This window comes from Centruroides sculpturatus, unplaced genomic scaffold (assembly GCF_000671375.1).
Source record: "Centruroides sculpturatus isolate CEXI.00-Female unplaced genomic scaffold, Cexi_2.0 scaffold513, whole genome shotgun sequence".
In the NCBI taxonomy this organism is placed as follows: domain Eukaryota; kingdom Metazoa; phylum Arthropoda; class Arachnida; order Scorpiones; family Buthidae; genus Centruroides; species Centruroides sculpturatus.
The window spans coordinates 1-57,395 of record NW_019384769.1 but is presented as its reverse complement, the minus strand read 5'-3'; the positions used below and the strand labels follow the sequence as shown (position 1 = coordinate 57,395).

The 57,395-nt window shown below is 30.1% G+C and overlaps 3 protein-coding genes across 3 annotated transcripts in view; 1 reads left to right on the top strand and 2 right to left on the bottom strand.

Annotated features, from left to right (window-relative positions):
• The window catches only part of LOC111628944 (probable RNA-dependent RNA polymerase 1), a 38,287-nt gene extending 16,269 nt beyond the window's left edge, over positions 1-22,018 (top strand). Inside the window, exons 3-8 of the mRNA XM_023372802.1 lie at positions 5,645-5,902; positions 7,742-7,900; positions 11,981-12,216; positions 16,795-16,854; positions 20,119-21,629; positions 21,761-22,018. Coding sequence (XP_023228570.1) covers positions 5,645-5,902; positions 7,742-7,900; positions 11,981-12,216; positions 16,795-16,854; positions 20,119-21,629; positions 21,761-21,788 — 2,252 coding nt within the window. The 3' untranslated portion in view covers positions 21,789-22,018. The remainder of the gene's footprint in view (positions 1-5,644; positions 5,903-7,741; positions 7,901-11,980; positions 12,217-16,794; positions 16,855-20,118; positions 21,630-21,760) is intronic.
• An 8,465-nt stretch (positions 22,019-30,483) lies between these two features.
• Positions 30,484-40,844, bottom strand: LOC111628957 (dedicator of cytokinesis protein 7-like). The gene is made up of 9 exons (XM_023372817.1): positions 40,322-40,844; positions 40,070-40,204; positions 39,908-39,997; positions 39,750-39,840; positions 37,113-37,258; positions 36,903-37,046; positions 30,960-31,069; positions 30,678-30,827; positions 30,484-30,607 (listed from the first exon to the last, which is right to left on the bottom strand). Exons 1-9 carry the CDS (start codon positions 40,445-40,447, stop codon positions 30,559-30,561), a joined length of 1,041 nt encoding a protein of 346 aa, XP_023228585.1. The 5' UTR covers positions 40,448-40,844; the 3' UTR covers positions 30,484-30,558.
• Positions 40,845-42,006: 1,162 nt separating this feature from the next.
• Positions 42,007-56,711, bottom strand: LOC111628956 (dedicator of cytokinesis protein 7-like). Its single transcript, XM_023372816.1, has 20 exons — positions 56,557-56,711; positions 53,891-54,213; positions 53,630-53,811; positions 52,591-52,691; positions 52,221-52,397; positions 50,762-50,888; positions 50,588-50,684; positions 50,408-50,504; positions 50,197-50,331; positions 49,507-49,659; positions 48,817-48,975; positions 48,249-48,425; positions 48,063-48,179; positions 47,841-47,984; positions 46,015-46,146; positions 45,763-45,897; positions 45,601-45,690; positions 45,443-45,533; positions 42,680-42,825; positions 42,007-42,613 (listed from the first exon to the last, which is right to left on the bottom strand). The coding sequence occupies exons 1-20, from the start codon at positions 56,695-56,697 to the stop codon at positions 42,452-42,454; spliced, it is 2,886 nt and encodes a 961-aa protein (XP_023228584.1). The 5' UTR covers positions 56,698-56,711; the 3' UTR covers positions 42,007-42,451.
• Between the last annotated feature and the right edge of the window lie 684 nt (positions 56,712-57,395).

Below are 57,395 nucleotides of genomic sequence, written 5' to 3'. Positions count from 1 at the left end.
GCAGTGGCGTGCCGTGACATTTGATGATAGGGAAGCTGTGTTTCTATAAGAAGCCGACTTCCAGGGGCAATCAGTCAGCAATGGTCTAGGGTCCATTCGTATTCGTTTGTTCGATAAGCCAGTAAAAACCGTAGACTTCTCTAAATGTATTTTTAATAGATTATCTGACGCACTTAATAAATAAAAAAGTTCAATATAATTATCTCTGTTATTAGATTCAATAGCTTCCCTATGCCCTCTAAATGTCAATTCTTGCTTTGATAAAAAACATGTAATATCTATTAATTTAGATATAATATATCTATTAGCCGTAACTATCTTGTTATAATTTTCAATATTAATTTTATATTGTGTACTAATGTTAAATTCTATTCTATTTTGATTTCCAAATTGCTTCAATTTTACGAAAGAATCGATGTGAGATTTACGCTTTTCGTGTCTTTGGAGAGCTTTACTCAAATTATTTAAATCGTCAAAGCCATCCTTATTCCACACGCTAATTTCATTTGAAAATAATAGGCAAGGCCAACAAAACAATTTTTGCATTTTCATGCATCCACAAAGCCATTTTACGTCTTGATACATTTTATCGTGAAAATGTCGAACAAATTTTTTTGTTGACCTATTTATATTTAATTTAGGCATTGGCCTTTCTCTTTTAATAATGTCTTCTTTTTCATTATAAGGTCTCGAGCCAAAACTTTTTTGAAATAAATTTTCAATATCGCAATCACATTCTAAATTGCTAGCCATAATATAAGGGCTAAAATTAAAAATAAAATTATAAAAACTTACTTATTAAAATAAAATGTGTGATCGATACACAATTATACATACCTGGTACAAAATATTCGATTCTATGAATATAGTTTTGTGAAGAAACGTACAGTACATAAAAATAGCATAAGATATTGTTTACTTTTTAAATAGTAAAACAATCCCTAAAAAGTTAAAAGTGCTCCCTATCAGTGACTCGTGGATGGAATCAGAGTCTTGGTAGATGTGCGGTGCGTGCATGCATGCATGCCAAATCCCGAGGGTGCCGATACCGGTTAACGTCTTTTGTCGTATCACTAGTATATCTGAAAGGACCCGACAGGGTTCTTGTAAATTTTAAACGTTTCTCATCATAGCTGTAAAAATCTAAATACGTTAAACTTAATTAATAGATTGTCCGTCTTTCGTTTTCTAACTAACTAGTAGCCTGGGACGCCCCCTAGTGAGCGTTCTCTACAAATTTCCATGTGGCACGGTTCCTTTGACTTTTTTGTCCCTATCAAATGCTCTACAGCTGTTAAAATCCGAATGGTAAGATTTACCCTCCGAATGAAGAGATGGCGACCCCCCAAACCGTACACCCCTGTATTAACAACAAACAAGCGTCTAGTGACTGGGTGTGTTCCAACTTACTCTGATGGTGTCTCCCTCTATCGGACAGTTTAGGAACTATGATATGTTCAGAAAAGAGTTTAAATAAAGTAAAAAATAAGAACTAAGTGTCAGTTTTCAGTTTTATTGGAAGGGAAATTAAGTTTTTTTTCCCCAGAAATTTTGATATTTGTGTCAATAAAGACTTATTTTAAAAAATTCAACATTTACTTCACTTTGCTGCTATTTAGGTTTGAGTAATGTAAAAAATTTTCTATCTAGATTAAACACTTTCTGAATAGTGGCTTTCAATTATTTCACCATGGTCATTCCGGAGATGATAACGTAGCCGGAGATTTTGATTGAATTTCTGCAACTTCTTTGGATTCACTAACTCGTTCACGTGATCTGGATGAAAATTGTTTGTATGCACTTTTAAATAACGAAACGCTTTAAAAGTCTTTCTGCACAATGTGCATGTGTAACTATTTACAATGTCAGTTTCTGCAGAAGCCGTAAGTTCAGGTATTTCATTTACGATGTCGGCCATCTCAACAATAAGGACAAATGCTACACGCCAAAATATGAAATAATCCTAACGAAATAAATACGTAAACTAAAAACTTGATAAATGAAATTTGCAAAAAACTGAATGCTAATAATAAGTAAAATCAATAATAATACAGATGTTAATAAAATGAATTTTGTATTTAATAAGCTACGATCGACGTCTCTTCTTCGGATATCAAACAACTACTAGACCCAAGGACCTTGCACTAGACCAGGGGTCGGCAACCTGCGGCTNATCAATGTAAAAAAAGTTTTTACATTGATGTTTTAGCATTTACAATTATTTTAGCAGCAGTTCTCTCTATTTCCTCTAAGCTGGGACTTAATTTCTGATATTTTCTTTTTGCATCTTTCTTTGTCTTGAAGAGAGTTCTTTTCTGCGGGTCAATTTTTTTGTTACCTGGTACTGAATGGGCTGAAACAAAAGAAGACTTGTCTGTTACATCAATGGCTGAAAGCTGTGGACCCATAGATTTTAGTGCTTTATCTACTACTTCTAGTTGGCTCTCAGACATTGATTGCATACCTGCTTCAGGTTGTTTCATGTATACCTTGTGTGATAAGTCTTTGTTTAAGTAAGCCGTTTCTATGTCATAATACTTAACTTTCATGTTCTTAATTCTGGCTATAGTTAGGAGTGTTCAAAGGGTGGCAGTTTTAATCGCAGGGGCATATACGTCTTTGTAGTCAAAGCCATACTTTTGTGTGTACCCTTGAGTGACTAAATGAGCCTTAAAACAATTAACTTTATTGTTTTCGTCTCTCTTAATTTTGTATACCAATCTGCTTCCTACTGCAGTTTTACCTGGAGGTAATTTTGTAATTTTTCATGTGCCGTTATTTTTCATGGCTTCACTCCATTCTTTGGAATGTTTGCCTGCGATTGCCTCGCTATATTCTTTCGGTTCTACTGCATCCTCTGTCACTGATAAGGTTAATTGAAACAATAAATTTATAGGAGGTACTCCCTTAGTAGTTCTTTCCAATCTCCTTAAATGTATGTCAGTTTCTTCCATTTCTTGTTCCCTTGTTTTCGTTTCACATTCCTTCGTATCATTAACTACTGTAAGCACTTTGAGATTTATCGAGCTCATACAAACATGTGTTTGCTGTTGCTACTGTTACTCCATTTTTCTGGATAGAGCAAACGTTCCCTTCAAATTTTATGGCAAACCTAATCTCATTAGTCTTCTGACTGAGATTAAATTTCCTTTAAGGTGTGTCACATATAGCACGTCTTTCATATATATTCGATGTCGTTCATTATTTTCATCCATGCAGGTTATCATTACATTGTCTTTACCTTCAGTTTATAGTGCTTGACCATTGGCTAGTATCACTCTTTCTCTATATTTACTATTAATAGTTGTGAATAAATACTTCTCACAATACATAGGTGATGAAGCTCCTGAGTCTACATACCATTGATGAATCTCGTTTTGTGTTCCTGTCTTAAAACATACATAGGATTCCTTTTCAAGATGTTGTTCATCACTTTCTGCATAAATTTTGTTGATCTGATTTGGATGTTTTTCTTTCCATGTTGCATATTTACTACATTCTTTCTTTACATGTTCCTGTTTTTTGCAAAAATAACAACTTTTGAGCAAATTCGTTTTCTGAGTTACTGGGTGTGCTCCCACTTTAAATGCTTTATCCGCTTCATATTCTTCATTTGATAAGGTCTTTCTTCTTGACTGTTCCTCAAGTAATTTATTACATACTAACTCCTGAGTTAAATCTTCTTCTGGACGAATCTCTAGTGCTGTTATTAAAGTGCTATAGCTGTCTGGCAAGCTACTAAGTAATAATGTCTTTAATTTCTCAGCTAGAGTTTCTCCCAGTGCCGTAAGATGATCAACCAATTCCTCCATGTTGGCCAAGTGTATCTCCATGTCGCTGTTTTCTTCTAGTTTTAAATTGCAAATTTTTCTTCAATAGGTAAACTTTATTTGATAGTATAGACTTAACATGGTGTTTCCTTATGGCTTCCCAAGTTCCTTTAGCTGTAGTTTCCTTTCTTATTAATGGCAGTTGATTGTCTTCCATCAGAAGGTCTATCATGGCGCGCACCTTTCCATCCATTGTTAACAAAGATGAGTCAGGATCCGAGGGTATTTCCTTTTGTATTATGTCCCATAACTCGTCTTTTATCAACAGCAATTCCATCTTATATTTCCAAATGTGATAGTTATTGTTGTTCAATTTAGTGATGGCAACGTAACTTTTATCCACCATTGTGATGTCTTTTGTGTTCTCGTCTAATATTCTTCTTACTTAATTTATATCCAATTTACGTTATTTCTTGAATTTACCTTTTTTGCTTTTTCCTTACACTTAATTAGTTGTTGCCGTAACTGGACCCATAACCTGTTAGACTAGATGTTGCTTGTTGGAGAGATTAGTAAAAACAAGTTAGACTCGCGTAACTGATTATATAACAAAGAATACACAAAGATTATACTGTCTTGACTCACGGAAGGTCAGCACTAAAAAGGGAGAGTGAAATGAGGTCACCGTCTCTAACGGCTCCCTGGGGAGTCAGCAGCACCACCACCAACCTTTTATTACGTAATGGAAGAACGTTTACAAAACATCACAACACAATGCATTGTACGTAATGATGTCATATAACATTTGACAATAATTTCGATTGTTGATTCCAATGAATATTATTTGTGTTTTCCTTTGGAGTTATTCTAGTTCTTTGTCCACTGTATAACTCCAAAAGGATATGTCTGTACTGGGTTGACATATGTGTTTATTGCTTTAAATGTGTGATTTGCATTCAGCTGTGTTATTAGTATTTAGATTACTCTGCTGTTGTATTTTTTGTTAGTCTTTGTTTTGTGTGTGTGTGTTTTACGAGTTTGGCTGGTTGGCATCCTAAATATTTGTAGACTTTGCTCTCTCATTCATGGATTGGTTTAAGTAGGGATGTCTAATATCGATTAATATATGAAAGTGGAAGAAAACTAAAGTTGAATATGTATGTGTGTCTTTGGTTGTTTCCAAAAAAATTGTATTGGAAAAATATATGTAAAGGATTTTTCATGCCTTTAAAGACATTCTTGGTAAATTTAAACAAAGGAAATGCTGCTGAAGGAGTTCATAGTTGCAATTTAAACTTTACAGCTAACCCACATTATTACATAATAAGCATGCACTTTGAAATTGATTCTTAAACACAGATAACATATTATTCTCAAGAAATGTAAATGAATGGGTAAGAACTGAAGATAAGACACATGTATGTATGTATGTATGTTGTGATATTGGGAAAAATGATGACAGATAAATTTCTGTGGTAAAGAAATGATTTTTCATGTTTTCTGTAAAAAACAATTAGTGACTTTAGATAAAAAAAATTATCAAATAGTTTTTTTTTAATTATAAGTTAAAACTAGCATATAATCTATTCACATCATCACATGACTTGCATATGCTTTTAAACACAAATGATTTGGGGGTTATTTGTGTGAAATTATGATACTTATATATGTAACTTATATGTATCTTACCTGTTCTATTTATTTTTAGTTTTATACTGCACAAATTTAAATCTAGTTTGAGATTTTCTTTAAATTTTATTTTATTTATTATTTCGTAGCTTAAAAATTTTTCTTATTATAAGCATTATATTATGATATTTTATTGCTGGTTTGATAAAATTATATATATATATATTTTATTTTTTTTAATTCAGGATGTGTTTTCTTAAATCGACCTTTAATAACTATCCTCGAAGGTCTAGGTGTTCAGAGACAAGTATTTCTTAATTTGCAAAACAATATGATTTTAGAATATACAGAAGCATTTTCGAATGAGTTGGAAACTTATAAACTATTATCAAAGTGTATTAGTTTACAAATTCCATTTGAAGAATTATGGAAGAGTGGAATTAATTTTACACAAGAACCATTCTTTAATTCTCTGTTAATAAGTGTGTTTAAAACAAAAATGGGTAAGTTTTAATCCAAATTTCTAAATAGTCACACATTTATTTCTATAAATTTCTCAAAACAGCTAACTAATTTCTTGGAGATCAAGATGTAAAAAAAAAAAAAGACAGAGTGAGAGTGATTGTGCAATATATCTAGCAGAGGGGAGTTAATTATAATCAAGTAGATAATAGGTGATGTGTTTTACCATATGTGGTGTTAAAATCTGAGTTGAGTTTTCTGTCATTATTGATACTCAGGATGGGCAGAAATGCTCAAAAGTGTAATATTTAATAGAAATTTTCTGACTTGATTTCCAAACAAACAGTTAGCTGTACATAGAATTTAATTGAATTTGGAATTTCAAAAGTTATCAAATACTTATTACTTGCAATATAATGTCATTAGCATTAGACTCAAATACATTGCAATATAATACCATTTATAACTTGGGACTGTTAATAAACAATGTGATCCCAACTTATAAATACTCAATATATGAGAATTTGATACAACAAATTTCTTTATTTAATCTCTTCCCAATTTAGGGAAACAAAATATTAATCAATCACAAGTACAGTGAGAATGAAATTCCTGCTTACTTCAAATCAGATGACTCAGATTTTAATCTCCAATTTTCTTTCTTTCATTATGTCTTTGTTTAATAATAGTAGTATCATTCATACTAACATGACTGTTTGATTTAGTCAACTTTATCTCTATATTAAAAACTCTTCTGTTAATGATTGCAATTTCATTAAAAAAATTTATTCTATTTTATATATTTTTTGTTGCTTATTGTTTTCTTACTACTAAATAAAGAAATCTCTGATATATATTTACTTCTTTTGTATCATACTTGCTTCTCTCACTTCATATTAGTTCCTTTTTATATTATATTAGTGAATAACCGTATCGATGCATTCATTGGGTTCTTTTATTTAGAATCATTGGTTAATAGGATGCTTTGTAGCATCCTATTAACCAATGATGTTTTTATGTTTATGTAACATCCTATTTTTATGGAACATGGATGGTTGAGTTATGCTGGAATGAGGTATAAATTTTGACCTTATGAAATAATAGAAAAGCTTTTCCTGGATCTTACAAGAGGCTTTCAGGAATAGTATATGCTATAAATCAGAACATGCTGTATGTCAAATGAATCAATAATTTTCACTTTGACAAATATGATTAAGCTGCAATTTGAAAAAATTGTAGACCTATAAATTCCCACTGTCATCTGTTTCCCCTTCTTTAATCTGGAAAATGATGTTAGATGGATGAAAGTTGAAATCATATACGGAAAGCTTAGGGGCAGGAGGCCCTAGTTAACTATATATGAACTTCCAGTGTTGACTGAAAGTCATGTGATTTCTATCAAAATTTTCCCCAGAATGGAGTTACATGAATGATCAGCATAATATTTCTTATTAGGAAAAGTTTGATGTACTACTAATATGAGAATGAGATCATATATTTTAAATTAAATAAATTAAAAACATGATTAAAAATTGGAGCCTAGTATTGTGAGAATGTCAGAATAATTTTTGCTCATTTTATAAAGGATACTTCAATAATTGCTAATACTTATAATGGAGAAGTTGCATAGTCATAGTAGAATGGATAATAAAATTGTACTCTGAAGGGAACTCCACAATTAGTCATGATTTCATGCACACAATAGAAAACTATGCAGAGGGACAACCCATCGTTACAAATTTGGCATAACTTTTTTTTTTTTTAAATATCTTGCATATTGAACAAAGTAACTATTATATATCATATTTATATAATATAAAATTATTTAAATTAATTAACTTATTAATAATTATCATTATAAGTGTGATATCCTACTTTAGAACTTTTGAAGTCAAAAGCCAGAATAGCCATACCACCTAAATTTGGAAGAAATATGTTTGGTGTTGTTGATGAAACTGGAACATTAGAATATGGAGAAGTGTTTGTTCAGTATTCTGAAGAAATAAGTGATTATGAATCTCCACTTCATATTTTAGAAGGTAATGAATAATTTTTTCTGAAAATCAATACAGAAAATCCTCATTAGTTGAAAATTCAAGGTACAAACATGACTCTGAATTATCCAAGATTTACATATTTCTGTACAATGTGAAGTGCTGTGTAACTGAATTTTATTAAGCAAATGGAATACATCTACATATACAAAATGCTAATTTTGTTAATAATAATATAAATAAACTGCAGGTAAATAACACAAGTCTGGTGAGAACCTTACAGGTTGCCAGATAGGTTATAAAAAAATAAAGCAGAATTCTTGAAATGTAACCAAAATTATTTTTAAAGTAACACAAAATGTAGTAAATTACTCAAATTCAGTAGTGTAAACCCCAACAAATATTTCAATCTGCTACTTGTAGCCCAATCTTGCAACCCTGAAACCCAACTGTATTTTATGAGATAAGAGAAAAAAGGATAGTTGATGGGTAAGGTGACACCTGAAAATGTGTTACTGTAAAAGCAAAGCCATGTTGACCAGATTAGAGTTGTTTGTGGTTTATTATTCTCTTATAGTATAGAGGTGTGAGCCGCCGGGGGTTGGGAATTTCCTCTCCTTTCCAGTGACCTACTTTCTTGTCAAGGATGGCGTTTACATTTTCTTACGTGTTACGTGAGTGGAGGAGAGTCAGAGGGGTCGACGATAAGATGTTGGCTAAGTCGAGTAAAGACTCCATTTAAAAACAAAACAAGAATTTATTACAATCATCTATGGAAAAAATTACAAACCTAATTACTCTAAGTTCCGTTATAACAACCTATCCTGCTACTGCACTTATGGCAGAGAGAGAGAGTTTACAAATATGCGTTCATAACTCTTTGCATGTACTAGTGGGATATTTTCCCGTGATGTTGTCCAAATGGATTCTGAGCGGTGACACAAGTGTATGTCTGCAATGGGGAAGACAAATTCCAACCTCGACGTTTTGACTCATGATTCCCCCGAGAGAGGAAGGAGGAGGGCTTTTATACTTTTTGTGGTGGGAAAATTAGTCAGGTGATCAATTGTTTGGCAGGTGTGGGGTTAAAGGTAGTGATAGAATGGCAACAATATGACGAATTTTGCCTGTAAGTGTAAACTATGCACGGATTCCTCATGAGAATGTTTATATTAAGACATAAAATTCCCATGGCTTCTATATTTTGATTTTGTAGGTAAGGAATAAATTTATTTTATAAAATTAACTAAATTTTGACTCTCACAGAGGCATGGGAACTTAAATCTAAATATATGAGTTAATATACACATATCACAGTTTAGACTGAATTTTCACTTAAAATTTTCAAAGTAACCGTATTTCAAACTTACCAAATTCATTAAAATATGTCCCATCCAGGGATCAATATTCCTGGATGGGACAAATAGCACAGTTATGAACTAACAGGATTTCAAACTATCTGAGTTCAAATTAAATTTTTATATAATAAAGTAGAAGTTCATTAATCCAGACCTTATGGCACCAGAATGGTAATATTAGTCAGATTACTTATGTTGCCAACTAGCAATATTCATGTTGGAATTTAGAAACAATTATCATGTTAAATTAAAAAAAGGAATGTCAGCAAAAATTGAGTGATGTGTTTGTTTATGCTTATAAACAGAATTGAATTGCTGCATGCACTTTATAAACACCCAAAATCCAAGCTTAAATCTATGGCAAAGTTTTCCCATGATTTTCCTCACGGACATGGATCTGATTAGTATTTCAAATAGTGACAATCAATTCCAGTTCAGTGAATAAGGAATCAGATCAGGTTAACTGACTGCCTCTAACTAACCTTCTGAGACACTGACTGTCAGAAAATATTCAGTTGCTGTTTCAGTGTTTTTCATTTAACCTAATGCTGGAATTTTATTTAAGTTAGTTATTGTTTTATCCCACATTGGAAATTATTCAGTAACTGAATAATTTCCAATGTGGGATAAAACAATTTAATTGAAAAAGATTTTAAATTGGACTAAATATAAATTCATTTATTCTATGACAAAATTACATGATATTCCATACAAGTACATTCGACTCCCCTATAACACGGTAGATACGTTCCATTCTTTATGAAATTCATGTTTTAAGAGTTCTTAAATAAATGAGCCAATCACAGCCTGGCACGTATGCAGTTTACGGACTATGGATGTTTGAAAGGTTTTCTTCAATAAAATTAATCGATTCTAGACTAATTTGACTCAACATTTCCAAAACATATATAATTTTTTGGTAATAATCCATATAAACTATGAAATAAACAAAAAATTGTAGGATTACTTACCGAGTGTGCACCGTTTGACGACGCCATTGCTTAAGCTTGTTTTCATCATGGAGTGGTGCATCGAACAGGGGTGCACGTGTTTCCTGATAAATTATTTTTCTGCAAAAAATTTGCTGAACTTTGGAGACATTATTAATATAAATAAAATTTTTATAGACGTTAAATAATAAATGGTTTTTAGTAGGTCCGCTGCTTGTTTAAACTCAACAGTTTGTGCAATATCCGCTATTGGTCTAGATTTGACTAATCCTGTCACGATACGAGTCAGCGATGACGTTTTACCGAATTATACGAGTCTCTTTTAGTGTGTTTATATGAATACGGTCGCAGTTTTTTTGCCGTTATATACGAATCCGAATTATATGAACCCGTTTTACAGGGGTCTACTATAAATTATTTGATAATAGTTGTAAGCACTCAACAAAGCAGCAAATGATTTGGGCAACAAAAAATGAATAAAATTTTTGACGGTGTCATTTAATTTCTGTTTCATGTATTTACCAAAATGAGATAATCTGGAATACTAATTACTGTGCAAGAAATAAATATAAGTATGTTTTGCAGCAAAATTTTATTAGGGTAGCTTATTAAGCTATTATAGAACAGAAATGTGAAGTGGATTTTTGGTTTTTAACTCATGAAAGGCAGTCACACACCACTGTAAGTTGGCCAGGCCTGCTCTATGTCATTGTATTCAGTTCATTTCTTTGTTATATTTGTGTGTAACCAACATAATTAAGTGTAATGAATATATGTTCTTGAGTTTCCAACATATTCAAGTGCAACAAGCAAATGTACCCAACACTTCTATTCATATTTTCTGAAAACTTTGTCCCTGTAATTCAAGAATAAAAAATAACAATAATTCACTTTGAATACTGACAAGAATCCAAAATTGCAAACAAATTCAAAAATTATCTAAGATTTATATATTATTAGTCTTTGTGTCAACATTAATTACATAATTCAAATCAAGTGTTATAAAAATTATCTGATTTTCCAAAGAAACAATGAGTAACTGAAACCACAACTGAAAATTTTGGACAGTCAATTCTTCTAGGTCAGTTTTCCTGGTGGTCACAATTCATGTACTTAGACTTGATGTCCATACCAAATTTGATTGAGATTGGTCATGCAGTTTCAGAGGAGTTTATTTAATTTGGATGATGAAATTTAAATATACAGTGAACTCCTGTATAACACGTTCCCCTATAATGTGAATTTGTATGGCGTAGTTTAAACTTGCTTAACATCCTCTTATAATGCATGTCCCATATAACACGATTTCCAATCCCTGCATTGGATGAGTCAGCTTTACTAGTTTTTTCATTATTTTTGTGTATTCCTTTTTTGTAACAAAATACAGAAACTGAAGGAATGTCAGAAAATAAATTTACACCTTAGAAATCAAGTCCTCTTATAATGTCCTCTCCAGCAAAAAGTATAATGAAACAGAAATATTTTCAACCTAATTTGATAAATCTTCATTGGTTGAGTATTCCAAAATATAACATATTTGAATAAAAAGAGAAAATTCAGTAAATATCTGTAGAATAGAACAAAATATAAAATTTAAGTACAACAGAAATAAAATAAATTTAAATTAACAGAATTAAATAACAAAATAAAATAAGAATTTTTTATTCCTTTCTTTTCATTTATACAGCATATTTACACAATATTTTAGAAATTATTATTTTCAAATTTATAAATAATCATGTTTCAAAATGGTAAATTATTCTTTATACAAAAAATAATTATTAATATAATAATTCTTAACTGTTATGTTTTAATAGGAACAGTTCTAGTTACAAAATGTCCTTGTATTCATCCTGGTGATGTAAGAAAATTTAATGCTGTTGATATACCGAAGTTACATCATATTAAAGACTGCATTGTGTTTCCACGCAAAGGAAAAAGACCGCATCCAGATGAAATGGCAGGTAAAACTGTCATCCTTATTATTATTTTGGTGGTATTGGTGGAATGCATCTTACTTGGCTTATGTACCAGTGTTAATGCTGGAATCAGAGCATAACTTATAGAACAAGCTATTATGTCTGTGCTATTTGTGTACTTGTATTTAAGAATTTCCTATGTGATGTGTTTAGTATGGCAGCTTTCTGTAATGTGATAAATTTCTTCATAATCATGTTTATTATATATAAAGTGATTATTGATTTGAAGAACTGAAATACCTGTATTACATTTTTTAGAAATGTTACTTAATTTCTTACAGTTAGGCTATTGCTGTATAACGTACAAATGTATTTTTGAACTGAATGAACAGTCAAATTATCAAATTATCAATTCTTTTAGTTCTATAAACTTCAGCTGTAAATATTGTGATATTATATCTTGTCTTTCAATGGTAGTGTTGATTGATTAATTAAAATGTTTCCTTTGATGACAAATTTTTAATAAACATAACTCTAGTATAAAATACTTCTTATTTGGATAATTATGTTAAATTTTCAATTGGCTATTAATATGCCTTGAAACTAAACTTATCGTAACAACCACAAATTACTTTAAATTGACTGTTTTATCATTTCAATTTTATTGACTCCAACATGCATTTTGGACATATATATTCATCCCTCTTCAGTTGGGTACAATATTATATAATATTTAGTTAACAGCTAAAATTACATATCCATTTTTTAAAATAAGAACAGGTAACATATAGATAAAATCAGAACTTCTATTATTTTCCATAATTCCTGAATGTGAAAAACATTTGTATGCATTGGAAAGGTAAAACTGTTCAAACATATTCTCTGTCTATTATTATTAAAATTAAGTCTTGAATTTCCATAATATATATTTTTTAAAAATATTAAACATGTTATATAATTAATTGTTCTATTTCAATCTGCATTTATGTAATATAGCCTATAATAATGTAATATATATTATATATGTGATACATAATAAAAGTTTTAAAAATTTACTCAAGAAAATTTTTAAAACTTTTTAAATGTAATTTTTATACTGACACCATTGAAGATTTTACTTTTTATTCTTTTATATTTATTTATTTTATTTATATCTTTTCCTCCTCTTCTTGTCATATTATTAGTTTCATTTTCTGTAAAATCACTGCTTTTCCCTGATTTGGCTTTATTTTATGAATGAGTGAGCGTTGTTGGTAACTCTCCCTCTTTAGATAAAGACTCTGATCTGGCCAGAGACTTTTTCCTAGGAGTTAGACATTTGGTATTGTGATATTTAAGAAAGGGTTTATTTAACCTATGAAGGCAAACACTAAAAAAAAAAAAACACATGTAAAGTAGAAGATAGAAAAAAGAATTTCAAAGGGATTCTAGTTGTAGGGGTTGTTGACTAACAGTCACCCCAAATCTGGTCATTGATAGAATAATTACAAAAATTATCATGATTAGTACAAAAGAAACTGACAATAATAATTACAACAAAATTTTCCTTAATACTAATTTAGGAAATAGGAAGTAGGGGTGAGAACTAGCAAAGATGGTGGATAGGATAGGAAAGGTATTTAGTAATATCTGGGTAGTGCAGATGTTGTTTGGTTACCATGAGGGGCCACATGGAAGCTTCTTTAACACAAAATTCTTGCTTGTCTTCCTTTCCTTTGGTTCTTGAGAAATTTTTCTTGTATATCTGATCCCAGTAGTCTGTCACATGTTCAAACTGATCAAGATGACATGCTGGCTCTAACACAGTGGTTTCCAATTAGTTTTTCCTGCGTACCACTTCTAGAAAGAGCTCAAACTTGCATACCCCTTATAGCAGAAATTCATATTAATCCATACTAATATTATAAATTCGAAGGTAATTCTGCTTGTCTAAACCACTGAACAGGTTTTAATAAAATTTGGCACAGAGATAGCTTACATGTTGGAGATGGACATAGGCTACATTTTACTGCGAGAAAATATCTTACTCCCACAAGAAAATTCAATATAATGCAGGCGAAGCTGTGGATAGACAGCTAGTGATAAATAGAATAAGTTTTTTTACATTTATTACCTTTAAAATACAATTCTAATAATAATGAAAATAACATAAGGTTATTTAATTTTAATGTGACAAATGTGCACGATTTTCTTTGCACGACTTTGTAAAATCTGGTTGCTTTTTGGTCAGCTTCAGTCTCAAGTCATCTTTGAGTTGAAGTCGGTGACGATGTTTAGTTTTCATGTTTGTCATGGCTGAAAATCTGCTCTCGCAGAGGTATGTTGTGCAAAATGGTAGTAAATATTTTATTGCTGCTTCGCTGGCATGATAATAATGATAATTGTACAATTTTTGTTTCTTGCATAAGAATTTCATTTAGGTATTGTCACAAATGCATTTTTTGATGAAATTTCGAGCATATTTTTAGTTATAAATAAACAAATTTGTGCATTCAACATCATGTTGTAAATTGCCAAATTTTTGATGGTCCATCCATTATTTTTTTGATTGCTCATCTCATGCATTTAAATTTTAACTTGACTGATTTTAGATTGCCGCGTGTACCCCTTCATGCAATTTTGCATACCCCAGGGGTACACGTACCACTAATTGGGAACCATGGCTCTAACACGCTAACTTTGGGCTGGGAATTTTGATGTTTTGACTTTACCCATCTACTCAGGCACCATATACTGTCATCTTTCCTTTCATTATCCTCTCTCTTTGAGCCCTAGCTCAAAAGTAACTTCTTTCACTTCATATGCCCTCAGGTAACCTTGCCTACAATATGTTGGTAAATTCTAGGAAGTGACCCTCACCTCCAAGAAAGAATTAAGATTAGAAACTTCTAGATGGTAAAAAGAATTCTCTGCTAGAGAGCAGGGAAAATTGTCTGAAGGACAAAAGCATACAATATGGCATACAGTCACAGTAATCAAGTTGAGAAAATTATCGTCTAGGCGTTAATAACCAACATCTATCGCTACAAATAACAAGCGCTTTCAACGAAACTATTTTCGTCTTCTTCAGGTTAATTAACAGAACAGTTAATATTCTTCAAATTTAAAATTACCGCAACGGCAAACTAGCATTGGAATAAAAACGAAATAGAACAGCTCGTCGGAAAGCATTTCCTGTGTGCCTACGAGCTGTTCTATTTCGTTTTTATTCCAATGCTAGTTTGCCGTTGCGGTAATTTTAAATTTGAAGAATATTAACTGTTCTGTTAATTAACCTGAAGAAGACGAAAATAGTTTCGTTGAAAGCGCTTGTTATTTGTAGCGATAGATGTTGGTTATTAACGCCTAGACGATAATTTTCTCAACTTGATTACATAATATCCAGCATGAAGTCCAATAATAATTATTCACTTTTAACATACAGTCACAGTAAAATCCAGATCCCTCTTTACATTTAATTCAGATAATCTGACAAGAACTGATGTGTTCAGCAAGGACTAAGTTTGTTTTTGCCTTCAATTATGTTGACATACACAACTTTTGTAAATATAAGATAGCAAGATAATTTCTTCTTATTTTCTTAGATAAACTCTTCCTTTAATTATTTCAGATTTTGTATTCCAAATACAGGTAGCCCTTGGTTTACACCGGTTCAATTTACGCCGATTCACAATAACGCCGCTGCACAATTTGTGATTTTGCTGTGTAATTCCCCGATTTTCCCTATGCCAGACTGATTTTCGTTTCAGTGTTGACGTATTTACCAAGCCGTGACATTGTACATTCATTAAAACAAAGATTTTTATTGAATATATTTATTTTTTCTGTTTAATATTATTTGGTATTAAATTAATATTAAAATACTAAACGTTTAGGTACCCATGAGTCAAGTTATCAAACTTAATAGTCCAATAAATGGCATCCGAATCCATAGCGCCATTGAATTTATCCCGTATCAGTTCATTCAGGAAAACACCTTACAACGCAGTAGCACTTCCGCCGATCAAAAACTATCGTTAGTGAGACAAATCTACTTCTCATTGGCCAGACGATATCTATCTATCCTTAATTTTCCCGCTCAAACTGACCTTACATATGCGCTACGGCGACTGGTGGTCAACCAATCGGTGTCTCCGCTCGTCCGTAGCTCTACGTCGGGTTAANCTGTCGTTAACCCACGCTTTCCATTAGCGTTTTACTAACAGATAAATAAATGCACATTAAAATGGAACATATCAGTACCTATATCTTATATGTCATATTAAAGTATGTGATAAGTAGAATAACATGTTTATGTATGTCAAGATACTAAAAGATGAAGAACATTATCAAATTATCTTTAAAAAGTAACAACAGGTTCTGCCGATGTTTACACTTTATCAAACACAGCGGAATCGTCTTCTCCAGCTGATATAGTTTTTGATAAAGCTGCTAAAGGGCAGGTACTTTCAAAAACAAAAATCTTGTAGAAATGTCAGCGTTTTCTTTATAAAAAGATGGACCTTATTTAGCGAATGCACGGTACATTAGTATGAATAAACTCAGGTAAACCACGTGTCCCGTAAGAACGTCACAGGTTGCCAGATAGGTTTTATAAAAATTAAAGCAGAATTCCTCGAAAAGTACTCCAAATTATTTTTAAAGTGGCCAAAATGTAGTAGCCTAGAGCCTAAAAACATGTCAAATAATTTGTACGTAATTAATTCTTTCAGAATATTGAAGGTGGGGACTATGTGTTCGTAAGATTGGACGACAGCGTCCGTTATTTAGAGGTAAATATAATAAATGTCCTATTTGAAGGGTCTGTGATTGTAAAACTGCCCGTAAAGTAGAGGTGCCCACTATTCGGGAATGTCCGTCAATGGAAGTTACCCTGTATTATGATTTATTGTTTAGTTCTGACATAACTTTGGAATTGTAAAGTTCATAGCCAGAAAAGATTTCCAGAAGCATTTTCAGAGTGAGAAAATATCAACTTTTAAGACGCCTTATATTTTATTTTATTCAAAATTCCATCTTATAATTTCACGAGTTAGAACATTCTGTTTTAAACATTACAGTATTTTTTATGGAAAAACCATTCATATATAAGTAAGGTCGCTATCTAAAATTTTAACTTATTTTCATTTTTAACTAATAGTAATTACGAATAAAGCATTCATAATGTATAATCATGACCAGAAAATACCATAAAACGAGTCCTGCTATTGGTGCTGTTTGCCACAATGGCATATTTAAAACTAATACTCGCTCAGTGTCTAAACCAGTGTTTTTCAACCGTTTTTATCTCACGGCACACTTAAACCTATAATTAAATTTACGCGGAAAGAATCATGTGATTTAAAATTGTGTTTGTAAACATTCTATCGCCATATTACTTGCCACTTAACCTAATTCTTTTTGTCTATATTATTTTGTGAATTAACAGTATTGCTGTTCCTTAAAATAGCAATAGGTTACAACAATAGTTATTTAAATTAATCACTTTCATTTACATAAGAAAACCAATTAACATTAAGTCTTGATTTGCATTTAAAAGTGGTATAATAATTGTCTTTAGAAACCTGTCCAATGTCCCGCTATTTCTAAGTTAAAATAATTTGAACTAAATATATGAACAATTATAGCTACATTTTCGATTTAAAGAAAGTTTCATTTTAAATGAAATAATCCAGTGTTATGCACAAATAATTTTGCTTACGAATATATATTTTTTTGCTGCATTATGTATACGCTTATCTATATCTATATATAAAAATGGACGTGTATGTCCCTATATTACACTTTTATATATATATATATATATATATAGATTTAGACTCATCTCAGTTCTTATGGGTCCTTATGATTGATGACATTGTTCAAAATAATTCTACAAATTCTTAGACAGTATCCATTATGTAGAAAAACTAAATCTCTGTGAGAAGCTGTGAATCTCTGTGAGAAGCTGGGGTTACAGGTTGCACTGTTGACCTCTTTGATTGGTGTCGAATCGGCGAGATCTGCTCACTTTGTCAGTGGATGGCATTATCTATATATTGTCATAGGGATTGCAAACTCCCTTCGACATCAGGTCCTGACACTAGTTTAATGTGTGTCCTAACTTGCAAATATTCCGATATATTCAGCTAAACTTAGGTTCAAATAGGAGGGTGCTCCATAGTTTGAGTGGGAGGGTTGGCGATACACAAGTAAGAACAACCGTCGTAAAAATTCAACAAGAGTTTAATATAAAGTAAAATGATTACAAGTGAATGCAAATACTAAGAGAAACCTTGATTAAAGGCTAGTGATACTATTACTGCATTCTGCAGTCTGTTTCTCTTACATATTAACAGACCAAGAGAGAGAGTTTACATGAAATTGGTTAATCGTCCCACCTCTTTCTAATGGTCGGTAGTGGAGTTGGATGGCAAAGGTTCAGGGAGACAAGAAGTGTCCAGTAATCTACATGGTAATAAGGCACAAGGTTAAAAAAGGCATTCTTGGAGAATGATCACCCCGAAGATCAGGTGCACAGCCATTATATCCCCGTCAGGTGATCTTGTTTTGTAGCGATGACACTTCAAATGTGTGATCACTGGTCTGGCTAGGACTGTGAGATTCCAATTAGTCTGGGCAGATGGTTTATTATTTCTTTTGATTGTTGTTATATTAGCACATATCGGCGTTTTCATGTAATGACAATTAGTTATAATTTTTTTCTGCAACCTTTCTCGGATCAATGAGAAGGGGGAAGGGGGAAGGGACTTGATGCTTCAAAAACCCCTACTAACAGACAGATGTTGACAGTTAGACAATTCTGTGAGAAATGGAATAAAGAAAAGTTTCTTATAACTCATCTTTTTGCTAAAAATCATGGAAAACAATTTCCCAAATCTTGCATCTCATTTATTGAAATGTTCTATAAATCAGATGCTTGAGCAGCTATCATTATATAACAGTATTAACATCCATCATTAGGAGTAATGAATCATATGAATCATACTTATTAATGAAAGATTTCTTTTAGATTATTAGTGAAAGATTGATGTAGATGCAGCTCTTTCTATCTATGATAATAAATTTAGATTTCTTTTAATTAAGATCGTGAATAAATTTTGCAATATTATTTGCATTTTGGGCACAGTAACAACCATCTTGATCTTAAATTATTTCCAGAAACCACATCAGTTATGCATAAAACCTGGTTATACATGCAAAGAAAAAAGTATTTCTGTGTTTGTTGCTTAACAAATTGTCTGTATACTCTTGTCACAATTTTTATTTATGCAAAAGTCCATTTTACTATAATTTGTAACAATGCTTTAATGACATAAATTCTTATGATCATATTTTTAGTGAAATTATTTGCATTAAATTATATGCACTAAATGCAAACTTGCACTTCAACAATGCCAGCATTTGTTCATTTGTTTTATATTATTGTGCATTATAAATATTTAACTGATAAATTTTAAAAATAAAACTACACTCAGACTTATTTAAAAATTCAATCAGAACAAAATAGTAATTTGAACACAAATCAATTATTGTATTTATTCAGACACTTGGCAAATCTCATCATTAAATTTTACTAAAAATTACTGGCACAGTTTCAAAAACACCAGAACAAAACAAAATACATTTATTAAAATAAAATATGTCTTTTAAATAGTATAATAAAAACTGAAGTCAAACTCTGGAAAATATCAAACAGAGAGTGTTGTTTGAAAAGTTGTGGAATAAAGTGACTGTGAACACTTTTATATTTGAACAGTTGTTAGTGGGATATTCTCTTGTGGACAAAGGTTCAACGACAAAAAATCTGATGATTTTTATTTATAATTTCAGCATTCAGTTATGACTCAGATTGTATAATTGAACTGAATATGAAATTATATAGATTTATATAAAGAAAAAAGTTACATTAAATTCTAAATATATATTTTGACTGAGTAACTAATTTAGAAAAATTTTACATTCATTTTAGTTGATATTGTAATATAATTTTTTATTAAAAAACTAATTTTTAATTTGAATATTGTAATTTTTAGGTACAGGATATGGTAAATTTTCTTTTGCATTATATTGAAAATGACAACATTGGAATTATGGGAAATGCACATTTAGCCTGGGCAGATAAAGAAGGTATATTTTCAAAACATTGTATTAATATTGCATTAAAGTATCCATACACTTTGGATTTTGCCAAGACTGGTAATCTTGCTTATTTAAATAAAGAAGAGAGACCAAACAAATATCCTGATTTTATGGAAAAAGGAAGCTTAAACATTTCTTACCGATCGGATAAAATCTTGGGTCATCTTTTCCGCCATTCTAGAAATCTAGAATGTGCGATTAAAGATTCGGCTAAGATAAATTCCACAATAGAAATAGACAAATTATTAGAATATCCTGGATGGAGACGTTATGAAGATTCTGCTTTGACAGATAAAAAGAACTATGAGAATAAGTTAAGAAAACTATTACAAATGTATAATATTAAAAGTGAAGCTGAAATTTTTTCTGGACATATTCAGCATATAAGCAAATATGATCAAATGAAAAATGATAATAAAAATGTCATTCTAATAGCTGAAAAAATTCTGCAGGTTTTGCAAGAAAATTTTCAAAAAAGGTTTTTTGACGATCTAGAAAAAGACAAAAATTATAACAAAGAAGAACTATATCAAAAAGCATCTGCATGGTATATGGTAACTTACACTCAATCGGATATTTCTTTCTGGAGTTTTCCTTGGTGTATTTCATCTCTTTTAGCAGAAATGAGACAGAAAAATTGCAGACTTTTAGGTAAGTGCCAATTAAAATATTCTCTTGAGACACAAATTAATACAGCAATAGAAAATTGTCTGACATCTATAAATATCAACGTGGAAAATTCACAGTTATGCCAAAATCAAAAAATTGCTTTTAATGTATTATGGAATTTGTTTTCAAATTTTTCATACGAGTATCTTTCAGTTTATAATGTGAAAGATCACATTGATTGCTTATTTAAGATATATTCAATATATAAAAGTGAAAGTGGTCATCCGCTAAGTGACCATTACAAATATTCTCCGGCATTTTGGATCTTAAAATTCTTGAAATTTTGTGTTACATTCAATGTAAATGAAAGAAATGAAGAAATGTGTAAATTTGATAACTGTATCAGAGGAAAAAATAGTTCACTAAACTATTTGGCATTGACTTTTTATACAGTATTAAGTATTACAAGGACTCCTTCATATTTAATAATATCAAATGGTTCTGATTATGGAAATTTTGAGAAATTTGAAAGTGAACCTATTTTGATAAATATTGAAGATATTAAACTTCAGAATTTGTTAAAAGATAAATGGGATAAAGTTAAAAGCATTTTGATAAAACACTCTGGTGTCAAAGATATTCATGTTCGATCGTTAAGTGTTACCTCAAATTACAAAGGCTTATCTTTGCTAGTCAGTTCTGTTGGAAAAATGTGGAATTGTTGGAAGTTAGAAGAATTACTTTTGAGACCAGATCTTCAATTAATTCTTGAAAAATTAACAGATGTTTATAAACTGTAAGTATACAATTTATTTGCAATATTTTATGAATTAGTAATATTTAATTGGTGGTTCTTTTTTTCATGATTTTGAAAATAACTATATAATCAATATAACCAACCTGATAATTACTTCAAATGTCAAACAGCCTTTATTGGACTTTTAAGGCTAAATAATTTGGCAGGAGATTAACAAGTGACAGTAGCCTAATTGTCTATGGAATACAGATTCTGTTGCTTTTAAACAACACACTAATTTAGCTAACAGCTTGATGACAAGCTTTTAAACATTTTCAATCCTTTTTTTTTTTCTATAGTTCTTAGCAAAATAGATCACAATGATTATAAAAAGGCATGTTTTATGTAATTATCAATTTTGTAGACAGTTTCCAATAAATAAACATTTAATTTGCTTTGGTAATTTCAATTAATAACATTATGGATTATATTAATTCTTATATAAATATTTTCAAAAGTAATATAAAACTTCATTCTTTTAACTTCACTAAAAGGCTGAATTTTATTACAAATTAACAGTTAATTCATTATAAGTTTTAAACACTAAACAAAACTTTTATATTATTAGAGAGACTGATCATTTTTCAGAGATTAAAATTATATAGATTGTATACAATCAAATTAATGTTTGTTTTGAAATATTGCATATTTATTTGGTAAATAGATGGTGCCAAGTAGTGAAAGTAAATGCATTACAAAAAGGTGTCTCAAAAGTCACTATCTATTTTTAAAAGTAATTGGAATTACATAAAATTGGTTTAGACATGAAAAATATTTTTATTTCTAATATATACCAAAAAAAGTTAGTGCTTCACATGGCAACCATCAGTCTAGAAAGTAGCTTCCGGGAACACACTTTCCAACATAACTCATAACCTTGTCTGTTTGATCTTTCTTATACAACTTCCTCTCAAAAAGCTTGAAATGAAAGAAAATTAATCTTGTGTGTTACCACAAACACTTGTTCTTCCATGTTCGTCATCAGTGATACAAGTCTGAATGGAAAATTTAAGAAATTATAGAAAATTTGACATAAACCAATTAACATTTTGTAAATATACAAATATTTTTGACAGCATAGTATTTTTAAAAAAATCTAATTTCATGAAAATAATAGATAGTGACTTTTAAAATAATCTGTGTTTGAAAAATGAGCATTTGTATTCTTGAAAATATTTTATGCAAGATTTCATTTTTTTAGATCCTTTATTATGTAAAGTGTGGTTTTAGGTAGTCTGTCAGACTGGCAATTCAATATTGGCATCTTGAGGTAATAAAACATTAGGCTGTCAAAGACTGACTGACTTAAAAATAAATAATTTTTTCCTGCAGATAATCAGCACAAAACTGCTAGGATGGAGATAAAAGATTTGTGTAATCTGTGCCTTCAGAGCAGCTATTGAAAGCATGATACCCATATACAGTTCAGAAACTCAAACATTAAACTTCATTGTGGATGTAATTATAAAATAAGTGAAACAAAAAACACAATACTGAGAGGGAATCTTCTAAACTTTGCAAGATAAAAATTTTTCAATACACATTTATATCATCATAGCTTCATTTCTGTTTTACTTATCTAATAATTATAATATTTATTGATTACTCTTTCATTCCATAATGTATTCATATCTGGAAATTCTAAAGATCTAAAATACACCAAACTGTCATTAACACCCTTGCACATCTGAACAACACTCATCCATCTCACCAACAACATAGACTTGGGAATAGCAAACTTATAGGTATTGTGCCCAAAGTGACACATCAGGAAAAATCATCTGGCATGTAATGAATCATGTGATTTCAGTTTATCGTCCGTTTAGCTTATTACCTAATCATCCTTTTTTCAATCAACTTCTTTACATTTATTCTACTGAAATCTTATTCATTCATTTCTTTAAAATATAGTTATTGTGAGCATAATTATCTTTGTGGCATATGTACTCAAAAAGGTTTGCCATCCCTGGTATAGACTGTATGACTACACTGAAGAAGTGTGAGTTGATTTTAACTATGAAATTGATTAGAAAACAATGTCCATAACATCCAATGACAAAATGAAAAGTGGGTATGCTATGGAGAACTCTAAGCTTAGTTCTGATTGTAGATTACCAGGTTTTTTTTTTCTCAAATAAAACATAATCTTCTAAACAGGTATGTATGTTAAAAATCATAAACAAGTGAAATGAGGATGATGTCATTTTCAAATTGCTGAACTATTTTAATAAAATGTTTTTGTTTAATAATTTGTCCTGTTAGTGCACAATTCTGAGACTTTTTCCTCTTTTTGTAAGCTTATAAAATATGTTTTTATTGTTCATTAATATACTTTTGTAACAGATTATGGGATTTAAGTTAAATTTTCTTTTGGTTTATTACTGTTTTTGTTACATATCTATTTGTAATTTTGCACTGTTTCATTTTTAGACTAGCTCATCAACACTTACCTGAGGGGTTCAAAGAAAGTTTAAATATACTCATCAACAAAAAGTTATCCAGACAGATGTATGCTACGTTTTACAATAATTGGAATATTTGGTGTCTTGACAGTTATTTAAGTGATTACTAGACATCCAATTAGACAACAGCTGTAATGCCACCAGAGCATCTTAAAGATGCTACTCAGTATCCCATAAAAAGGCTTGCACAGGCTCACTGTGTTCAGAATTTTCAGTGTACCTATCGTTCAGAGGAGTTTGAATGCCAGACATGACTATATGACACAACAACATTATCTGACAAGATGAAGACTAGATGTTTGGTCTCTGATTTGAGCATGTAGCCCGAAACATAAACAGTTCCTTCTCCAAATAATAGGACCCACTGTTTCCAAAAGACATTCATCTCACAATCACCATGTTTGTTCATCTATGGAGGCAGGTGGAAGTCTTGCTAAAGAACTCTCTCTCTCTCTCTTTACTACCATTGGCAAATCTTTGAGCATGGTAACATTTATAAATCCTGCTATTAGCACCCCAGTGGTGCTGTGACAGTTTTGCACAGCTTTAAGCTGTTTGTACACACTCAACAAAGAACTGAGTGATGCTTAACTTCTTGGACTGCGGGGCCCCTGCCCAGCATAATGCTAGGCTATAAGTCTTATAGACCACTTTACTCATATCCTTTCAATCTCATAAGCATTGGGCTTCTGTTGTGGGCCACGTAGGTTATAGCCATGACCTAGACCTTAGATAGCCTTACCTACGTTGGTCATGTATTTGGTGGGGCCCGAAGATCCCCACGTTTACTTAAAACGGGCAGAGAGGCTATAAGTTAATGCTCAGTATCTTAACCAGACAGGACTAAGTCAGAGACCTACTTTTGTATGTTTTGTAAATTCCTTTCCGTTTCTTGCTAGTTTCAGTTGGCTACTGGCCATAGTCGGTGCGAGAGCGGACCACGGCCAGTTCCCTCAGGTAAGAGGGGGAGCTGGCAGCTGGCACTCAAACAGAAGTGATTTACTTCCAGCTGCAAACCAAACTTATTGTTGGCTTTGCAACAGTTGCTGCATTTCAGCAGCTTTGTTTTGCAATCTTTGGGGAAGTGCACCATTGAGCAGCGACAAGTCTGTGCCTCCACCTTACACTAGGGGCGATATGGCCAAACTCGTAGCACCTGTAACACCAAGTCAGGGCAAAACGTTTCCAGTCCTGGTTCCTGGTCCACCCAACATGGACCTTGCCTTTTGAATAGGGGAGCCATCACCTCACAGACCCAATTGAGGAGGCCCCTTTCCCTTTAAGGAAAAATTTGGGCTTCATGCCAAGATTGTTTTGGATGGAGATGACATCAGTAAAAACAAACTCTTGGAAGGCATTTCTTTGGCAGTTGACAGACGACCACTTCGCTCAGTGCCTTCCGTTCCATCAATTCCTTTTAGAGTACTTTGATGTCCTTATGGAATGTGACCTCAATAAGGACATCATTCCTCCTGACCTGGCAGACCTTTTTTCACTTCTACTTTCAAGTTATCAGGGTTGATATTTTTCTTTATACGATCACGGACTGCATTGCTACTTTCCTTTTAGTCCTTAGGATACCAAAGGAGAACAAGTTCTGATAAGGGTATGGAAGGCTCCCACTTGCAAGGTCCCCTTTTTTGCAGTCATGAGACTTTTCTCTACCGCTCTGTTGGGTCTTTTAGGATTGGTTGGTGGGACAGAGTCCTGAGAGAGAGGAAGGTGGCCCAACTTCAGTGTGAAGAGCACTAAGTTCACACTCTTGCCATAGCATTAAAGAGGTGCAGGATGGCAGAACCTACTGTTAGGCAGCAGGACCAATAATTGCTGTCTTCTGACAGCAATTATTGGTCCTGCTGCCTAACAGAGTCACAAGTGCCTCAGAGGTTCCCTCTATCTCCTTTGCTCAATTCTGAGCATTTTAACTGCACCATGGTAGTTCCTTCTTGCCTTTCAGCAGAGGAAGGTTTCCTCCAATACTTGGTTTTGGCATTTGTCCTGGGTCTGTACAGGATGTCTTGACTTCACCGTTTTGGAAAGCAACTTCTCTGATTGCTTTCGAAGTCCTCTCAACCTCATCCCCAGGAGGAACAGCATCTGAGGCTGTATCTTCTTCTATGCACACCTATCAACACATTGCTCACTCACTTCCTCCTCTGATATGATCGAATTGATCTCTTCATGGCACAAGTCAGAGGCTAGATTGACAATATTCTCAGCCCTTTCGACTACTACAACCCCAACTTTGCAGCTTTTGTTTGCTTGTGTTCTGTTACAGCTATTGTCTAATTGGATGTCTAGTAATCACTTAAATAACTGTCGCTTTTGGTTTTGGTTATGGTGCCAGAGACACCACTTCCTTCCTCTTTTCTATTTAATGGCTCTGTAGTAGCTCCTGTTAGCTCAGGAGTCTCGGCTTTACATTGCTTATCCACAGCCTCCATCAGGGTTTCTAACATCTACCTAAACTGGAACATATCCCTGTTCGGACAGACAGAAACCAGAAGCTTCAATTTGGCATAGTGGCATGAAGACTTACATCAAAACAAAAGGGAGACTGGTACAGGTCAAGGCACAGTAGCTGTTCTTAATAGTTTTGGCAATGAGAGGGCCAAGATGGTCCCTCAGTAATCCCAATTCTGGAGGACGGTTGCTGTAGCCGCTGCTAACAGAATTTCCAGGGAGGACTTGTCTTCAGATGAGATAAAAGGAATGTGGACTCGTCTGACACAAGTTAATAGCCCTGCTGATAAGGAGTGAAAGCACCAGTGGGTGCACTGTTGAAATATGGTAGGGACCTCTGTCACGCTACTGCACAGCCCGAGACCCCTGCTTGCTGTACTCACTGGTTCAGTTTCCAGCAGATCTTGGGCCTGGGAATGTTGTATGCTGGATTTCCTGGATTCAAACACCGTGTCAGCTATGGATCTGACAATCCTAACCCTCTGGAACTGAAGATACACTCTCATGAACTCTGCCTACAAAACGCCAGTCAAAAGGAAAGAGAGAGTGCTACCGAAGGAGACAGTGGCTTTTCAACAATGAAATTCTAGAATAAAAGTGGAAAATTATATGCAAACTTCAGTAAATACTTGGCTCAAAAGATACTGTTACTGTCTCACCCCTAGAACATACAACCAAGCGGGATGAAAATTAAATTAAAAAGTAACTATACCTGTTAATAGAGTGATTAATATATACCAAATTTAACAAAAATTTAAGTAAAAATAACAACATAATTTTAGAATTTAAAAACACCTATTTTTAAAAGTACTTTAAAATTATTAAAAGCCTATTCAAACGTCCATATTAAATGTTCCAGTTTTTCCATTGTTAACCAAAATTTCCTAGAACTGTAGGGACCCATAAAATCCTAATATCCTTTGTTAAAATCTCTCTCCCCCCCTTTCAGTTTTGGTCAAGATACGAACAGGACATTGAGTTATTTGACTGGTGAGGAAGTGCTTTAATAGTTTTAGTGGTGTCACAGCCAACAGTAGTAAATAATAGAATAATGTCTGGAACCCGTGCCGTCCCTAATCCGGAGATATTCGAGTCCTGCATCGAGGTAGCATTATTGGCCCTTGAAGTTAGTCGAAATCAAAAAAAACATCGAAATAAGTCTAGCTAAGGCCCAGGACATGTTCACGTCCTTATATCGACATTATTGCAAACTCAAGGAGAAAAAACAGGCTGAATCACTAAGCCTAGCTGCTCAGAATTCAAGTTCGTCCAGCGCCCCAAACGAGGGCAAAAGCTATGCATCAGTTTTAAAACTCCGACCACCTCCGAGGAATGATAAGGTGGTCCTAATATATAAGAATAAAAGTATCACAGACACTCTCCGAGACTTGGAGAATAGAGTAAACCTGACAAAATTAAGATTGTGGGTGTGAAGTCAACCTATGCCCAATAAAGGACTCGGTGTCTTAATCAATTGCAGCTCTCAGGAGGGAGCAAAATGACTAGTGGAAACAAAGTGCATGTATATATATAGACCCGGGGCTAAAGGGAGACACAGATCAGGACGATTCCTAGGGAATAAGAGCCTATTAGAGAGACAGGGGCCCAGAGAGAGGGAAAGTGCGAGTTATATGCGATACATGCGCCGCCTACGTATGCATATGTCGATGGACAGAACACACACGTTCGGGAAAAAATAAAAGACAAAAGAAACAGAGTGAGAAGCAATCGCAAATACTCCAACTGCACTGTTTCATGCAAAATGAGCACATACATATATATATAGAGACCCGGGGGGCCGAAGAGACAGAAGTGCGCGTTATTCTCGGGTGCGCATTATACGCGAGAAACACGCGTGCACATGCATAGAGACCCGGGCTAAAGAAGAGAGAAGTGCCAGATACTCCAACTATACCGTTGCAGCGACACATGGCTGAGTTGGAAAAAACAATTGAAAACTCACCTTATTCCTTCTGAAATCCTATCCTATCCTTCCTCTGTGCCTTCAGATCGATGGTTATTAGCGATATTCTAATGTCAGATGAATAAAAACCGTCCAAAAAGCTCCATTTCAGAGCTCCTACAACAATGCACACACTTAGAGTCAGTTACAGCGCTGGAAAACTAGAAACAGGAAGAAAGCATCCTAATAGGGATAAGGAGGCAGCCCAAGCCAAGCAACCAACCAGACTGGGGGTAACCTTGGGTAGGCAGCCATTTAAATGGGTAGCTGTCCTGGCAGCAGCCTCAACCCCTCTTACTTTATTTTATATTTATGATGGCTGAACAAAGAGTTAGTGCATGCAATGCTCTGTTCATGAGAATATATCTTCAGTTCCAGAGGGTTAGCCTCCAGTTCTCTAGCTGATGCGGTGTTTGAATCCAGGATATCCAGCATACAGCATTCCCAGGCCCAAGATCTGCTGGGAACTTCACCAGTGAGTACAGCAAGTGGGGGGGTCATCTTGCTGCCAACAAGAGCGGTGCTCAATCAAGGGCAGGGGGACTCGGGGTGGGCTGTGCAGTGCAGTGCAGTGCAGTGCAACAGCGCGACAGGGATCCCTACTGTATTTCAACGGCGCCCATGTCAAGTGAGGCCCCACAAGAGGGCACCCACTGGTGCTTTCACTCCTTATCGGCAGGCCTACTAACTTGTGTCAGACGAGCCCAATCAACCACACTCCTTTTATCTCATCCAAAGACCATTCCTCCCTGGGAATCCTGTTAGAGGCTACAGCAACCGTCTTCCAGAATTGGGATTATTGAGGGAGTATCTTGGCCCTCTTATTGCCAAAACCATTAAGAACTGCTACCATATCAGTCTCCCTTTTGTTTTGATGTGAGTCTGCATGCCACTATGCCAAATTGCAGCTCATGGTTGCCGTCTGTCTGACACAGACAACAAGCTTCATTAATTATGGCCTGGTCCACAGATCCAAGGCCTGTGATACTCTGACACTTCTGGAACCTTAGGCTTGAGTCTAGACTCCATCAATAGCCAAGACCTTCAGATCCTCTATACCCGCTGCTAGGCCAGTTCCCTACCTTTGGGGGGCTACTAGTGTCTGATGGAATATTGTCTTTAGTGAAGAATTCCAATTCTATTTGGGAATTGCCAACCACTGTGTTTGCTGCCAGCTAGGGTATTTCCCAGGAATGTCTTTGTCACATTTCCTTGGCTTTCCCTGTCTAATTTTTCTTTCATGGAGAATTTGTGGGACCATATACAAGTGTGAGGGATCTGGAGTGGTTGTTGTGACATTTGCAGGCTAACCTGTGACAGGATAGCATGTAGTGCCTATATGGCTCATACCCTCCTGTTGTATTCCTAGAAGGTAGTAGAGATTCTTTTAAATTGTAATTTTGTTTTACGGGAAACTGTCTGTAATGATAGTGGTAATATCATAGCATTCATACAAATAAAGTTTAATTGGTTTCCAATGCCATCTTGGTGCACGTTTCTGAGTCAAAATGTCAGCATACTACGAGATCAAGCATGTAGCCACCTATTTGATTTACCAGAAACAAAGTAGTGATATTGAAATTATGTTTTGCTGGTCTCAAAGCCTCCTGGTTACTTTTGTAAGCAATTATCCATGCTGCTGATGTTCATACTGTCAGCTTCTTCGAACAAAAATTGAAAATTTATGAAAGAAATGAATATAAAGTAATTCAAAATATAGTATCAATTCTATCAATAATTTTAATAACCACTAAGTCAAAAAATTTGGACTGAAAATGTTAAAGGATATAATCAATTTTAACAGTAGCTTCATTTAAAAATTGTGAAATACTGTTTAGTAAATTTTTGCATTAAAAAGTTGTCCCAGATAGATTAGTTTTTAATTGTATATTTTAATCATATTATATATAATAGTAAAAATAACATTTGAACAATTTGCTACAACATAATATAAAAAGACATTAATAAATAAATACGAGTACAATAAAAATGACTAGAAATAAAATTCATGTTCAATAATTAAATTTTAGCATACTTGGTGCTAAACAATTGGACTTGTTTTCTTTTGCTTTCTCTCTCCATTTGTTTCTCTATAAGTAAACAATAATAATTGCAGGAAATTATAATAATAGTAATGGTTTTACAATATAAAATAATAACCTGTGTATTCTGAGGGCCGTCATGCCGTTGTTCCTTATCATGGGCATAAGGCGATCGGTGAAGCGGTGATAATTTCTTTCTAGTTCTTTCTGATAATCTCGTTGTTCTGGACCAATTAGAGTTCTGTTTTTTCTCAATGCATCACTGCATCTAGTTCAAAAATATTATGTTCATTTAAATGTAAAATAATGATACAATTATCAAATTATTTTCAGGAAATTAAAGCAATTTTAAATAATTAAAAATTATATACGAGTAAATGGAATTAAAGAAATACATTACTTTTTTGAGAAGTCTTTAAAACACAATCGAAGTTTATTCTGTAATGGAGTAGGTGTTTTCTGACCATCCACAAGGTCCGATAAAAAAACAATAGCTATTTCCATAGGACCCTAAATATATTTATATGAAAACATTAAAGAAAAAGTTGCAGTAACATTATTTTTACTAAACTTATGATATAACATATAATTTTACTGAATTCAAAACGTGTTAAAACCATTGACATTTACATTTTACTTATTTAAAGGAATCATTGAAAATTTTAATTTTTTGGTCTATAGAAATTGTATTTTCAATTCACTAAGGATGCATTTTCCATTTAATGAACATGGAAATTCTATAAAATAAATTTCTCACAGGAGCAAACACAGGCGATTCTGCTTTATTGGGCCAAATCTCAAAGAACAAATCAAACTACTAAAATATATCAAAAATTGCTAAATTCCTTTTCTGCTACTGTCCCAATTATGTATTAATTTATTAATCTTTCAAAAATATGCAGGCACTACATACATACACTAATGGCATGTTGGCAGAGTCAAAGCAATTTTGTCTTTTGCTCGGGCATAGCAGATGTATCACACGGGGATTTCATCTGAGGCAGACCTGAATGCGAGTTACTGACCCTGCTCTGGACTGGACCGGACCGGACGATCCCCTTAAAAGTGAAGGGTCAAAGATCGCCAAACAATTTTTCGAGGTCTCTCGACTGAGTTGGAAGACAGCTAGAGTTCCCTTGAAAAGTATAATTATGTCTAGATTCAGACAGCAGCCATCCGACTGTTGAGACCAGCATTGAGCTGAAGGATTCTATGGACACTCCTGCCAAAATGACCCATCTTCAAGTAAAGGAAACTGTGCTCAAAGGAAGACCATAAAATGATTTTTGGATGAACCCTTTTCTTTCTCCCTTTTTAGTTAGAACATGTTCTAACTAATAAGAAAGGAAAATTTGGTCAGGAACAGATCGAATGGTCAACCCTTGTGTACGTCACTACTAATATTTGGAAACACTAGCATTATGCAAATCAGTTATCTATTGTTGTGAGTCTGACAAATTTATAGTACAAATATTTTCTGTATTTTGGTTTAATAAAGCATTAAAATAGGTATTAATTATTATTTTTTTACCTACTTATTACATATTTTATTATAGAATTCATTATTAGTTTGTTTAATTGAGCCAAAATGGATTAGTCCCAATGTGTCTCAATTAAGCGGAATCAACTGTATATATATTTGTCAAGATATAAAAGAAAAATAGTTTCAGAAATTTAATCAGTTTTTCTTAAGTGCTGTTTTTAAAATATTTTTGGTAAACGTAACAAGAAATAATACTTCTTTAGTGATACAAAGTCTTTCTACTACAGTTATTTTGTTCACTAACATTAAAGATACAACATCAAAGCATAATCTAAACATTTTTACATTTTCAAAAGCAAAATAATTCAGATTATTTCATTCAAAATGGCTTTACTCTTTAAATAAAGTAACTTGAAAATGAATTTCACTTTCAAGTTACTGTAGCTTTAAATATAGTCCATTAAAAGTATATTCAAAAGAGTTATCTATTTTCACAAAGAATCAAAATATATTGTTTTTTGCAGATTCATATTATTACTCCTTTAAAAAAAAATTGTGTGAAAATATGCTATGCATAAACAATAACAATGTTTTGGAACATTTAATAAGGCCTCGATTTCAGAAGAAACAGACATATATTATTGCATAGTTCATTCGGTAATAATGATTAAGATATTTTTAGCAAGGCATGAAAGTGAATTTCCACAAATTCTCTCTGGTTAATATAAATGAACAAAATACCATTTGAACTTAGTGCCATATTTAAAATAAGAAAAATGCTAAATTCAAGAAACCAAAACAAATTTTTTAATTAAAAATGTTTTTGTCCTTTTAAAAGATCATCAACCAACAAATTTGAATTTTTCATATTAATTTGGAAATGATGTTCTCTTAAGGTAAAAATTTTAATAATGTTCAAAATGAGTTAGTTTTGCAATTATATTCCAGAATTTTAAGTAGTATATACTCAAGTTATGTTGCCTTTATTATAAATGTTTTAATAAAAACAGAATTTAGTAAATATAGATAAGACTTGATCAGTACAGGTTTCAGTTAATGAGGGTCTGTCCTGAGGCAACTTTGATACTGCCGGCTCGACAGAGTTCAAAGCTAGCATTGCCGAATCAACTCCTTTTCCCCATTCCTGCTCATAGAAAAAAACGAGAGAATCTTATACTGCAGTGCTGTTATTTATATAGTGTAATTTCCACAAACATTTCTGTTTTAGTTCATTGGCTTTTACAGAAACTCAACAAAGAAAAAAAAAAAACAGGATTTATGCAGTATATTTGTGGTTACCTGTGCAATGGTAATCAATTACATGATTATTATGCTTGATATAAACTGAAATGTTTTAGAGAAATTCAATGAACATGATCAATAATGCATTCAACTTGATATGCGAGAACTGGAAGTTCAAATTTAAACTCCTAATTCTTCTAGTCTCAGTCTAGTATTTCTAAATAATTTTATTATTAAAATGACTGATAATTTTTAATAACTTTTTACTGCTAAATTAAATTAATGAATGTATTTAGATAATGTTGTCAAACTAATAAAGTATACTATTATATTTGGATTAACACAATTCACTGCTTATCTTCATTATCATCCATACTTTTCTTTGTGTTTTGTATAATTAATGCATTTTGATTATTTGGCATCACAAATTGTTACCATTACTCAACTAACATACATACAAGAAAGACATCAGCTAAACACTTTGTGTACAGCCGATGTCTTTCTTGTATTAAGAGGGTAAGGGAAAGGAGATAGATAGTAGAGAAAGGTAGATTCTCTCTGAACAGCATACATAAGGCTACAGTACCCTCTATGTTTGATGTTGGTGTGCAGAAGGGGACTACGGCCTTGCAGCCTAAGAAAACCTGAAGTGTAGCGAACACCAATAATTGAGTGCCGCCATGAATAGCTAGGTGTAGAAGTTAGTGCCAAGTGGTTGTTAGAAGGAAGACTTACAGTATATCTACTTAATACTAATAAAACTGAACATGATCACAAATCTTAATACTACTTAACAGCTAGACAGACAGCACGAAAAAACAAACAAACACAATGACAAACTAGATGAGACGAACGGACCGACAGAAACAAACGAGCAAGACCCCAAAATTTTTATTTATTTATTTTTATTATTTTTTTAAATGTTAACTTACTCACTAACTAAACTTACCTAGGATGGACCTAACCAGAAACCAAGCTAAGAGTCTCTAATATAACTTACAATTAGGACTAACTGAATTTAGACTAAAAAGAAGACAGAAAATAAGAATTAAAATACAAAGTTGAAAGGCAGCTATATACCAACAGTTGAAACAAAGCAAGGGAAAGCTAATTGCCATCTGTGCCCCTGGAGTGAGTGCTCTCAAGAGCCCCACTAATGGATATGAATGCGAGTAATGATGGAACATTGTACGCATGTGAATGAGTTGGTGTGGGTTGCAAGACCACTTGTACCCTTTGAGAATAGCAGCTCTCATTAAACTATCCCTAATGTGATTGTACCTATTGCAGCAAAAAACTAAGTGGTGTTCTACTCAACTAACAAGCTACATCATTCATTGTTTATAACAAGAAATTAATACTGTAAGAGCAAACAACTATGACAAAGATACAATTAAAATTACTATGTACAGTAAGTAATACATTATACACAGTATGTTATTTTGTATAAATCTTTCAAAAAAACATTTATTTACTCCTATTTAGTTTAAACTTTATTAATCATTGTCTATATTTTCTAATATTAAAAACAGAGACAAATTGATATCATATGCTTTTCTAATGATTTAATGTTGATCTGAATGCATTTACAATTGTGATTAATGATTATAGAAATCTTAAACCTTTGGCGATCTGTATTAGATTTTATAAAATGGATGCCTGCTATGAGTGACAAGCTCAATAATTTTAAGTAATATATATATGTATGTTACCGCTAAAGCTCGGAAACTCGTTAATCTGCAGATTAACTAGCGTGATCCGTTAAAGTTGCTAAAATTGTTCTATTTCTCAAATTACCTAGGTAATCTGCAAATTACCTACTAGGCACTCGGTAAAGTGAAAATAAGATCTTTGCTGAAACAACAGCAACGTTTCTGTACGCTTAAATTAACATAATGTTCTTTATTTAATTTTCAATATCTAAAGAATCAAGTTAATACAATCAAACAATCAACAAATTAGTTGATAGAATCAATCATCAACCAATTAAAAAACATACAAAAAATCAAACGATTTAAAATATTAATACAATTAGGGAAATTATTATATAGATAACCACCTATGGAATTTCGGGACTTTGAGTATCTATCTGAACTGAGGGGACCGAGACGACTTCAACGATACCCTACTTTTGGACCGGAGACGAAAAATAATAAAGTTATCATACTTTTTCTGGTGATCGCATGATGTAATTGTGCAGTTAATGTTACCTATGGTGAGTAAAATGGCGGCTCGTCTCTGATTCCAGCAAACAGAAGAAAGGAAACAGTGGGGACGCACGTTCTGTCCTAACCTAACCTATTTTAATAAATTACCATAATTATTACCAACCAAATTATTAGAATAGGTTAGGTTAGGTTTGAACGTGCGTCCCCACTGTTTCCTTTCTTCTGTTTGCTGGAATCAGAGACGAGCCGCCATTTTACTCACCATAGGTAACATTAACTGCACAATTATATCATGCGATCACCAGAAAAAGTATGATAACTTTATTATTTTTCGTCTCCGGTCCAAAAGTAGGGTATCGTTGAAGTCGTCTCGGTCCCCTCAGTTCAGATAGATACTCAAAGTCCCGAAATTCCATAGGTGGTTATCTATATAATAATTTCCCTAATTGTATTAATATTTTAAATCGTTTGATTTTTTGTATGTTTTTTAATTGGTTGATGATTGATTCTATCAACTAATTTGTCGATTGTTTGATTGTATTAACTTGATTCTTTAGATATCGAAAATTAAATAAAGAACATTATGTTAATTTAAGCGTACAGAAACGTTGCTGTTGTTCCAGCAAAGATCTTATTTTCACTTTACCGAGTGCCTAGTAGGTAATTTGCAGATTACCTAGATAATCTGCACATTACCTAGGTAATTTGAGAAATAGAACAATTTTAGCAACTTTAACGGATCACCCTAGTTAATCTGCAGATTAGCTAGGTAATGTACACATTAACGAGTTTCGAGCTTTAGCGGTAACATATATATATATATATATATATATTTGCATAATTTTTCAATTTTAAGTTTAGCAATTATCACAAAATTATAAATACATATTTAGATATATAAAATTAATCACATAGTGATATTTAGTCATAAGATTTTTACATGTTTACAGACAAAACATTGGGATGTGATAGAGATATAGGTTTAAAAATACTTTACCTCCAATGCAATATTATAAAAAAGTTAATGTGTGATTTCTAATACATTTTCATTCAAAAAAAGTATGTATAACTTTTTTATATGATTGTTCAGTTAATATCCATCTGAAACTATCAGAAGCATTTGCCATTGTAAGGTATTAAAATAAAGAACTACTCATGCTTGCATAATTTAAAATTACAGACTAAATCACAGGTAACTGAAAATTAATTATGCTAAAACTATTTCTGGATTTTAAACTTTATGTATTGTTTGTTTCAGGAAATCTACATTAAATCAGTTTTATTAATCTATAATTTAAGAAAAAACTGATAGTTATGAATAACAACTGAAATATTTTAAGAGTTAATAATGTTCTTGCAATAAAATTTTTTATTTTGGGGTAAGAACATGAAAAAGTTTTATTTCATTTTGGATTTTTAATGTTAATTCCTGCTATAAGTTTACACATACCTGATTAACTGTTGTTCCCATACAACCTTGAAGAACCATTTGCAATATTTTTGGATCTGCTGGATCTTGATTGATAGCAAGTGATAGTTCCATTGTTTTCTTTTGTATATCTTCAATTGCAACTTCAATAGGAGTCAGTACGATCTAAAAAATTGATTGTATTTAGCCTATACTACGTTTGGAAAATACTAATTTTCTTTTTTTATTTACCTGTTTTCTTTCTGTCACTTGAATTCTTGTTTTTACGTAAGGGAATGTATTTACTGTTGTAACAATTGTTTTACGTTTATACTGTTCGTGCAGATCTCCGTGAGCTCGTCCGTCGGCAGTGAATGGAGTTGCGTAGACAAATCGTTCTAAATAAAGTGCATGAAAAATTTTTTATACAACTACAATTTTTCATCTCAGAACTATATAAATTTATATCTAAAATGATATATGTAAATGTTATTTTATAAAGGTAAACCTAAACTTAAAGAATGAAATTGGAAAATAACAAAATGAATATATAATTTAATAAAATCTAAAAACATTTTATTTGGTTGACAAAGTATTGTCTTATTTTCTATACTATAAATGTAACTTTGTATCTTTCTCTAGACATAGTAGATGCTATCAGTTGTTTTTTCATGATACAGAATTGAAAAAACAGTCCTATATTGAAGAACATTTAACTGGTAAATATAATTATTCATTTGACCTCAATACAGAAACTTTTTAAGTTTTCCAAAGAAAAAAAGAAATTCAAATTTTATTCTGAATCTCCATAAAAAAACATATCTTTTCATTAATTGAATTAATTGATACAAATCTGCTATAATCACTACAATTGTAATATGATATGAAACAGTGGTTCCCAATCTTTTCTACAGTATGCCTCCCCGATTGCAGCTTGCATACAATGTTGCCTCCCCCAGCATATGCATAAGTGTTTATTGCTCTGTATTCAGTATTTATTTGCTTTTTTTTTTTATTATAAATTAAATAATATCGGTAAACTTTGAAAATATGAAGCAAAAATACAAATATACCTATCTAGGACACTTTGCACAAATAAAATGGGTAATATCTGTACCATACATATTGTACAATCAGGAAGTTATTCCTTCTGAAGAAAGTGTATAATAATATAAATTGTGAAAACATGAAAAATTTTTTTTCTAACTTTAAACATCAATGTAAAATTTGAGCTTGTTTTGAATTGCACAAAATAATTGATGTTTAGTTCTAATTCTGTCAGTCTCATGTACAGGTAATTTTACTGCTGGAGCTACAGTTTTTGCTTGAGTTACAAGGCCATTATTCTTCCTTGCCATAGCTGCAGCTGCAGCACCATCAGTGCATCAACCTATACAATCAATCCAAGTCAAGCCTTTAGCACAGACAAATTCGTTAAGTAAGCAAATATGTCTTCACCTGAAGTTGTTGTTGGGATTGTTTTATAAAACAGTAACTCTTCCCTTATATTTCCTTCTCTGGCTTATCTCACATAACAAATAAACTGATCTTTGATGGAATTGCAACTTGATGAATCAACTGATAAGTAAATATTTGACTTTATTTTACTTGTTGAATTAACTGTGTTTCCAAATCCATAGCCATGTCATAAATCTGCCATGAAACTGTACTATTTGAGAGCGGAATAATTCGTAATACTTTTCCAGTGCCAAAGTTCTAGCCTCACCCATCTTTCTGGCATTGGACACTCTAAACTTTCTCTCCTTTTTGTGATCTTCTCTCCTCAAGCACCAACCCAAAAATGACCTTCCTTCTCTTTGTATGCCCTCAGTTAACTTATGTCGGTGAATTCTAGGAAGTGGCCCTCACCACCAAGAAAGAAAGAGAAATTAAGATGATTAGAAAGTTCTAGAAGGTAGAAGGTAGAAGGTAGAAAGAACAAAGAACAGGGAAAATTGTCAAAAAATAAATAAAAGGGCAAAGCATACAATAAGATGTACAGCCACAGTACTCAATCACATGCTTAAATAAAACTTTAAGTACATTATTAGAACACCACAGACAGATACTGAAATGATATTAATCTAGACAAATACAAGTCAATTTTTTTCCTAATGAATTTTAACAATAAGAAAAAGAACAAGAATGTATCATCATATTTTTCTATTTGTTGAAATAATAACTAATTGTAAAAAAATCCAAATAATATTTTTGTTTCATATACTGTACATAAAATCAACCCAAAAACATTGACAACTGTCTTCACTTCATCATTCTTTACATTGTCAATGTTTTTGTGTTATTTGTTATTTTCAGGCCTTTGTCTTACAAATACTATTATATAATGTAATTTTCAAACAAAATTAATGCATATCAGAATAATATAAAATAAATATAAATCATATAAAATATTGTATATTATATCTCTCTCTCTTATCTTTTCATATTTAACATACAAACATTTTTTACGTGTTTGTTAGAGCAATAATAATTATATAGTAATGGACTAATTATCCAGTTATCAGAAATCCAGCTATTTTTGAATTTGGCAAGCTGCAGCACAACTGCTTTGCTTTGATTTCTATGGCATACACATCACACGATGCTAGTTTTATTACGTTCTTTACCTTTCTTTGCTTACTTTTCGTCTTAAATATTACATATACACGGCAATTTATAATTTGAGAGGATTAATGATCAAACAGACTCTGCTTTGGAAGTGTATTAATTTGTATCAGTTAAATACAATTTCATTATTAACTTTCTGTTGTTTATTTTATATTTTAAGTATATATTTAGTCCAATTCCAGAAAACAAGTTTGCTGGATAACTGGTCCAATACTGTAGTAATAATTAGTAGTAGTAACGAAAATTATAAATAAAACTTACTAATATTATAGTTTTTGTCAAAGTATGTTACTCTCTCTCTCAATTCATACATATCAAAATATGGTTCTACGTATGTAATTTGTATATATGCCTGAAATAAAATGTATTTCCAATTTTAATTATTTTCACCAAATTCACAAAAATAATAATAATTTTACCTTCTCAGAATTCAGTTTTGATGGATCAACAGTATTGGAATCTTTTATTACTTCAACAAATTCTGGACCAAATCTTTCCGAATAGAAACTCTGTAGAAACAGAATGATTATATACCTTATTTACTTAAAAGAAATAATACTTAAAAATAAATTAAGACTAACTTCTAATCTGTTTGATATTTCTGGTAATTTTGTGAGGGTCGGTTCTTTATATATAAATTCTTCTCCATCCAAATCACCAAATTTATTGCCATAAAATCCTACTCTGAAATATGTACCAAAAACTCTTTTCCCAGCCTAAAAATGAAAATACATTAATAAGAAAATTTTAATTTGCAAAATGACTTATTTAATGAAGTAAAATTTAATATTATAATATAAATCTAATGTATTAAATTCTCAAATTTAATATACCTGTTGATCTATTTTTGTAAAAGCTTCATGTAATTTACTATGTATATTTGCTAGTTTCTTATAATCACGATGAGCTTCGGCTATTGGTATTAATATTTTATATACGTCATTCATAGCTTCATACATTCCTGCCTAAAAAAGTGAGATAGATAATTTTTTGTACACAATAATTAATAGATGCAAGTTACTAAATCAGAACAAGATGAAACCATATATTTAAAAAAATTAAATCATAAATAACTATTTAATGAAGTCTCATAATTTTATATACAGTAGTTAATCTTTAACAAAAGACCAGAATTAATAATAAACATTCAAAATAAAAAATTACTTTAAAATAATTGAAGACAACATAAGTATAATTTGGAGTGATCTTAGACAGAGAACCTCTAAAGAAAGTTTAAATTCTCTCAGATTTAAGTATGTTTCTGTATGATATAAGGAGGACATATTAAGAAGATAAATATATTAATTTGAAGACAGACAAATTATTTTTGTATTTGTTTTCAAAATTAACATTCCCAAAATGCTTTAAAATATACTTATTGTAATTGGAGTTTCAATTATTGTTATCTTCAAATAAGAATATCAACCTAGATGTTCATTGGGTGTTTTTAAATTGTTTTTTCTTTTGTACTATCATTATCAGCTTTAAATGTTAATAGTTATTTGTTTATATTACAGAAGTTTAAACTGCTAGTATTTCTTTCTTCAATTATATGCTAACTGTTTGTTAAAGATGGCAGCTTACAATTATTTATTAGTACAGGTGATNTAGAATAAGCAATATTTACATCTTCACAAAATATATTAGTGTTTATTTTAAGAATTTAATTAAGATCATAATGAGTTATTTGCATATTTCTATATTGTGTATGTTGATTTATTTTGTGATGTAATGTATTTATTTCATAAAATAAATAAAAATTTTATATGGTATAAAGATCAGACCTGTAAAACAATGATTTTTATCCATAAAAAAAAACTGTTATTATAGCCTATTTATTACTTAAATTATGAATACCAAACATCAAGGATTGTTGTACTTCAAATTTAGAAAAAAATAGCTAAACAATAGAAATGCTTCGTATTTTCCAAAACTATAATAAAATTAAATATCTCAATTTTAATTTTAATTTTATAAGTTTTTAGTGAGGGATTATCTTAACCAATCAATGAAATTTGTAAATAAGTAAATAAACTATAATCTTTAAATTCTTATATATACTTGTTTTATAAAAACTAATTATATTATAAAATAAAATTTCAGTAGATAATATCCGCTAAAAATAAATTATGGGTAAAATATATATTTTTGGATGGCTTCAGTGAAATGCATTGTTATTTACTTTATTATTAGCTTAAATAGGAAATTTGTGGGTCAGAAAGTATAAAGTAATTTATTAAACTACACCAAGCAAATTCAATTATTAATGATTTCGTTTTATTTTAAGTCCACGACTGTTAATTTAAGACAAAAATCCTTAGGAATATAGTTTCATTTTTCTGAGGGAATGAAACAGCAGATTAATGCGTAATAAAATATTATAAAAAAGTTAATTATCTAAAAAAATTATACTTACATATTTAGATATATAAAATTAATCACATAGTGATATTTAGTCATAAGATTTTTACATGTTTACAGACAAAACATTGGGATGTGATAGAGATATAGGTTTAAAAATACTTTACCTCCAATGCAATATTATAAAAAAGTTAATGTGTGATTTCTAATACATTTTCATTCAAAAAAAGTATGTATAACTTTTTTATATGATTGTTCAGTTAATATCCATCTGAAACTATCAGAAGCATTTGCCATTGTAAGGTATTAAAATAAAGAACTACTCATGCTTGCATAATTTAAAATTACAGACTAAATCACAGGTAACTGAAAATTAATTATGCTAAAACTATTTCTGGATTTTAAACTTTATGTATTGTTTGTTTCAGGAAATCTACATTAAATCAGTTTTATTAATCTATAATTTAAGAAAAAACTGATAGTTATGAATAACAACTGAAATATTTTAAGAGTTAATAATGTTCTTGCAATAAAATTTTTTATTTTGGGGTAAGAACATGAAAAAGTTTTATTTCATTTTGGATTTTTAATGTTAATTCCTGCTATAAGTTTACACATACCTGATTAACTGTTGTTCCCATACAACCTTGAAGAACCATTTGCAATATTTTTGGATCTGCTGGATCTTGATTGATAGCAAGTGATAGTTCCATTGTTTTCTTTTGTATATCTTCAATTGCAACTTCAATAGGAGTCAGTACGATCTAAAAAATTGATTGTATTTAGCCTATACTACGTTTGGAAAATACTAATTTTCTTTTTTTATTTACCTGTTTTCTTTCTGTCACTTGAATTCTTGTTTTTACGTAAGGGAATGTATTTACTGTTGTAACAATTGTTTTACGTTTATACTGTTCGTGCAGATCTCCGTGAGCTCGTCCGTCGGCAGTGAATGGAGTTGCGTAGACAAATCGTTCTAAATAAAGTGCATGAAAAATTTTTTATACAACTACAATTTTTCATCTCAGAACTATATAAATTTATATCTAAAATGATATATGTAAATGTTATTTTATAAAGGTAAACCTAAACTTAAAGAATGAAATTGGAAAATAACAAAATGAATATATAATTTAATAAAATCTAAAAACATTTTATTTGGTTGACAAAGTATTGTCTTATTTTCTATACTATAAATGTAACTTTGTATCTTTCTCTAGACATAGTAGATGCTATCAGTTGTTTTTTCATGATACAGAATTGAAAAAACAGTCCTATATTGAAGAACATTTAACTGGTAAATATAATTATTCATTTGACCTCAATACAGAAACTTTTTAAGTTTTCCAAAGAAAAAAAGAAATTCAAATTTTATTCTGAATCTCCATAAAAAAACATATCTTTTCATTAATTGAATTAATTGATACAAATCTGCTATAATCACTACAATTGTAATATGATATGAAACAGTGGTTCCCAATCTTTTCTACAGTATGCCTCCCCGATTGCAGCTTGCATACAATGTTGCCTCCCCCAGCATATGCATAAGTGTTTATTGCTCTGTATTCAGTATTTATTTGCTTTTTTTTTTTATTATAAATTAAATAATATCGGTAAACTTTGAAAATATGAAGCAAAAATACAAATATACCTATCTAGGACACTTTGCACAAATAAAATGGGTAATATCTGTACCATACATATTGTACAATCAGGAAGTTATTCCTTCTGAAGAAAGTGTATAATAATATAAATTGTGAAAACATGAAAAATTTTTTTTCTAACTTTAAACATCAATGTAAAATTTGAGCTTGTTTTGAATTGCACAAAATGATTGATGTTTAGTTCTAATTCTGTCAGTCTCATGTACAGGTAATTTTACTGCTGGAGCTACAGTTTTTGCTTGAGTTACAAGACCATTATTCTTCCTTGCCATAGCTGCAGCTGCAGCACCATCAGTGCATCAACCTATACAATCAATCCAAGTCAAGCCTTTAGCACAGACAAATTCGTTAAGTAAGCAAATATGTCTTCACCTGAAGTTGTTGTTGGGATTGTTTTATAAAACAGTAACTCTTCCCTTATATAGCTGCAGCACCATCAGTGCATAAACCTATACAATCAATCCAAGTCAAGCCTTTAGCACAGACAAATTCGTTAAGTAAGCAAATATGTCTTCACCTGAAGTTGTTGTTGGGATTGTTTTATAAAACAGTAACTCTTCCCTTATATTTCCTTCTCTGGCTTATCTCACATAACAAATAAACTGATCTTTGATGGAATTGCAACTTGATGAATCAAGTGATAAGTAAATATTTGACTTTATTTTACTTGTTGAATTAACTGTGTTTCCAAATCCATAGCCATGTCATAAATCTGCCATGAAACTGTACTATTTGAGAGCGGAATAATTCGTAATACTTTTCCAGTGCCAAAGTTCTAGCCTCACCCATCTTTCTGGCATTGGACACTCTAAACTTTCTCTCCTTTTTGTGATCTTCTCTCCTCAAGCACCAACCCAAAAATGACCTTCCTTCTCTTTGTATGCCCTCAGTTAACTTATGTCGGTGAATTCTAGGAAGTGGCCCTCACCATCAAGAAAGAAAGAGAAATTAAGATGATTAGAAAGTTCTAGAAGGTAGAAGGTAGAAAGAACAAAGAACAGGGAAAATTGTCAAATAAATAAATAAAAGGGCAAAGCATACAATAAGATGTACAGCCACAGGCTTAAATAAAACTTTAAGTACATTATTAGAACACCAAAGACAGATACTGAAATTATATTAATCTAGACAAATACAAGTCAATTTTTTTCCTAATGAATTTTAACAATAAGAAAAAGAACAAGAATGTATCATCATATTTTTCTATTTGTTGAAATAATAACTAATTGTAAAAAAATCCAAATAATATTTTTGTTTCATATACTGTACATAAAATCAACCCAAAAACATTGACAACTGTCTTCACTTCATCATTCTTTACATTGTCAATGTTTTTGTGTTATTTGTTATTTTCAGGCCTTTGTCTTACAAATACTATTATATAATGTAATTTTCAAACAAAATTAATGCATATCAGAATAATATAAAATAAATATAAATCATATAAAATATTGTATATTATATCTCTCTCTCTTATCTTTTCATATTTAACATACAAACATTTTTTACGTGTTTGTTAGAGCAATAATAATTATATAGTAATGGACTAATTATCCAGTTATCAGAAATCCAGCTATTTTTGAATTTGGCAAGCTGCAGCACAACTGCTTTGCTTTGATTTCTATGGCATACACATCACACGATGCTAGTTTTATTACGTTCTTTACCTTTCTTTGCTTACTTTTCGTCTTAAATATTACATATACACGGCAATTTATAATTTGAGAGGATTAATGATCAAACAGACTCTGCTTTGGAAGTGTATTAATTTGTATCAGTTAAATACAATTTCATTATTAACTTTCTGTTGTTTATTTTATATTTTAAGTATATATTTAGTCCAATTCCAGAAAACAAGTTTGCTGGATAACTGGTCCAATACTGTAGTAATAATTAGTAGTAGTAACGAAAATTATAAATAAAACTTACTAATATTATAGTTTTTGTCAAAGTATGTTACTCTCTCTCTCAATTCATACATATCAAAATATGGTTCTACGTATGTAATTTGTATATATGCCTGAAATAAAATGTATTTCCAATTTTAATTATTTTCACCAAATTCACAAAAATAATAATAATTTTACCTTCTCAGAATTCAGTTTTGATGGATCAACAGTATTGGAATCTTTTATTACTTCAACAAATTCTGGACCAAATCTTTCCGAATAGAAACTCTGTAGAAACAGAATGATTATATACATTATTTACTTAAAAGAAATAATACTTAAAAATAAATTAAGACTAACTTCTAATCTGTTTGATATTTCTGGTAATTTTGTGAGGGTCGGTTCTTTATATATAAATTCTTCTCCATCCAAATCACCAAATTTATTGCCATAAAATCCTACTCTGAAATATGTACCAAAAACTCTTTTCCCAGCCTAAAAATGAAAATACATTAATAAGAAAATTTTAATTTGCAAAATGACTTATTTAATGAAGTAAAATTTACTATAATTATATAAATCTAATGTATTAAATTCTCAAATTTAATATACCTGTTGATCTATTTTTGTAAAAGCTTCATGTAATTTACTATGTATATTTGCTAGTTTCTTATAATCACGATGAGCTTCGGCTATTGGTATTAATATTTTATATACGTCATTCATAGCTTCATACATTCCTGCCTAAAAAAGTGAGATAGATAATTTTTTGTACACAATAATTAATAGATGCAAGTTACTAAATCAGAACAAGATGAAACCATATATTTAAAAAAATTAAATCATAAATAACTATTTAATGAAGTCTCATAATTTTATATACAGTAGTTAATCTTTAACAAAAGACCAGAATTAATAATAAACATTCAAAATAAAAAATTACTTTAAAATAATTGAAGACAACATAAGTATAATTTGGAGTGATCTTAGACAGAGAACCTCTAAAGAAAGTTTAAATTCTCTCAGATTTAAGTATGTTTCTGTATGATATAAGGAGGACATATTAAGAAGATAAATATATTAATTTGAAGACAGACAAATTATTTTTGTATTTGTTTTCAAAATTAACATTCCCAAAATGCTTTAAAATAAACTTATTGTAATTGGAGTTTCAATTATTGTTATCTTCAAATAAGAATATCAACCTAGATGTTCATTGGGTGTTTTTAAATTGTTTTTTCTTTTGTACTATCATTATCAGCTTTAAATGTTAATAGTTATTTGTTTATATTACAGAAGTTTAAACTGCTAGTATTTCTTTCTTCAATTATATGCTAACTGTTTGTTAAAGATGGCAGCTTACAATTATTTATTAGTACAGGCGATGTCACAAGGATAATAATTTCTGCCAAAATACAACAAAACCCGTTAAAAATAATTTTAAAAATTTACAAAAAAAAAAAAAAACATAAAAAACATGAAAAATCAAGAGAACACAAAACACATAAAAACATAAATTATTTATAAGATAAAATTATGGTAAATTTATATATTTATGGTACTCTAGGTGAAACATGCTTTCTATATTGACAACAGATTTATAACAACAGAAAAAAAAAAGAAGAGAGACAGTAATATTGAAATGACAAAATGAAACATAAAAACATGGGATTTTTATTCCATTTGTTCAAACAAAAAATATTTCATGGTTTAAGCTAATATAGTAAGAAGGAAGCAAATTGCTATAGTACTTATATGTAAATAGCTGATCAAAATAAGAAATCCATTTAGTAATATCAAGATGTCTTAAGCAAATATGAGGAACACCAGATGAATCAGTGAAAGATAGGTGAGATAGCTTGTTCAGAATGTACTTTAGAAAGTTTGGTATTTAATTTTTTCAAAAGAGGGAGGAGGAGGTAAAATTTAAAAAATTGCCTATTTTAACTGAATAAACTGATAACTACAATCAAATCTGATAATAATAAACCGTTTTATAAGTGTATTTTAGCTTGTGTGTTTTGGAAATGCTAACTTTAATGGTATTAAATGACTGCTTATTGCCATCATGAATATTATTACTAAATTCTACTGCAGAGATGGAGAAACTTTTTTAATTGGAAAGACACATCCTATTTCAGAGAGAACTTGTAAGATCATATGATGTATTGTAGATTGCATGCAAAACTATAAACATTTAGTATACTGATACTTGCACTAATAAAATGTGTAAATTGTATTTAGATAGGTGTCTTTATTGAAGAAGAGAATAGAAAACATTTTCATAATAAGTTTAACTTTGTTATCCTTTTATACTTTATCTTGCTGGTTATGGCCTGAAGGTTGCAGTTTCTCCATCCCTGGTCTACGGTATTTTTTAATATTTTATATTTACATAATCTGAAACATTAACAAATATAAAAGATATATAAGTATACCAAACTAAAGGATGTAGAAGCTTGTTCTAGAAGACCAATGAGACCATTTTCTGTAAAATATTTTCCCGTACAAATACCTTCTTCATCAGGAGATAAAATGTCATCTGATACAGCACTTTCTTCTAATATGTTAGATGAAAGTTTCTACAAGTACAAATAATTTTACATACTGAATTAATGAAAAAATTACTTTAACTTTTGTTTACAGTAACGTATACTTACTTCAAAAGTAACACATCCAACAGGAAGATATGATCTATCTTCAAGCATGTGTAAATATTCAGAAACAAGAGCTGCTGAGTGAACTAAACAATGAGCTGCTTCTGCATGATTTCCTCTCTTACATAGAAAAAATATTACAATGAGTAACAAGTAAAACTATTGCTAAAATATAAAATAACAACAAACCTCAGTGTGCTTTTGAGCCATATTTGCCAGCCACGTTAATCGTAAATCAGGAGAATTTTGATAACCTTTAGCAATTCGGTACATAAGATCTAATAACATCTCTGGATCTTCTTGAAATTCTTTCATCTTTACAGTATCGGACAAGATCATATGGAGATTAAAGACTAAATCTCTTACCTGTAAAAATTCACATTAAATATCTAAAAATACACAAATTTGAATAATTAATACTTTAAATATTTTTGTTCTAAGCTTTTTGAATTATTAATGCTGGTAATCAAATTTAAATAAAGTTTCAAAAATTATTAAAAAGTTACAAATATAAAGAAAATTCAAGATTTATTCATTGAATGGAGATAGATAATTTTTTTGTACACAATAATTAATAGATGCAAGTTANACTAGATAGGACATAGAAGTGTGTGATTAAAAAAAATTAACGATTTCATTAATTCATTCTAATCTTAAATTTAAATTAAAAGAAAAAGAAAATTACTATATTCAATAAAATAGTTTACTTATATCTGAATATTTATAAAATATATAATTTAAAATGCTATATTTTTACCTGTTCTGGAAATGTAGTTTCTTGTAGCTCACTATCCTCTTCTGCATATATGAGAATTGTTTTCAGTGACCTACGTAAGTACTCCTCGTTGAAATTTTGACTTGTACCGACTAGAGAGCTAAGTGACATTGTTACCTGCATCTTTACTCGAGCAAAATTCTGTTTAATAGAAAATTTATTGAATTATATAAAATACAATACTGTATTTCTGTATAGACAGTCATAAAAAAATAACAATGTTCTCTCTGTCTTGAGATATTATATCATTATCTGAATTAAAATTTAGTATAAATATTAAACATAATCATCTTTGTATTCTACTTGTTTAACTGAATATACTGGCCATTACAATTAAAATCATCATCATAATAATCAAATAAAAATAAATATGATAATTACAAATAATTAAACTGAAACTATTTTTATTCTTTCAAAGGAAACAAAGTATAGATTTATGCAAATTAGTTACATATATAATTAACATATGATGACTAAAACATATGTATAAAATTCCTAATCATAAGAATGTAAGATTTTAAGAGTGACTTTATCATTGTTTATATAATATTGAAATAAATAAATTATGAAAATGAATTAATTACAATATCTTTGAGAAAACAATAAAATATTGAATTATTAACTGTTGAACTTTATGGTAGTAAGTTAATAATTTATTATAAATTTTCTTACATTTCCTATTTCAAAATTCTGTCTCATTAACAAGTACAATGATGCAGATGCTTGAGATCTAACTGTTCCTATAGATGAACTACAATGCCTTAACAAACGCAAACATAGATCAGCACACTGCTCAGTTTCTTCTTCAAACAAAAGCTCTGGAAACTGAAATATAATTTTCATAATCAAAATGTTAGAACATATACAATTAAGTATATTTAAATTTAAGAGTTTTACATATTTAATTTGAAAATCCATTATTCTAAGGGAAAAAAATCTTATAATCTTACTTATTTTATTTTGTTTTATATTATATTAATACTCATATTTAATTTCCATTCAATGTTAAATTGCCAAATGTTACATAGATGTAAAAAAATTGATTCTATCATTAATTTTATTGGTCTAGTTTAAAAAGTTTTGATTGTTCAATATGGCTTTTGAAAACCTTCTCATAATATATTTACAAGTTATTTAATATAAAAATAAAATATATACAAAAATTATTTTTATTTTTTAAACATTTGCAATTGTTGTTAAATGCTACAATTTTATGTTACTAATAATTTATGAAGTTAACATTACTACCAAAAATATTAGATTTAAATAAAAGTAAATTGATTTTTAAATTATGGATAAATATTTAATGAAGTATGGTATTATATAATTTTTAATTATATATAAAAAAAACATATTATTAACCTTAAATACTAAACTTCGTTGAGTTGCAAACATATTCTGCAATACAATAGTGCTTTGGTTGCAACCCAGAGCATGTAACAAAACTCTCAAGACAATACTGAGAAGTCCTTGTAGGGAATCTGATTGACAAACTGTCTGTAAATAAAAAAAAAGTAAGATATATTACAAAAAATGTAAATTACAAGCACATTTTTAAAAAATTTATACTAACTTGAATAATTAGCTCTAAAGTGTCAAGCAGAACCATATTAATTTCTGTTGATAAATTCCCTTCAATGTGAGCTTCTGTGTCTATTTCAATTTTTGGTCTATAAATATTTTTTGTTTAAATTAATATTTCTGATCATTTCTTATTTGAAATCTTAAATATTTTTTAAATGTAAAAAATTACCTCTCCGACTGCTCTGATGTATATCTCCACTGCATTTGATCCTTTCTCCAGCGAAGTCTATCTCCCTGATAAGGATTAGGTGATGGTGGATTTCGTTCTAATTTTAAGTCATCAAAATTAAAACTAGTAATTTAATAAAATCAATAATCATCATTAATTAATATAAATAAATACCTTTCCTTCTCATAATCATTTCACTTCTTGCACTAGCATGACCCAAAATTACATCTTCTAATCGTGATTTAATGTCAGATGTTTTTCTAAGACTTTGCTGACAAAATCTTCTTAATTCTCTTTTACCCTAGAGTATTGAATTCAAGTTATTTGATGTTAAGAGTTTTTTACATTTATTGATTTTAACTGTCATGTATATAATTTCCTGAATTACATATAATTGTATGTATCTGAAACAGAAAAATCATGAATCACCCAATATAGTTAATAAAAATATTAAATATGCAATTAATGATTTTTATCATCATCAGGACTATTTTTTCTGCACTAGTCAAAATCAAGTTACATCAAAGTTATTGAATATTAAAAGTTTATTATTAATGATGAACTTTCCTGAAGTACATAAATTCTGAGTTCAATGGGAAGTTCTCACTCTTGAGTGTTATTATTTAACAAATATGTCTGTTTGCTTCTACAACAAAAACATTCTCACTGTTTGTTTCCTGCATATCAACAAAATTTGTAATTTTCAACTATTGTTTATATTCATATTTCAAAAATTTTTAATGCTAATATTTGATAGACGATACATCTCAATAATACGTTAAGATGATAATATTTTTAACAATTAATTTTTAATAAACTGTGAATTGCTCACATGAGATGGATTATTGGATTTTATGTATTATTTTTCATACAAATAATTCTGATTTATTTCATTTCTAATGATTACTTGTATTAATTTGTAAATTAAATTGCCAACTAAAACAAAATTTTAAATTAGTAGGAAATTACTGAATAAAGTTATATTTATTTTGGCAAGAATTTTTGTAAATTATATTTTTCAATAATTACTTTAAACAAAAATAAATAATAAAATAGTTGTGTTTTAAGTTTCTATTGTATAAATTGCATGGAGTAAAAAATTTTTATTTGACATATAAATATGTGTACTAATACTTACACATTTACAAAACATATTCTACATTTGCTTATGCAGATGAATTATCATTACAAGATATTTTTAAATAATTAATATGAAAATTTACATGCATTATTTGAAAAAAAAATTAATTAACTTGTAATTATATATTAAGTAACATTTCTTCCCAACCAACTTCAAACAAATATTAGTTATTGAAATCTTATTTCTTGAATTAGTCAAATTTCTGAGTTATTTTTGAACTTGTGTCAGTATACAGTGTATTATTTTAACTTTTACATGTAATATTTATTTATTATTACCATTTGTAATTTAAGGATGCATTATTTCAAATCATGTAAAATAGGATTATATGAATTGCAACTGTATTGTATCATATTTTTATATGATGTATTAACATCTTTAATCAGGATTAAAATAATTATTATAAATAATAGTTAACTATAAATTATATTGTNTAAAAATCTGCTTTACTATAAATTATATTGTATAATGTCTACAAAAATTAAAATATACCTTGTACTCAAATCCTGTGACACATATAAAAAGAACTTCTAATAACTGATGCACTCGATGTGGAGCCAATTCTGACCACCAATGTTTCAAAACTCTATCTTCAACATTTTTTATGACCCAAAGAAAACAGCATAACAAATGACGTGTTACATCTTCTTTCAATTGGCACTTTCGAGTCTAAAATTTAGATTGATCAATAATATCAATTTAATTGTATTCACATATACTTTTAATAATCGTGTTCATTATAAATTTAAAAAATTTTAAATTAACCAGTGTACTACATATTTTCTTTACTAAAAAGATATTCGACTAATTTTGTATTCTATATATAACTGAAATTTAATGATTAATTTCTATTAATTAATACCTGTTGATAAGGATCATATGAATCAACACTTGAATGTTTTATATTGGAACCAGCAATTGCCATTGCAACAGACTGATTGATAGAATTCCAATCTGTATTATCTGAATTAGAAGACAAAGAGCGACCTACAAAGTAAATAAAAAGTTTCCATAAATTTATTTTGAATTATGAATTTAATGTATAAATGAGGCAATCATTGTGTCATTCTATTCAAAAGTTTTTTAAATAAATAAATAACAGAATTAATATATAGTGTGATTTCTATTTATGAGTATTTGAATTACAAGATTTCAATATGAGATGTTTTCGTTTATATCTCTATCCCATTTACAAGATAAAATATTCAATACAACAAGATATATACAGAGTGATTATAACTTCAAGTATATATGTGTATATATATTTATTTATTTATTACTAGGAGTTCCATCCCTGATATTTTTGCATCATTATTTTCCTGCTATTAATTAAATAATAAAAATTTTACCATAATAAAAATATTTGATGGCAAAACAAAACAGAACATTGTAATTTTAAATAATATGAAGCAAATTAGTACACATCAACTGCTTGTATGCTATCACATTCTATGAGATAGCATACAAGCAGTTGATAGCAAACAAACATTCTATGAGAACTTTGATATCTCCTGGCACTAGAATATTTGTGTTTTTCAAGATCACAGATTTTTGATAATGTATTAAACATCCCATTTCAACTGAATTATTTTATTTTTCTATAAGAAATCATTTCTACTCAAATATATCAAATATTAATGTGTGAGTCAGTGAATAATGTCAATACAGTTTTATAATATAGATAAATAAAATATTATTCCAAAACGCATACCTGAAATATTTAAAATACTCCAATAGTTGGAAAGCAAATGAAAAAAAATATATTTAATTGGCATGAGCAGTGGACATTATTTTAATAATGTTTGAAAATATGAAAACGAATGCAAAATGTATTAAATTATTAGTAAGGAAACCTTAACAGTACTTTTAGTTTCAAAATTAATTTTAAAATCAAATCTTACTTTTGGCTTCTGATTGCCAATCGTATAATTGAGGGAGCGTATCTATAACAATTCCAATGAGTGGTAAATACAGAGCAGCTACTCTTGCTTTATATTCTGGTTCAGCAAACCTTGGATCCCAGTCATGACATGTTAACAAATTACGAATAGTATTGACAGCTTTTGCGTGAACAGCCGGATTACTTGATAAAATAATAAAAAAACTAATTTATAATAAAAAGCCTTACAAATTTTTAGTTTAAGAAATTATAAAAAACATACTTAATTTCTAAAACTGTTGCAAGATCTGACAATACAAGACCAACTAGAAAATGTTGCTGACGAAACTCCACAGAAAGTTCAGCAAAATTCCCTTTTTCTGTAAGAGTACTTGTTGATACAAATGAACTTTGTGAAATTGATGATGCTACACTTGGACATGGAGATGTTGCTGGTGAGGGACTAACTGGTGTTGCAAAAGGCAAGTTTAATGTAACAAAATGTTCATGACTACAAATAATCCTTAAAAATTCAAGTTTTAAGGTGATAAGATGCCCAGCATCTGGCAGAGATGATATCTTAGCTGACATTTGCTTACAGTAAGTCTGTTAAATACAATAAATAATACTAAGTTAAAAACATGAAGTAAAAACTATTTATAATATGTCATAATTAAATGTAATACAAAAATCTATTCCATAAATTTACTTTCATGTAATACATAGTCATTTACATATATAATTTATATGTAAATATATATTTTTAAAAATTAATATTTTATATTTAGAAAGTATTTTTAGAGAACTTGACAAACTTTATTTTTAGTTATGCTATTCATTTTGTATTAATTAAAATATATTATGTTTTCCTGATGACAGATTGGAATCTGATAAAAATATACAGTGGGTGATCAGTTAACGAACAGTTCAGATAGCGAGCCGAATTTTGAAACTCTCCCTTGTAATTCCAGCTTTTTGTTTACCTTTCTCACAAATAATTTTTTATAGTCTTCACGAAACTGTCAGACAGGTACTTGTTAAGTTTTGCGTCGGGGTTTATTTACAAAAGGCAAAAGTTTAACTGTCCCATTGGATATTCGTTAACATTTTAATACCATTTTTCAAATTTCATTCGGGCCTTGCATTTAAATAATTTTTTGTGGCTAGTTGATTTTTGTTCTCCGAATTTTTGGAAGTGCTTTTCTGCACTTTTTATTTAAAAAAGAAAATGATAATATTATGGAGCCTAAAAAGAGGAGTGTCAAGAACTGTGCTCACTGTAGAAACCAAGTAAGAGATAATAGCCAAGGTAGAAAGTGGGTGCTAGATGTCTGATGTTGCTAGGCAATATGGCTTGAACAGGTCTACAGTAGGCACAATCTTAGCTATGAAAGATATAAGAAGTCTCAAGCTACTAATGGAGTAATGAAAATCACATCTGAAAAATAAAGAGCATTTTAAAGCTCATAATGGAACCTGAAACTGATCTGACGACAGAAGAACTCCAGGGATGTCAGAACAACAATCATCCAAGTGGCATCCAAATCAGAATAAGGTTAATGGGGTTGGGGATCTCTACAATTACAATACTATTAATTACTTCCAAAAAATCCTGAAGAAGAGAGAAAAGTAATTGACATTGGACAGATTCTTTAACCCCAACAAACAGAAAAAACATGACTAATAAAAATGCAAGACTGCATATATATGTATTTTTATTATTACATATAAATAAAAGTAGTAAAAAAGTATATATTTTTTATTTTTTGGAGTCTCCGGAACAAATTAATCAAATTCCCATAAAAATCTATGGTAAATCAATAATCGGTTAACGAACAGTCTTGGAACAGATTATGTTCATTAACCAATCACCCATTGTATTAATTTTATTATAAATATATTCAATATTATTGAGTTTTTTTGCACTATTTTAAGTGCAAAAAAACTCATTAATTAATGATTTTGTAAACTCAATAAATGGATGATTTTGTAGATGAGAATTAAAATGATGTACATTTTACTAAAACAAATTTTATTTAATCAACACTTTTCACATTATATAATGTCAATATATTGTAAATATTACAGTATTAAAAACATTGTATTTATTAATACAATAAAGCAGTGATTATCCAAAAATAAATTATCTGAAAAATTAATTAACTAATATTAACTTTGAAGAGTACTAATTCCAGAAATTACAAAAGTTTTTACATAATAATGATTGTCAGCAATCTTCTGATTGAGCTATCTCAGTTTCAATATTATCATTATGTTTTATCTATTATAGTACAACAGAAAAAACATGATGAAAAGTCACAACATTTGATGCATTAGAAACAGCATTGGCATGATTAGAAATGCAATCTGAAGCAATTTTTCAGTTCTCCTGACAATCTTGCTTGATCGTCAAACCAATGATTTAACAGAGTCAAAAAGAAAGAATTGTAAATAAATAATTTTTAAGTGAGTACTGTACTTTATACTTACTATGTACTTTCACTTTGAATTCAAAGTTTCATCAGTACATTGTAGTACAATGAAAAAAACTGTTTTATTTATTAAAAACAAAGACTACCTTGTTTTTAATAAATAAAACAGTTTTTTTCATTATTGCTTATCAATTGTGTGTATTAAATTTGTATGCCTTAACCTTTTTATTACTATTGTACTAGAATTAAAATTAATAGTTTTACTTTATGCATTTATCCTTTCATGTTTTTACTATCAAATGTGATCAATTACCCAAAACTGTCTTCTACTGTATTGTCCTTTTTGTAATACTGCTATGGCCTATCAATAGTCATAATGATAGGCCATAGCATATTGGTTTTTTTTTTTAAAGTTTTATTTTTAATATATTACAGTTCACTAATATTATCATAAATCTTAATATTTTATTAATAATTATATTATCTGTAATGAAAAGTATAAATTTGAATATAATACCTTAATAAGTGAAAAAACATACGTTCTATCCATTATGGATAATAAATCATACAAAAAGAATGCCAAGCTTGTGTTTAATCCCTGGATAAATTTCATATCCTTTACTTCTCTGTTATATCTGCTTATAATATCTGATGTCATTGTGGTTACCTGTAAAACATATGTTTAATTTGAAAAGATAGTAAGAGATAAAAATTTATAATTAAATGCTATCATAATTATCATATACCATATTTTTCAAAAAATTTTAAAAATTATAATAAAATTTCATTTATTCAAATTAATATACAAATTATTTTTCATATTCTACATCATTTTTGTTCTAATATAGTTTGAATTATTGTTTGATATGTCAAAAATGTTAGAATTCAGTTGGAATGGTGACCTGTGTACTGTACTTTAAGAAGCTGAAGCTGTCCTAAAACAGGACAAAAACATTCCTTTGTGAAAAACTGAAACAGTTTGCTACCTGAATGTAAGCATTTTGTACCTGAAATAATTAATTCATTAATATTAATTAATTATTTGAGGTATAAAATTTGTCATTTTTTTCAGATTCATCCAGTTAATATCAATCTTTATTTTTTTTTTTTTTTTTCTAATTCTCATCCAGTGTAATTTCAAATGTCTAGATGTGTGCAATGCTGAAAAGTTGTACTTGTATTATGTGTTACCCATGCAAATATCATTTACTAAAGAAAATAATTGTAGAAAATCAGTTCTTGACAATTTTTGTTGTAAACTTGAAATGAAAATTCTTTTTATGCTGCTTTGTAATTCTAGAATTTAAAAATCTAACACTTAAAAAATTTACAATGGAAACATGTTTGAATTACATG

What these genes read in the sequence shown, in the direction of transcription:
- LOC111628956 (XM_023372816.1), bottom strand. Translation starts at nt 56,697, where the DNA reads ATGACATCAGATATTATAAGCAGATATAACAGAGAAGTAAAGGATATG. An exon ending in TCACAGGATTTGAGTACAAG is followed by an intron (nt 50,889 to 52,220) that starts GTATATTTTAAT and finishes TCAATACTCTAG; the next exon opens with GGTAAAAGAGAATTAAGAAG. An exon ending in AACGAAGTTTAGTATTTAAG is followed by an intron (nt 49,660 to 50,196) that starts GTTAATAATATG and finishes ATTATATTTCAG; the next exon opens with TTTCCAGAGCTTTTGTTTGA.
- LOC111628957 (XM_023372817.1), bottom strand. Translation starts at nt 40,447, where the DNA reads ATGTATGAAGCTATGAATGACGTATATAAAATATTAATACCAATAGCC. An exon ending in TGGGAACAACAGTTAATCAG is followed by an intron (nt 31,070 to 36,902) that starts GTATGTGTAAAC and finishes AAATATATTTAG; the next exon opens with GGTCCTATGGAAATAGCTAT. An exon ending in ACGGCCCTCAGAATACACAG is followed by an intron (nt 30,608 to 30,677) that starts GTTATTATTTTA and finishes GTTTACTTATAG; the next exon opens with AGAAACAAATGGAGAGAGAA.